Source organism: Lycium barbarum, chromosome 11 (genome assembly GCF_019175385.1).
Source record: "Lycium barbarum isolate Lr01 chromosome 11, ASM1917538v2, whole genome shotgun sequence".
Lineage (NCBI taxonomy): Eukaryota > Viridiplantae > Streptophyta > Magnoliopsida > Solanales > Solanaceae > Lycium > Lycium barbarum.
In genome coordinates this window covers 100,759,719-100,831,807 of record NC_083347.1, presented here as the reverse complement: position 1 = coordinate 100,831,807, position 72,089 = coordinate 100,759,719, and the positions used below count along the sequence as shown (strand labels likewise).

Sequence of the window (72,089 nt, the reverse complement as noted above, 5' to 3'; positions counted from 1 at the left end):
CCCAAAAGGGTGGTGGCTATAGTGGCTTTTCCGCTAAGGGCCCGAGTTCCCTGTTTTACTCGGGACTTCCTGTTCAGTTAGCAATGCAGGTTTCAGCTGGAGGCCAGTCAGGGTCAGTCAGCACTATTCCAGTCAACCAGAGTGTTCGCAGTCCAGAGCTCCAGATTATGGTGGTTATACGGCTTCGTCCGTTTATGTTCAGCGCTCGACGCTAGACCGTGGATGCTTTGAGTATGGAGATACAGGGCATTTCAAGAGGAATTGTCCCAGACTTATGCAAGGTGGTCAGGGTATTCAGTTTTAGGCTCTCTGACCCCCAGCATCAGATAGAGGGGGGATCTTATAGTAGGAACCATGCTCAGTCTGGGTGTTGCGGCCACACAGCTAGTAGAGGTGGCCCTCAGCCTAACAGAAGCAGGTTTTAGTCTGGTAAAGGTGGTCATCAGCCTAGCAGGGGCGGAGCTCATACTGGGCGGGTTGATCGCAATGGTTCGCAGGTTACTGGCAGACGGGTTTATTGTTATGCCTTTCCTGGAAGGACAGAGGCTGAGGTCTCAGATGCAGTCATTTTAGGTAACATCTCAGTCTATCATCAGATGGCTTCTGTATTGTTTGACCCGGGTTCTACGTTTTCCTATGTGTCTACATATTTCTCTATGGGTGTTGATATGGCCTGTGATTTACTTGATGCCCCTATGCATGTATCTACTCCAGTTAGAGATTCTGTGGTTGTAGATAGAGTTTTTCGATCTTGTACTGTCACACTTATGGGGTATGGCACCTAGGTTGATTTAGTGATTTTAGACATGGTAGATTTTGATGTCATATTGGGTATGAATTGGCTAGCTCCTTACCAAGCGATTTTGGACTGTCATGCCAAGACAGTCACCTTGGCTATGCCTGGGGTGGCTAGACTTGAGAGGAAGGGTAACCTTAGTCCCTCTCCAAAGAAAATAATTTCTTTTATTCGTGCATAGAAGCTAGTAGACAGGGGATGTTTAGCTTATTTGGCATATATTCGTGATACTAGTATTGACGGTCCAACTCTTGAGGTAGTTCCTGTGGTATGGGAGTTTGCCGAGGTGTTTCCCGCAGACTTGCCAGGTATGCCATAGGACCGTGACATCGAATTTTGCATTTACTTAGAGCCAGGGACCCGCCGTTTTTCTATTTCGCCATATCGGATAGCACCAACAGAGTTGAAGGAATTAAATGAACAACTTCAGGATCTTCTTAGTAACGGATTCATCCGCCCGAGTGTCTCCCCGTGGGGCGCTCCTATCTTATTTGTGAAAAAGAAAGATTGGACTATGCAGATGTGTATTAATTACCGCCAATTATATAAAGTCACTATCCGAAATAAATACACCATCCCTCATATTGATGATTTGTTTGACCAGCTACAAGGGGCTTTTGTGTTTTCGAAAATTGACTTGAGGCCGGGCTATCATCAGTTGAAAGTTCGGGCAGAGGATATTCCTAAGACCGCTTTCGAACCACGTATGGGCATTATGAGTTTCTCGTTATGTCTTTCGGGCATACTAACGCCCCAGCTGCTTTTATGGATTTGATGAACAGTAATTTTAAGCCATACTTAGATTCCTTCGTGATTCTGTTCATCGATGATATTTTTATTTATTCGAGGAGTAAGGAAGATCATGAAAAAAACTTGAGGGCTGCTCTTGGGTTGCTGAGAGACAAGGAGTTGTATGCCAAGTTCTCTAAGTGTGAGTTTTGGCTTATGTCTGCATCCTTCTTGGGACATGTGGTTTCGGAGGAAGGGATTATGGTGGATTCAAAGAAAATTGAGGCTGTGAGGGATTGGGATAGACCCACATCCGTGACAGAGATCAGCAGTTTCGAGGGGTTGGCTAGTTACTACCGCCCGTTTGTGAAGGGGTTTGCTTCCATTGCTTCGCATTTGACGCGGTCGACTCAGAAAGAGGTACCTTTTCAGTGGTTCGATGAGTGTGAGGAGAGCTTCTAAAAGCTCAAATGACTACAACTCCTATTCTATTTATGCCCGTGAAGGGCAGGGACTTTGTAGTTTATTGTGATACTTCTCATTCTAGTTTGGGTGTTGTTTTGATGCAGGAAAAGAAGGTGATTGCTTATGCTTCGAGGCAGTTGAAGATTCATGAGAAGAACTATCCTACTTATGATCTGGAGTTGGCAGCAATGGTGTTCGCATTAAAGATTTAGAGGCACTACCTCTATGGTTCCCGTTGCGAGGTATTTACTAATCATCGCAGTCTTTAGTATGTTTTTATTCAGAGGGATCTAAATTCTAGTTAGCGGAGATGGATGGAGTTGCTTAAGGATTACGACATTACCATCTTGTATCATCCTGGCAAGGCAAATGTGGTGGCAGATGCCTTGAGAAAGAAATCAGCTAGTATGGGGAGTTTGGCTCGTCTGATTACATTAGAGCGTCCGTTGGCCAGGGAGGTTCAGACTCTGGCTAACAGTTTCATGAGGCTTGAGGTGTCTAATTCAGGCAAGGTATTGGCTTGTGTTGAGGTGAGATCCTCGTTTCTGGAGAAGATTCAGGCCAGACAGTAGGAGGATGAGAGTTTGAGTAAGATTCAAGATAAAGTCTTGTGCGGTGAGGCCAAGGAAGCCATGATTGATGATGAGGGTGTCTTGAGAATCAAGGGGCGTGTTTGTGTTCCCTGTGTTGATGATTTGATTAAGACAATTTTGGCGGAGGCTCACAGTTCTAGATAATCCATTTATCCTAGCGCTACCAAGATGTATCGTGACTTGAGGCACCACTACTGGAGGGCTAGGACAAAGCGCGATATTGTTCAGTTCGTTGCACAGTGTTTGAATTGCCAGTAGGTGAAGTATGAGCACAGAGACCTGGAGGTATGCTTCAGAGGATGCCCATTCTAGAGCGGAAGTGGGAGACAATAGAGATGGACTTTGTGGTTGGTCTTCCGAACACCTTGGGCAAGTTTTATTCAAATTGGGTCATTGTTGATAGATTGACCAAGTCTACCCACTTCATACCAGTTCAAATTACCTATACCGCCCAAAAGTTAGCGCAGATTTATATTCGTGAGATTGTTCGTCTGCATGGAGCTCCTATTTCCATCATATCCGATAGAGGCACAATGCTTACATCCCGGTTCTGGAAGACTTTGTATTTAGAATTGGGTACTAGGTTGGACTATCCAGGTCCTAGAGGATATGCTCTGCGTGTGTGATTGACTTCGGTGGACATTAGGATCAGTTCTTGCTATTAGCTAAGTTTGCATATAATAATAGTTACCACTCGAGCCTTGATATGGCCCCGTTTGACGCTCTGTATGGGAGGAGGTGTATCTCTCCTATTAGGTGGTTTGATGCTTTCGAGTTAATGTCATGGGGTACAGATCTTTTGAGAGAATCATTAGATAAAGTCAAGTGATTCAGGAAAGCTCTTAGCTACACAGAGTAGGCAGAAAAGGTACGTGGATCGAAAGGTCCGAGATCTTGAGTTCATCATTGAGGAACAGGTATTATTAAAGGTCTCACCCATGAAAGGTGTGATGAGATTTGGGAAGAAAGGTAACCGTAGTCCCAGATTCATTGGCCCGTTTGAGATTCTCAATCGTGTGGGGCATGTAGCCTATGAGTTGACTTTGGCCCCGGGTTGGTCAGTTGTCCATCCAGTTTTCCATGTCTTTATGTTGAAAAGATATCATGGTGATGGTTCGTCTATCATTCGTTGGGATTCTGTCTTGTTGGATGAGAATATGTCCTATGAAGAAGAGCCTATTGCTATTTTTGATAGAAAGGTTCGTAAATTGAGGTCGAAAGAAATAGCATCAGTGAAGGTTCAGTGGAAGAACCGTCCCATTGGGGAAGCTACTTGGGAGACAGAATCAAATATGTAAAAAAATTATCCCCAGCTTTTCACTGAGTCGGGTACCTTCCCCTAGTTCTTCTTTTGTCCGTTCGAGGACGAACAATTGTTTAATTGGTATCTAATGTAACGACCCGCTAGGTCGTTATAGGGGGTGACTTACAAAACTAGACCTCTATTGGGAATTTTGAGGCCGCGGCTGAGTCCGTAGTGTGATTTATGTATCCATACATATTTTTTTTTGTGACTGTAGGACCTTTGATTGGTGTTGGGATTTTTGGGTGAACACTAGTTCAAAAATCTAAGCTACTGTTCAAAATGGACGGCTAAAGCGGGTCCACCGTAGTAGGTTGTGGGTCGCTGCCGCGGGAGGCAGGACCTAAGAAGGTTCGCCATAGCGGGAGCTTTCCTGCTATAGCGAGATTGCTGCAGTGAGAGACCGACCGCTGTGGCGGTCGACGGGAGGCAGAATCCGTGTTTTGATATTCTTTATTCCGAACACATTCCCCACATAACACCAAAACAATTTCCAAGAACTGTTGTGGTGAAAATTTAAGGCTAGGGCTAAAGTGCGCTTGAAAGGTAAGTCTCAACCCTTGACTTTGTTAATTCCATCATCATGATAGATTCCATGATTTGTTAAAGGTCCATTAATGGTGAATGAAGAGGGAAAACCCCTAGAACTTAAGAAACCCTTGATTAATGAATGGATTGTTGATTTTATTGTTATTTAATCATCTATGGGTAAACATTATCACTTCCCAGGATGAGAACTTGTCTATTAATGATGGGACTTGTTGAATGAGACCAAGGGTTTCATAAAAATGATAACTTTGGTATAAAAACTGCTTGTAAAGGGTTAGAATGATTAGAAAACCCATGAACAGATAGAATATGATAATTAGGGTTGATATTATGATGAATTCACGCTTATTGATAGTCCACCCATTTGAAAAGGGTAGAAGTAGTTGGGTTCTTTTCCCCAAATTGTTGCATTATTGGAGTAGATCATAGAATGTTCATATAGTTGTATATTTGTAGACTTTGAATGTTCGAAGCTTTGCGAAAGAGGAAAGCTATCGCGGAGTGATTACATTGTTCCAGCTCTGCTTTGATGTAGGTTATGGTCTACTAGAGTTATACTTTGACTAGTATTACGAAATTGATAGAAGAAGCATGATTAGGGCTTCCGACATAAAGTGTGGTTGGTAATTCCTACAATTTGATATTGATTTATTAATTATGTGACGAACTGATATGAAATGATAAAGAAGGAGTTCATAAATACTCTTCTTGTTGACTTGGAGAATTCCCTTATTCATGTTATTGATCATTGAGTCTTGATATGACTTGTGATACGGTGACTTATGTTCCGTGAAATTGATTTATTGATTGTTCTGTTACTTGTTTGTTTGTGGAACGTAATTACATTGTGATGAGAAATATATGATAATTATGAAAAGGCACATTTGACGGGGGGTGAGGATGTGGCCTAAGTTAAAGGCTCGTGATTCAAAGTAAGATTCCGCAGCGGGGGTACATGAACACCATGGGTCCTCTGCAGGTCATGGCTAATGGGTCAAACACTACCATTTAGCATGTGTGTACGAATATGTGACAGATTTAAGATGATTAGTGTTTTACGCTTGTGTTGGTGATTACGTGGGTTGAGTTTCTCTTATTGATTTCTATTCATGTGGATTCATCTTATCCCTCTATTGACTGATATTCCGGTGTTGGATAATTTTGGGTGTGGTTATGTGTTGTGGTGCCTATCTATCTATTTTATTAATTTTGTGATTATATTCATGATACTAATCTTAGTCGGCCTATGATATCTACCGGTAGATAGTGTTTGTACTGATACTACCTTGCTGCATTCTTTTGACTGCAGATTGTGATCCAGAGAATTCTACGATACCTCATAATTAGCTTGACGCCAGTTTCTGACAGATTCGAAGGTGAGCTATTATCCATGCCAGGCCACCTGAAGATCTTTCCTATTTTTAGATGTCTATTTCATAGCAGACATTTGTGTTATTTTAGACAGTGGTTCTTTCTTAAACAGTTATGTTAGAGTCCTTGTACGATGACTTTCGGATTTTAGGTTGTAATAGTTTAGACTTCCACGGATTATATTTATTTATGGCATGACTAGACTTTGGAGATATTTATATTTTTATATCCTTGAATTCTTAAAAATTGGCTAAGTAATTTGAAAATGGTTTGGATGGTTGGTTAAGTAGATGGTTCACTCACTAGGGGATTTAGGTGGGTGCCACTCGCGGCTTTTTGGGTCGTGACATATACTGACAGTTTTCACTTTTGACATTTATGACCTTATGGATCCTGGATCCACCCTATCGTATGTAACCCCTTTTGTTGCTAAGAAATTTGGAATAGAGCCAGAAAAGTTGTATGAACACTTTGAAGTGTCCCCCCAGTTAGAGAGTCAGTTTTAGCTAGACGTGTGTATAGGGGATGTCCAGTTGGATTCTATCACCGCAATACCGTAGCCGACCTAGTAGAATTGGAAATTGTAGACTTCGATGTAATTATAGGCATGGATTGGTTGGCTTCATGTTATGAGATCGTGGCCTGTAGAACCAAAATTGTCACGTTTGAGTTTCCTAAAGAACCAGTCATAGAATAGAAGGGTGATGCAATAGTACCCATATGTAGGTTTATTTCCTATCTTAAAGCCAGAAAGATGATCTCAAAGGGCTATATTTATCACTTAGTCCGATTCAAGGATACAGAAACCCATACTCCAACTCTCCAGTTCGTATAATTGTTAATGAGTTTCCAGAAGTTTTTTCAGAAGCTCCTCCCGGAGTTCCTCTCAATAGGGATATAGACTTTGAAATTGATCTACTTCCCAGCAGAGCTAAAAAAGTTAAAAGCCCATTTGAAAGATATTCTTGACAAGGGATTTATCAGGCCAAGTGTCTCACCTTAGGGCGCACCCGTCTTGTTTGTCCGAAAGAAGGATGGGTCTTTGTGCATGTGTATAGACTACCATTGGTTGAACAAGGTTACTATTAAGAACAAGTACCCACTTCCCCGAAGCGATGACTTGTTTGATCAACTTCAAGGTGCCAAATGTTACTTCAAGATTGACCTCAGATCAAAGTACCATCAACTGAAGGTTAAGGAAGTTGATATTTTGAAGATAGCTTTCAGAACCTGTCATGGTCATTTTGAATTTCATGTCATGTTGTTTGGATTGACGAATGCACCAGCAACTTTCATGGATCGTATGAACAGAGTCTTCAAGCCTTATCTCAATTTGTTCGTCATTGTTTAATTGGATGACATTTTGGTGTATTCCCATAGTAAGGATGGCTATGCAGAACATCTCAGAATAGTGTTGTAGACACCTTAGGACCGCAAGCTTTATGCGAAATTTCCAAAGTGTGAATTTTTGCTGAAATCAATAGAATTTCTAGGCCATGTTATTTCAAGAGAAGGCGCTAAAGTCGATTTTCAAAAACAAAACGATGTGAAGAATTGGCCCAAACCTACTTCAGGAACAGAGATAAGAAGTTTATTGGGTCTAGCAGACTACTACAGGCGTTTCGTAGAGGGTTTTAACTCTATCTAAACTCCATTAACTAAGTTGACTCAGAAGAAAGTCAAGTTTCAATGGTCAGATGGATGTAAGCAAAGTTTCGAAAAGTCGAAGAAGAGGTTAACTTCTGCCTCAGTGTTGGCACTGCAAGAGGGAACCGAAGGGTTCATGGTGTATTGTGACGCATCTGGACTTGGTCTGGAATGTGTTCTAATGCACCATGGTAAGGTTGTATCCTATGTGTTGGCATTAGCTGGACTAATGCACATATGAGTATTGATGATTGACAAAAGCTCACATTGAGTGATACGATGGAGAAGACAAACCACTCTAGAAACATGAAAGGTAGACATTTGATTGAAAGAAGCAAAAGTTAACTTCCAATTACAAAAAATGTCTGAATATGAGCAAGACAGCACTGCACATGGAACGAGTCCAAAGACCTGATCTATCACAACGAAATAGTTGCAAGCAATGCTCATGAATAAGGTCCATAAACAAAGTTCCATCAAATACAGACAAGCAGACAAAAACAGCCAAAGTCAAGATGACCTAGTAGGGCACACAGACATGTTCAGTGCATAGCATGAATGATAGATGAATAACTGAACAAAGCAGGCAACAAAAAAAGAACGTAGATGACTCAGAAAGAGGAACAGGTCTTTGAAAAAATATAACAAGTATGCAAAATATGCTCTATATCAAAGAGTCACCTGATGAAGAGAAAGAATGACCACAGGTCATCAGGCGCAGTAAATAAATGACCTAGAAGCAAAGAAAGTGTATGAAGACAACTTAAAGTAAACAGAGGTGAATTGACCAGTTGCATACATTGAGCTACACGTGACATATAAAACAGGTCTGTCAACATGTTCGAGCCAATAACTAGGAAGCAGTTCAATGGAAGATGAAGAATGAAAGAGATTGGTGAAACAAGTAGATGAACATGTTCTATCTCATACATTGCAGAGATTCAGCGGCAGACAAACCAGGTGGATGAAACAGGTTCGTGAACATGTTCCAGGACAAGTCCTACAACAACTAGGATTTGTAGAACTATGAAAAGAACTTAGCGGTCAAGTATGAAATATTTCATGTCATATTTTTAGGGATTAGTAAGCCTCCTACACGTATTTGGAGCGGACTCAACAAGGCAAGAATCCAAATACTACACAAATCCTATGTACGTGTCATTGACCGACTAGGAAAGGGTTTTGTGTTCACCGACCTATGGAGCTTCAATGTTATACATACCCAGGTCTTTCCATGAAGAATTTTACGCACGCACAAAGAGAGAATTCAGAATATGGTGATGTCAAAAGATATATCCAGCATATTAAAGAATCTGGGGTTGCGTTCTTATTACACAGAGAAGGATCGATGAAGCTGTTTTATTGAATAATGTTTCCAGGTTCCGAAGTCTAGTTTTTTTGTATTAAGTTGGTTAATCGTGTTGTATCTTTATCATCTTATTAAGAAGCATAAAAGTAGATACAAAACATTGTAATTTCAAGTAGGAAGTTTACTACTTGAAGGTAGCTTGCTAGTTAGAGTTTATGATAGAAAGGCTGAGGTAGGAGTTAGATTATAGAGGTTGTAATTGTAACTTGCAGTTGGCTCATTGTTGTAGTGGAGTTGTTAGGGAAATCCTGCAGCTCTGTAGGTTGTAGTTTTCATCTCCTTTTGAGCCGGACGGTTTCCACGTAAATACTATGTCCTTTACCTTCCTGTTTGTTTTTATTCCGCAAACATGTTTATAGAACTGGTTCGGTAACGTGTTCTATCCATAGGCGAAAAGTCGGTATACATTGGGATAGACACTTAGGTCGTGCAAAGCTATCAGGTGGTATCAGAGCAGGCTCTCCTCAAAGGGTTAACACATTAGAGAAGATCATGATGAATGTTATACTTCCTTAGAGGGTCAATCCACCAGACCGCCACCATTATTCAATGGACAATACTATCAATGGAGGAATGCACGAATGGAAGATCATCTGCAAGCATAAGATTATGAGTTATGGTACAAGGTGATCGAAGGAACTAAATATCCCATGAAGAAGGCTGAAGATGGGACCGAAGTAAGAAAAGAAAAGGCTGAATATATTGAAAGCGACTACAGGATTCTTGAAAATAATGCAAAAGCCAAGAATGCTAATATATGGTCTTGGTACTGATGAATATAACAGAATCTCTATATGTACAACAGACAAGCAGATCAGGGATGCATTAGAGACTACTCATGAAGGAACTAGCCAAGTAAGGAAGTTTAGGAAGTCTATGATCTATACTGACTACGAAAACTTCAGGATGAAGCCAGGAGAGAAAATTGAAGAGATGTTCACTCGATACACCTCTATTGTGAATGAACTGACTTCACTTGGAAAGATCATCTGCATGAAGAATTCAATAGATAAGATCCTGAGAACCCTCCCAAGAGAATTCAAGATAAAGGTTATAGCAATCAAGGAAGCAAAAGACATAGAGGAGATATCTCTAAATGAACTAATGGGAAACCTAAAGACATACGAGATGGACATGGAGAATGAAAAACTGAAGAAACAAGCTCAAGAAGGTCATTATCTCTTAAAACTACAGACACAGAAGGAGAAGAAGAAGAAGAAGAAGAAGAAGAAGAAGAAGAAGAAGAAGAAGAAGAAGAAGAAGAAGAAGAAGAAGAAGAAGAAGAAGAAGAAGAAGAAGAAGAAGAAGAAGAAGAAGAAGAAGAAGAAGAAGAAGAAGAAGAAGAAGAAAAAGAAGAAAAAGAAGAAGGACATGGCCCTGATTACAAGAAATTTCAGAAAATTCCTTAGAAGGGAAAATTAGAAGGAGAAAAATTCTGAAAGAGGCAGGAGTAACGATAGAGGACAAGTAGGTTGTTGTTTCAAGTGTGATAAAACTAATCACATGGTTAAATATTGGCCACAATGGGAAATAGAATGGAAGAAGAGAAGGGCAGAAAATGAGAAAGAAGAAGTAAGCAAGAACAAGGAGACAACCAAGGCTATGGTGGGCTCTGATGATGACTTAGAAGATGAGGCTGATCACACAACACTCATGTCCAATGAGGATTCAGAGTCAGATATGTAGGAAGACATCAATAAGAGAACAACGAGAGATGAGTCACTGGGTGAGCTTACAAGTTTAAAGGATCAATTAATAAAGAGTGAGGTTAGTAGAGACAAAGCTAAGAAGGAGAGTCAGTTGTTGAAAGAACAGGTTCCTCAACTTGGTTCATCCATCTTGGGTCTTCAATATGAATTTTTGAAGCTGACGCTTAGATCAGGAAAGCATGAATTGAGCAAAGAGCAACCAGGGGTTGAGTCAGATCTAAAAAGAGTAAAAAGAGAGCTGGGTTTAGAACAAGAAAAATCTAAAGATATCAACGTAAGAATATTTCAAGCAAAGAATGTTCTTGAAAGAGCTAATCGGTGGACTCAAGCCTCTCAACTGCTCTCAAATCTCATGATTCAAACACACAACATTACTACTGGATTGGGATTTGACAGGACGACAGAGCTTGGAGTATCAGGAGAAGTACCATGCACTCTATGTACAAAGATACACTGCAGAATTGAATGCCCAATGAACATGAGCTATAAGATGAAGAACCTGAAGATTGCGAAGAAGAATAAGACCATCAAGAAGAATGTTATAGAGGTTGGCAATAGTGGTACATGGACACTGCCTGAATAGACAAAGAAGAAGCTGATCCATCCTATGATTGAAGGAAAAGGATTCAAGCTTGCATGGGTGCCCAAAACAAAACCCTGATCATTTTATAGGTATGAGGAGTAGAAAAGCAAGCTAAAATGATACATGAATAGTGCTTGCTCAAGATATGAAGAGAGAAAACATCGTTAATTCTGCTCACTCTCAAGATAGAAGGAAGAGACTACTGCAAAAAGAAAGTTGTCAAAAGAGGAAGCAATCATACAGGGGGAATACAACGTGAAACAGGTTCAAAGGAGGGATAACCCAACGAAGAATGAACAGGTAAAAAGAAAGAGAAGGGCTGAAAAAAAAAAGTAGTCATCCCCAAAAAGCTCAAAGGATGGTTACCAAGATTGTTAATACTTATGTAGTCATGAAACAGGTTCAGTAACATGTTCCTAGTAATAAAAGAAGATGGTCAACAGGAACAAGTGTTGCACACTCCAGAGATGAAGTGCTAAAATTGAGGAAGTAAAATCGGATGAGCCGTTCATGACAAAGGATAAACATGTGGTAAAGTGCATAGGTGCTACATCAAAGAAGACTTCCCAGCGGGCTTATAAAAGGAATATTATCCTAGCACTGGGAGTGATTAAAGCTGCACATGTATTCCTCAAAATTGTCTAGGATGGTTGTCACAGACTGTGTGGTACACAAATTAATTGAAATATTTTACTCAGTCTTATACATTAGGTTGTATGACCTATACAGCATAGGTTCATGACTGTAGGGAAAAGAAACATACCTAAACATAATGACTGTCACAGAAGCAGGCCTCAAAGCAAAGACTGCAAATATGGTTCAGGTATGTTTCTTTTCCCTACAGTCAATTATATACTTAGATTATGGAATATGTTAGACGACCTGTTTTACCTACTCAAGACATGTCTAGCCATCTTAAAGAGTGCATTCACAGGAGAAAAATTGATTCATGATGATATCTTTGAAAAACACCCACACTCAAATCCGAACTCTTCCCAAAAAGGTTATTCGGCTACCGTCTCACCACTACATAAACCGATATTGACTTGTTCTCACCTCACAAAAGTCATCCTTCTCTATCACATTGGAGCTGAAGGAAAATTATTGTTGATCCACCCCAGAACTCCGATCAGTCTCCCACCTCCTCACACTCTCAAAATTAGAAAATATACTTCACCTCACCCTCACAAACACACCTTTCCCTGGTGAACAAATGATTTTATTGACTGGAAATATGAAGGGGAAGAGAAAATTGGGTGAAGCTCATAAACAGGGGGAATATGTAGAAAGACACAAAACAGGGAATAGGATGAAGGAAGCCAGTGGTGCAACAATTTTTCAAGAAAACAAGTTGGTAGATACCCAAGCTCAATTAAAAAGGATTTATCTGAGCTATTACAAAATGGAAGCTATGGAGATATAAGGGGTCATAGACAAATATGAAAGGTTGAATCAGAGAAAGAACGCCTCACTATCTAGAAAAGAACTGCTTCCGGATCTTGGTCCTCACAGGCAAAACTGATAAAAAAATGGTGGGTCTTCTTGGGGAAAAAGGTGGATGCAGATAAAGATCTATCTAAGGGAAGGAGAAACAGACAATGAAGAGATATCCTCCCAACTGAAGCCACCCCCTTAGCTAGAACTCCATAGGATTAGGACCTCCATATTGGTCATATTCACTTTGAAGTGACTAGTCTCTCCCTAAAACCTATCCTTGTACAAATATTAGAAAGTCCAGTTCCTATGATCTGTTGTATATCGTTGTAACCAAGGGACTAGAACAGTACTTGTTGACATCAAAGAAAAAAACTATTGCATATCTTACTAATTTGTGCCTAAATTTGTATGACATTAATGTTTTCTTGACTCAAACGAGTAAATGTTCTTATCTGTGTATAAGCGATAGCCCTAGTAGCCATGAGTTGAATATTGCTTAAATATTACTAACCATAATCTGGAGATTATCTTTTTAATGATGACAAAAGGGGGAGATTGAACGGTGCTAATAGGTTGTATGACTTGTATGCTAATATGATTAAATTTAAAGTCAAGTCGAAGCTACGAGGTTTTGGAACAGGTTGAAACATGGTGCAATGAGCACAGAAAAGACAGAGCGTTTGTTATCATCAAAAAAGGGGGATTTGTTGGCATTATCTAGGCTAATGCATATATGAGTTTTGATGATTGAAAAAGTTCACATTGAGTTATACCATGAAGAAGAAAAGCCAGGTCTAGATACATGAAAGGTAGACATCTGGTTAAAAGAAGTAGAAGTTCCAAACGCAAAGAAATGTCTGAATATGAGCAAGAAAGCAATGCACATGGAACGAGTCCAAAGACCTGATCTATCACAAAGAAATAGTTGCAAGCAATGCACATGAATCAGGTCCATAAACAAGTTCCAACAGATATAGACAAGCAGGCAAGCATAGTCAAAGTCAAGATGACCTAGCTAGGCACACAGAGATGTTTAGTGCATAGCATGAATAATAGATGAATAGAATAGTAATTACAAGTAATGCGCATGAATCAGGTCCATAAACAAGTTCCATCAAATATAGACAAGCAAACAAGCACAGTCAAAGTCAAGATGACCTAGCCAGACACACAGAGATGTTCAGTGCATAGCATGAATGATAGATGAATAATTGAACAAATCAGGCAATAAAAAATAGAGTAGATGACTCAAAAAGAGGAACAGTTCTTTGAAAAAATAGAACAATTATGCAAAGAGCAGGTGACTCTATATCAAAGAGTCACCTGATGCAGAGAAAGAATGACCACAGGTCATCAGGTGCAGTAGATAAATGACCTAGAAGCAAAGACAGTGTATGAAGACAACTTAAAGTAATCAGAGGTGAATCGACCTATTGCATACATTGAGCTACACATGATATATGAAACAGGTCTGTCAACATGTTCCAGCCAATATCTAGGAAGCAATTCAATGAAAGATGAAGAATGAAAGAGATTGGTGAAATAAGTAGATGAACATGTTCTATCTCATACAGTGCAGAGATTCATAGGAAGACGAACCTGGTGGATGAAATAGGTCCGTGAACAAGTTCCAGGGCAAGTCCCACAACAACTAGGATTTGCAGAACTATGGAAAGAACTTGGCGGTCAAGTATGAAAGATTTCCTGCCATATTTTTAGGGATTAGTCAGCCTCCTACACGTATTAGGAGCGTACTCAACAAGGCAAGAATCCAAATACTACACAAATCCTATGTGCGTGTCAATGACCGACTAGGAAAGGGTTTTGTGTTCACCGACCTGTGGAGCTTCAATGTTATACATACCCAGGTATTTCCAAAGACGTTTGCGCACCCACAAAGTGAGAATTTAGAATATTGTGATGTCAAAAGATATATCCATCATATTCAAGAATCCGAGGTGCATCCTTATTGCACAGAGAAGGATCGATGGAGCTGTTTTAATCATTAATATTTCCCAATCCTAAAGTCGAGATTTGTGTATTAGTTTGGTATATCATGTTTTTATCTTTATCGTCTTACTAAGAATCATAAAAGTAGATAAAAAACATTGTAACTTCAAGTAGGAAGTTTACTACTTGAAGGTACTTTGTTAGTTAGAGTTTATGATAACAAAGATTAGGTAGGAGTTAGATTACGGAGGTTGTAATTGTAACTTGCAGTTGGCTCATTGTTGTAGTGGGGTTATTAAGGAAATCCTGCAGGTCTGTAGGTCGTGGCTTTCATCACCTTTTGAGCCGGGCAGTTTCCACGTAATAATAATGTATACCTTCCTGTTTGTTTTTATTCTGCAAACATATTTATAGAACAAATTAGGCAATGTGTTCTGTTTATATGAGAAAAGTAGGTATACACTGGGATAGACACTTAGGTCGTGTAAAGTTATCACTATGCATCCAGACAACTTAAGGCTCATGAAATGAATAATCTGACTCATGACTTGGAGGTAGCAGCTATGATTTTCGCACTTCAGATATGGCGCCACTATTTGTATGGAGTTCATATTGATATTTTCACACAACACAAAACCCTTGAGTATATTTTCAGGGAAGGAGAGATACATCTTAAACAGAGAAGATGGCCCGAATTGCTTAAGGATTTTGATGTGGATATCCTTTATCATCCAAGGAAGGAGAATGTCGCAGTCGATGCTCTTAGTCAGCGTTCTATTATAAGTTTAGCTCAAGTTGAGCCAGACAAGAGAACTATGGTGAAGGAAGTCCACTGCTTAGATATTCTAAGAGTTTGACTTTTGGACTCTTAAAATGGTGGAACTGTTGTTCAGAATAGGGCTAAATCCTTCTTAGTAGCCAAAGTAAAGGAGAACCAGTTGATCCCTACTTAATGCAGTTAAAATATGGGATTCACAAGCATAAGACAATGAATTTTAAACAAGGGGGATACGATGGTACCTTGAAGTACCAAGGCAGATTATGTATTCCAGATGAAGATGAGCTCAAAGAGCGAATCATGTCAGAAGCGCGAAACTCCAGGCTCTCTTTACCAAGGTTCCACAAAAATGTATCACGACCTCAAGTAGATTTATTGGTGGAATGACATGAAAAAAAACGTAGTAGATTATGTGGCTAAGGGTCCGAACTGTCAGCAGATAAAAGCTAAGCATCAGAGACCAGGTGGCTTGGCTCAAAATATTGATATCCCTATTTTGAAATGGGAGATGATTAACATGGAATTCATAACAGGTTTACCTCGCTCATCCCGAAGACATTATTTGATTAGGGTGATTGTAGACCGACTTACTAAATCAGCACACTTCTTTCCAGTAAAGACCAACGATTCAATAGAAGATTATGCCAAGTTGTATATTCAAAAAATTGTTAGGCTGCACGGGACCCCTATATCTATTATTCAGATCATGGTGCTCAGTTCATAGCTAATTTTTTGAAATCCTTTCAGTTTGGATTGGGTACCAAGGTAAATCTCAATACAGCTTTTAACCCTCAGACAGATAGCTAGATAGAACACACTATTTAGACACTTGAGGATATGTTGAGAGCATGTGTCCTTGATTTAAAAGGTAATTGGGATGGTCATTTGCCTCTCATTGAGTTTTCTTATAATAACAGTTATCATGTCAGTATCAAGATGGCACCGTTTCAAGCCTTGTATGGGCGACGGTGTAGATCACCCATTGGTTGGTTTCAAATTGGTGAAGCAGAGTTGTTATGTTAAGGCTACAAGAGCGTTTGAAAATGGCTCAGAATGGCCAAAAGTCCTATTCAGACTTGAGACGAAGAGACATAGAGTTTCAGGTTGACGATTGGGTGTCCCTAAAATTTTGACCTATGAAGGGTGTTATGAGATTTTGAAAGAAAGGGAAGCCTAGTCCTACACATATCGGGCCCTATAGGATCCTGCGAGAATTGGCCCAGTGGCTTATGAGCTCGAGCTACCGCAAGATTTGGTTTTTGTGGAGCCAGTGTTTCATGTATCCATGTTGAGGAAGTGTGTGGGAGACCCGTCGTTGGTTGTTCCTGCTGAAACTATAACGCCTAAGGATGGCTTAAGATCCATGTGGCTATTCTTGATCTTCAGGTTCGCAAGTTGAGTGTTGACAGCCAATTTTCACCGCATAAGACGTATAGTTTAAATTTTCATATTTCCCGAATCCAAGACGGAGTAAGGATGCCTTTTACAAAAAAACAAATCCCAAAAATTATAAAATTTTGACGTTTTATTATTATTCGCGTAAAATTAACAATTACAAGAAATTACGAGTTACCTGTTTTTATGAATTTGATTTTAAAATATACATTTAGTTCCGTCTAGCTCAGAAAAATTGTTAATTTAAAACAACGTATGAACTACGGTACTTTTGACCGCATTTTTTGCATTTTTAAATATTGATCAGAATCATGTCAATATTGGGCTCATTTTGAAGCTCGTATTTTTACATGACGTGTTATGAACTTAATTTTATTTTCACGAACTTACGTGTTAAGTTTTATACAAATACATCGTTTTATAAAATTGTACATGTTTATTTAAGTTGTGTGCAAGGGACCTTTAAATATTGTTTTAAAACTCAAGGGGGGTTTTTTAAAAAACATGCAAAATATTTTAAATTGGGTGGGGTGGGGTGGGGGGGGTATATATTACATAGAGGACCAAAGTTGCAATTGAGCAACTTTTGTCCCCTTCTATTTTTGTCTATGTATCTCTCTGTCTCTAAGCTCTAATGGCGATTTCTAGGATTCTGGTTTCGCAATCTTTGCCATGCCCATTTCATGGTTTCTTTCGGGTAAATTCTTGAGGGGTTTTGCTCCCCTTATATTCCTATCCCTAATAGCAGGCTTATTTTTAAGTTTTAATTACGTTTTCATGTTCGATTCAAAATCTTAATTGGGAGTTTACTCTTGTTTTCTCCGTGTCATAGGAGCCATGGACAGGGGCCTTTGAGCCTGCTGTTAACTTGGCACTACACACAATGGAGGGAATTAAAGGGGGAAAACCCAAAGGATCCGAATCGGTTAGGGATTTTGGGAATTCTATCCTTTAAATGTACTATGTGAACGTTGTGTTGTACTGATTTTGGCTACTTGTGGGACTCACAGTACTATCTTAGTATTTCCTATTTTTACTGAATTTTTATTCAGATTTTTAGGGTGTAATCCATCAAATTTTTGTTTTGTTGTGTGATTTGTACAAAATCTGATAAGGTTATAGTACTGTTGGTACGAATTTGTGAAGAAATGGTTTTGTCTTTTATTAACTTTAAATTTGTTTGATTTAGGGTTTGAGAATGAGGGGGAAAATCTGTTGAAATTCAGGTTTTACCTCTTTTATCCCTAAGTCCTACTCCTACTACTATATATAGAGGGTCTTATGACCATAGAAGGATCCGGAATTTTTCTTTCAAAAAACCCTTTGAGTATCAAGAGTTCTAAGAAGTCTTAAATATTCCTCTCCATATAATACACAAATATCTAAAAATATTACTACTATACTGTATATAAAAATGCTATAAAAGGTTACACTACTTTTGGAATAGAGATTTATTACACAAAAAAATACAAAAACAAGGCTGTTTTAAAGTTTCTTTGGGTGTGGATATTTGAACTGTTGATTCAACCCCTCTCCTTTGATATTTTGGTTTCCCTACAAAAAGGTAATACCCTAGACTAGTTCATCTTTTTCCTGTTTTCAATCTATTTGATGCACTACCTCGTTCATATTTGAAGTTGTTTCAAGTTGCTATTTTTTTATGTAGCTTGTGAATCTGAAATAGTGTTGTTTATGTTAATATAAACGCTGATTGGCTACTATTTTATTGAAACTTTAAGGCTACTATGTTATAATGCTAGTATAATGAGGCTTAAAAGGATTTTAAGTGTCAATTAATAGGTGATAAGGTTAAAACAAGTTAAGAAGAAGCAAATGTTGGTCCTAGCTGTTGTTTACTGCTTTCATTGAATTTTTTTTGATCTGCTATATTGTAATGATAGTTGTACTGGAGTTTAAGAGTTGTTAAATGATACTTGCTAAGGTATCAAGGCTAAAATAGGTAAAAATAAGTTAAGTGTTGGCTTAGGTTCTTGTTTACTGCTTCATTAGTTGATCTTAAGGGATTGGGGAGCTATCCTTCCATCATAGTGACTGCCTGATTATTTTTCTGTGATTTCTGAGTATCCCCAGTTTTGTTGTAGCTACTTTAGTGCATTTTATGCATTAACTTGACTAGACTTGTTTAAAGATGGTTTTAAGTCACTATTCTTATAGAATATAGTTTGTACACGCGTATTAATGCTACTTATGCTAGTATAGAAGTTGTTTAGCTGTTGTTTATAGAGTTGACTTATTTTGTATAGCTAATGTGGTTAACATTTACTTAAAGGTTGCTTAGTAGTTTGTCTGTTGGCCTGGCAAGGATGTTGTGCTACAATGTTACTATGATGGGGTTAAAAGGGCCTTTAAGTATTAATTGGTAGATTTAAGGTTAAAATGAAGTGGCTGATAGTTTTGTTACTTGTTTATTGTTTCATTTGTTAGTTTTAGGGGGCTGGGGTGATATCTTTACAGACTATTTGGTTACTGTTCTGTAGTTTCTGAGCATTCTTAGTCCTATTATGGTTGTTTAGTTCATTTTTCTAAGCTGTTGGATGACCCTCAATGAAGCATGTATCATTTGGTTTGTTTTATAGATGTTTGCCATGTGTCTGTCATCTAAAACTGCCTAGGTTCTTTCAAAATAAGTTCATGTTTTTATATTGATTGATTAGTAATTTAGGTTTAGTCTAAATGATGTTTTGAAGTAACTCTGAAGTGGTCAAGTGATCTTTAAACAAGAAATGCCCCCTTGAAAAAGGAGTTTAAGCCTTTTACCTTCCCTTGAAGTGGTATGTTTGAGTGTATTTTTGAAGATTGTGAGGCCTGACACTTGTTTAGACTTATATGACCCTCTATGATCAATTCAGACTTAAAAGACCTTGAAAATATGAAATATGATGCTTGTCCCTGTATTGTTTACATATATTGAACTAAAAGTTATTTAGGCCTCTGGTTTGCTTGTCTTCTCCATGTCTATGATTGAACCTGTTCCCACTCTTTTAAGACAAAGAGGATTTGCAACAAAAAAAATATATAGTTTTCAAATCCCTAAACCAACAGATCTGTCTGTAAAAGCTTATGAACCTTTAAAAAATTTCAAACCTCTGATTCCTCTATTCTTCACTAAATGGATGTCAAGATAATAAGAAGAGGATTTGTATGTTTTGTGACTGCTTGGCTTCACTTTTATGCACTCTGTCATTTTTAGATCTTGCTAGGCACCTAAAAAGTAAAGTCATTCACTTGTTTGCTCTGTGAATCCTGGAACTGCTGGGCACGGTTTGAAGTTTTCTAAAATTGAAAGTTTTTGTTGCAAAGAAATCAAGACTTGAAAATCTTATGTTGATTCTAGGAAAGTCTAAGTCTTGTTTGGTCCTTTGTCTGTGCTGATCATCTGTTCTGAGAAGTATAATGAGTAAATAAATCATGGAAGGTAGAAGAATCGATAGATAAGGGGCCAGGCTAGTTGTTTTTGAGTTTTGTAGTGTGTTGTTCATGCTTCTTTTGTAACTTGTCCTTTCATCCAAACTTGTTTTCCATGTGGTTTATCCTAAAACTTACATATTCCATTCCCTGCTTATCTTTTGAACTTCATGTGTTTTGAATGGTCTAAACTGAATCTAAAGCTTAGCCTGTACCTCCTTTGTTTACCATGTGGGCATTTGATCATTTCTGTGCATTATCTGTAGTTGCATACCTACTATAAGTCTGTCAAAGTTGGAATTTATTATGCCCAATGCATTGTTAAAAAACAAATTTGCCATAAGAAGAGTAAGTGTAGTATGTGTACTAGCCTTCATGACTCTGCTTAAGCCCTTTTGTGGCTTAAACACATGATTTCCACTCTCACTTGTTTGCAGTCTTGATATATTTGAAAATAGTACTCTAAGTCTAAAAGATAGTTTCATGCCCCTTTCTTCTGTAAACCCACTGATCCTATTTTGACTACCCTTTGCGGCCTATAAAGACTGTGCTTGATCCTGCATTTGTGTTTGGATAGATCTGTTTAATTCTAGGATTGAAACTAAGTTAAACCATCATTTTTAAAATAAAAAAAATCTGCAGATATTCCTATGAGGCTGTTTATAGATTAAAATGATCCTTGAATTATTAATTGAGACCTCTGGGATCAAATGATAGGACTTAGACTAGGATCCAGAAAACCTGAGGAGTAATTGGTGAGCCTGCACACTGTGTTGTTTGATATTTAGACCTGCTTGAGTCAAAACTGGTATAAAGAAGACCCTAGATCTTAAGCTAGTCTCTGTGACTTTTAGGTAAATGAAGAATGGGCTAAAAAAATGGCTTTCTGGTATTGGTTTAACTTCTTATTGACTAAAAATAAACTCTTGATCAAACAATTCATTGCCTTGTCTCTCTTAACTACTGATTTCCTTTTAAAGCTAAGAACATGGACCATGAGCATGATGATTGTTGCCCCTATCTTGTTCCTTTCCCCCTCCACCTCTTGGTTCTGTATTCCTTTGCTTCACTATTCTTCCATTGTTGCTTCTACTTGTTTTGTCACCTTGAAACTTGCCTTTCTCCCCTTGAGTGTGCTATTGTTGTTTTGAGCATTGACATTTGATGTGCCTTGCACCATCACTCTTATAATTTCTAAAACTATTTGATTCATTTGTTTCTATGACTAGTTGAGCTGTTCCGTAACCTTCCTGCGTTATATGCATTGAAAATTGACATTAAGTTGCATTATTATAGAACTCTTTGCTTGCTTGATTTGCTTTGGCTTGTAACTGGAACTTGACCTTGAAATTGGGTGAATTTCTGGGGGGGGGGGGGGTTATGGCTCGCATATAACCTGAATATGGTGTTTAGAGTTGAGGATAATTGAATATTACAATGTATATCAAGTGCATATGGAGGGTATGCCCTTCAAAGGGTTTTGCTTCTCATATTTTAGTAATATCCTAGTAAGTATATCATGTATACACAGCTTTGACACTTAGAAAATTTTGAGAAGAAATGTGGGGGTAGTATACTAGTGGTATATCATGTATACACAACTTTAGAAAAATTTGAGAAGAAATTGGGGGTAGTATACTAGTGGTATATCATGTATACACAGCTTTGACACTTATGAAAATTTTAAGAGAGGAAAAATGGTTTGGGCCTCGGGTCAGCTGTTAGCGTCTCTACACTTGACTTAATGTTACTAGTATTTTGGGTCTCTTTTTTTTTTTCTTTTTAACTGGGCCGCTTGATTACCTACTGTTATCAGTTATAATAAATGGGCTCGGCCCAATAATGTTGTGATTTATTTTTAGCTATGTAATAATTATTCTACACTTCAATTGTTAGTTAGTTCAAATTATGAATGTATACTAATATTGTGTATAATCGTTTGCATCCTTGTCCATCCCAAATCCATTGGTGGGCCCCACGGGGCCCACTAACGCATCTATATCGAGTCAAACAAATTCGGGGAAAAATGGAGCATACGTATGGACTTAGGGACCAACTTGCATAAATCTTTCGTTTGGGCTTGATCGGCCCAAAATCCTTACTCTCTGCTTCATGCGATTTCCATATTTGTGCCTTTAAATTCAATATGTTGGAACACTTATATGATTGTCATACAATTTAAAGTCACTGATTTTTAAAATCCAACTCGTGTGAAAAAATAATAATAAAACAGACCAATAAACTATTTTGGACTCGGAACGCTGGACTTAGGAAAATTATTGGACTAAATTGACATTATTGGAACTTTGAGACTGAATTGCCTGGGACCGTTTTTGGGCTGTTTGAAACTTGCGGACTGATTTTTGATATTAAGGACTGATGCAAATATGTATAAAAAATAGGATTGAAATTTTGGTTAGACAGAGAATATAATTGATAGATTAATAAAACTATTTTACTAACTTAAAATTCCTTTTTTCAAAAAATATATTTTTTGGGTGGACTTACGTGGAGTCCTACCTAGGCTAAGAGCCTTCGGGTATTAGCTTAGGTGTTCAAGTCCGACACCCATGCTCCATTTTGAGCGGAACTATACTTCGACGATTTCTTAAAAAATGAACTTTTGCATGTAAATGACACCCTTTTATTGCGGAAATCTAGACTTAAACAATTTTTGTCCAAAACGATTTATAATCATAAGGTAAACTATTAGAACCCATAGGTAAACCGCAATTGAGCGGATCCTTAATATCGGGGTGCCTAACACCTTCCCCGGGGGATCACCAGAACCCTTACCCAGACTTTGGTAGATTAGGATTCTTTTAAATATTTTAAATGAACCCTTTTCGAACTGGTTTTCCTAATTTCCTAAAAATTAGGTGGCGACTCTAAAATATGTCCTTTAGAGCACCCCTTTTCGAATTGGTTTTCCTAATTTCCTAAAAATTAGGTGGCGACTCTAAAATATGTCCTTTAGAGCACCATTAAGTGGTTGGCGGGTTTTTCTGACTTTCCGGGTACGATTCACAACCATACTTCCCCGGGACACCTCCCTCCTTTCATGAGGTATGTGTGAGTCGGTTAAACTTAGAATTTTCCAACGCCCGCTACATTGAGGACTAAGGAGTTTGCCTTAGTAAAGGTATTATGGAGGAGTCGAAGAGGATATGAAATCCAGATATCCGAATTTGTTTGAGGAGCAGGAAAAAAGCACCAAAGGTAAAATACCTTTCATATCCATATCATGTACTCATATGTATTCATATCTCATGTTTCACATTCATGTATCCGCTACTCATGTCTGATGTCCCAACGTTCACGTTTCCATGTAATTATGTCATTTCAGTCCGTATGTTCCAAGTCATGTTTCCTCGCGTTCATGCACACAAGACACGTCCAGCCTCGTACTTAATCATGACCCATCATTCGAGGATGAATGATTCCAAAGGGGGGATATTTTAACACCTCATGTCATCGAGCTAAGTTTCGACTTGTAAGGCAGAGATATAATGGAGCCACGATGAGAAATAAAGGATGTGTTTTGAAATACCTTTTCATCTATATAAAGACCAAGACAATCGGATCAATTTATAAGAAGTTATGATCGAGTGACTAAATGGTCGCAGTCAGTAGCAGGACTGATATGCAACGCATAAGGAGTTATGTGCCGCATATCGTGATATGTGCTGCATTTCATAAGTCAAATCCCCGTTTTGAATTTCCCAGCTCCCTACTTCAGGATGCATTTGCATATGTGTCCGCATAACATAGTATGCATTGTATATTGTGATATGTGACACATTTCAGAAAAAAATATCCATCACCGAAGTGCCACTACATTGTTTCTAAATGCGTTAGCATCTGCAGCCGCATAATGTGTTAGGCTCTATAGACTGCGACGCCGATCGGCTTCCAGCTTTTTCTAAAGTCGCGTTTTCTGAAATTTTAAGTCCATTTTTCAGTTTTCCAAGCCCTAATGTCACAACCCAACCAGAGGGCCATGACAGGCACATGGAGCTAACACACCGAGCACCTCTAAACATACGTCTCATAATCATTTCTGGGTGGACCATAAGGATAGCTCATGGATATCATAATCTGTAAGGACATATACCACAACATAACGGCACATCTCTATATAATCTTCAACAATTATACCCATCGTCACCAGCCGACAAGGCTACTAAAATGTTATATAATAATAGGAACCGGTATGGTTATGAAACGTCTAATTGTACATACACATGTCTACGAGCCTCTACATAGAATACAAGTGACCATGAAGACCAATACCAATAGACTGCAGCTCCAAAGTAAGTGGAGTGCTCGTGAGAATCCGCTGATAAAGCACCTACGGATCTGATCTATCTCCCTGCCTACCAGCGGGTATGAGCACAGTGTCCACGAGAAAGGACGTCAGTACAAATAATAGACTGAGTATGTAAGTCATGAATAGTAACATGATAAAAGCACGAAGAATTACGTAAGATAATTCGTCATGCTTACCTAACCTTTTTCTAGATGAAACATTTCATATATCTACATACATACCTATACAATATCGGTACCCGGCCCCTTCGGGACTCGGTCATATCTGTACCCAGCCCTTTCGGGACTCGATCATATCTATACCCGGCCCTTTCGGGACTCGATCATATCTGTACCTGGCCCTTTCGGAACTCGGTGTCACACATGACTATATATATACATATATAAGAGTACATAAATAAAAGCACATCATCATCATCATTACCATTATAACCATATCTTTCCTTAAAGGATCAACTATCGTAAGGTGAGATCAATAGTGTCATCAGAGTATCAAGAACGATGAACTTGGATAGCATTGGAAATGGAATTATCATTGTCGCTATATCTCACCTTAAAGGAACAAGTATTATGAGGTGACATCAACAACAATGGATAAAATCCAGGAAATCATGAAATAAGCTCAGTAATCTTATAATAGCATCAAATCCATAAGCCTTGGAGTCTCCAAAAATCAAATCATCATCATTATCATCATGGAACATACTTATCTTTAGCATCATAAGAAACTCTAAGAATCATGAACTTCTAACTTTTGGGAATAAGAATGTTATGGAAAACACATATAGATTTGTAAGAAAGAATCATGCCTTAGAAAGAAAGGGATTTAGCCTTAACGTACCTTTTTGGTCTTCTACTACTTAGCGCTTATCCTTCCAAGCTCATAAATCTACATTCAAGAGAATTCATACTACTGTTAGTCTTATCGTCATATGCTTATCTTAAGTCTTCAAATTAAACCCCTTTAGAATCTGCCGAAATTCGGGAAACATCTCCCCTGTTTATATCCCTAGCCCGAAATCACAATACCAACAAACAACACAACAACAACAACACTAACACCAACAGCATCATCATCAATACCAAAATATTCCATAAAACATCCCACACGATGTTTATCAATATAAAAGAACAAGATACACTTCCTTTCTTCCCGATCAAGGAGCATAATCTCATCAACACACCAACAACATTAGATACCATCCATATACATGGAAATTAGCCCAACAACATGGGTACAACATGTTCAAAACAGTCCATAAACTCAACAACTACAACACAACACTTTATGACCTTTCCTCCATAACTATTTTCACTTTTAAGACTTGCTAAGCCGTCAAATCAACTCAACCTAAGACATAGGATGAAATAAATACCTTATACTTGAAGAACTTTAGCCACACCAACTTTATTCAAGACCAAACTCACCACAACATCATGTAGAAACAAGAACAATCACTTTTCATGAACTAGTTTGGTGTAATCTTGTTGAATTCTTGATTTAAGGGGTTATAAGTATTTAAGAGAAGTGTATGGATGTGTCTAGAACTCAAAAGAAGTGTAAATGATGAAAAAAGGGGAATAATAGGGTATTTATACCCTTTAAAGTCAGTTCCACCGACTTTCCAAGTGGGGCCCGCGGGGAAGCCATTTGCCAGCTTAGAGGCTTATCATAAAATGCCCATAATTCCCTACTCCAATGTTGTATTGACGAATGATTTATTGCGTTGGAAACTAGACTTCCTGAACTTCTATTTAGGTTTCTGTTTCACCTCAAAACTCCTGAAATATTATGAGATACACCCCTCTAAAGTTGACCCAAAATTTCTGAACAAAATTCTGCCAACTTTTTCCAAATTTTCGACAAACTTATTTTCTTCAATTTGCTTAATCCCGGAACCTTTAGACATTTACTTGAAACTTGTTAAAGGTATGATATTGTTGATATTTTTATTGTTGTTTTGGGAATTGTTTTGGAGTTGGTGGAAGTAGATGATATAGGGGAAATGCTGCCAGACTTTCATTTGCTTACCAATTAACTTAGTTTGACCTTATGAGAGTTTCAATGACTTAACCTTAGAGGTGAAACTGCAAACCCTTGAATAATTTATGGGTTATTGACTTTATTGTTGTTTAATCATCTAGGAGAATAGATTATCACTTCCAAGTATTCCTTAACCTTATAAGGGTTCCATGACCCCTCCGAGCTTTCGTTAGTTTACTCACAACGCAAACGACGCAAAACAAATTGGAGTGTAACATTCCTCCCCCCTTAAAAACATTCGTCCTCGAATGTTGTGGCTTGCGTGCTTACGATGCTATCATTAATTTCTTGAAATGATTTTCCTCCTTTAGTTCCTGATCTCCATGCTCTTATACTATGGGCTCACTAGTCTTCTTTCATACTCTCCCAATTCTTTATCGAACTCATTCATTAGTTCCATATCCTCATGTTCTTATGTATGTACCCAGTGGTCAACTGATATCTAGTTACCGTTCTGGGACCTGTTCCCATTAAGGTGGTATTAACTCATGATCGCTACGGCTCCCTGCTGATCTATGAGCACTCTTAATTGTTGTACTCTTTTGCCTTGCTCCTTATTTCTCTACTAGTAAATAATTCTCTTGTTCAGATATGGCATCTTTCCTTGCTTGCTTCTCTGGTGCTATTTTAGATCATCCCTTTTTGTACTAGTTGACCTTATATACATACCATATCATCTCCTTTTAATTCCTTGGTCGGACTCTTTAATTTCTTACAATATCATTATAGTTCCACCTATAGTAGTGCCCAGATGATTTGCAATAGCATTTCCTTGCTGGTGAATTATTATTCTCAGTGAATATTTTATGTCAGATTGTCCCTTTACTTATCCCTGGTCACATGCGGCCTTTCGTACTCCTTTTGTTACCCCTTGGAGTATTTTACTGCATATCTAAATGTACCTAAAATTTATTCGGTGCGAGTGATTCGAGTCATAGTCCGGAATACAACATATCGCATTGGTGAAACTTATTCTCCTTGATTCGCTAAACCTTCATCATCATGTCATGCCTCCTTTTTCACGTTTGTCTCATAATATACTTGCATTTAGTCCATTCTCATTTTTGTTTAGCGCATTTTGATATATTGGTTCATCTTGAATTTTTGGCTCTTTTGAGCCAGTATATTTCCCTCTTCTGAACTTGGGAATATTGTAGTTCATCTTAGAACTGAATTTGTTATTCCCCCTTTTTAAAGGATGTTCTTATATACCAGTAACCTTCGAGTATTAACCGTCTTTGATATTCATCTGGCCGACCTTAGCGATCCTTCAACTTCTCTATTCCATATAATGTTAGAGTTCTTTTCATCGCATGGTTTAACTTATTTCCTTTTTGCTAGTTGAGTTCTTGTATCAAATCAAAATTCTTATACATATCAGATACAATTCTGATGCCTTCTTTGTTGTCCGTTCACTTCTACCTTTCATGACTAGTAGTCCCCTAGGCTAATGAATTAATGGGGACATCAAAATTCATTAGGCCCCTTACGGAGTGTTCTACTATACCACGCTCCTTTAGCCCTAGTCTTTCCCCATGACTATCTTCTTAATATCTTTGAAATTCTCCCTGCTCTAGGTTCCCAATTCCGATTTATGTCTATACTATACCATTAAAAGTTGATACTCTACACCATCCATTCCCACGACTCGTCCTTTCATTAGCTTAGCTCATTTTGTCCCGTAATTCTTCTTAACTACTTGTTCGCATCACAGCCATGCATCATAATCCTTCTAGTGTTCTATCAGTTCTTGTCCTTATCATGAAATACTCACAAAGTACACCCTTTCCTTTCTTCTTTCATCGAGTCTTTAGCTTCCTTTATGATACTATAACTTTTACAGATATATATATCTCGAATTTTCTCGGTTTTCTTCATGATCGCATCTTTCACACAACCATTGTCTTATAATTTCAATTTGTTTTCCTTTGGGTGATCCTACTAACTCGTTAACCTTTTCCTTGTTGTCGGCAGCCACATAATTCCCTTTAACCATTTTGTTGACACCTCCTCCTTCTTTTAATCCTCATAGTTTCTTTTGCTTTCTTTTACTTGTAAAACGCTTGTTTTCATTAGTCATTCTTTACTCTTAGCTTAGGAGACTTTGGAGTGTTTCGTTACATGTGTGAATCCCTTTTGACGCTGAAAATCTCTTCTTGAGGTACTTTCTCCCCTTAAATAGGCGTACCAATCATGGGTTCACATCCATCATCCTAGTTAAATCTCAGGAGATTAAAATTTCCTCGTCGCCCTCATAAGACCTGTTTATTTCTTCTCAAGGATGCACCTTTGTTCATTATTTACAACCTTCTTGGTTCTAGTTAAGAAGACGTATAGGTTGGTTCCGGGGTCCTCACGTTTACCCTTTTCCACGTACAACATTACGCTATCTCCCGTTGATTTATTTAAATTTGATCCTATCATCTGCTTTCCTGCTTTCATCCTAACCTTTTCCTCAAATATATATTACCTGACCCTCAATGGGTATATGTTTTCCTTGTCCAAGTTTCTCTCCCCTTCATGATATCATAACTTTTTTTCCTAATGCTCGTGCTTGCATATTTGGTCGCGCTACCGCTATCTGACTTTAATTCCCGAGAAAACCCAATCCTGACTCTCTCTGTAGTGCTTGCTACCTCAATTTTGACATACAGTACAATCAATACTTTTAACATGTCGTAACATCAATCATAAGGGTATATATAATACTCGATCTTGCGAGATATCCCATTGCCATTTGATTTTGTCCTAAACTCACGGTTTATTATGTCTCCCCTCTTTTGACCAACTAGCCAGAGTCATACCTCGCGATCATTTCGAAATTCTAGTTGTAAAACTCATATGCTCTCAATTTCCCTCGGGCTATTCTGGTTTATCATATTCTATATTTTTTCGTATGTCTAAATCTGTAGGTCTTCCTAGCATATCTTCCTACGTTCTAACTGTAAATCCTGGCGATATAACTTTACTCGTACCTGTACCCTGTCTCTTTGTCTAAGATAATCAATCTCGCATACTTTACTTTCCTGTAGCAACCGAACAGATCCTTGCGATATTTTATCTTCACTTGTACACCTACTCTCTTCTCTCCTTCCACATAACCCGACATCGCACCTAATTTCTCTATCATCAATAACATTCACAACATCCTTCTGAAAAATTGAGGTAAAGCCTTCTCATAAGGATTAGCTAGAAATACACCACATATTCCTAAGATTGATACAATCTCTACTTCCTTTGTCGACCAAGCAACATCACATTTAAAAGTTATATAAACAATCTAGAAGACAATCATAATTGCAAGCCAACTTACCTAACCATTTCTCATTCTTGAGTTCAAGGTCATCATTAATACTTGAAGTAACTCGGCCATAATAATTCTCAAAATAGTACCAACTATCAACTACTCAGAATCCCCTTGAAGTCGAATGACTGGTGACTTCTAAATCCCAATGTAAACTCACATCATATATGGAAGTCCAATAAAACGAGTATGTCTGCTTGTCATCAACCCGTCCTGATCTTATGTATATGTATAAACTTCTAGAGTAAAACTTTCCCCCACTCATTAACTTTCTTTCCCATATCAATATCTTATCGTTATCTCTTACTCACCAATCTAGAAATCGTAATACTGCATTTAAATTCGTAGTGTCAACTTTCCCTATATCTTCAATAAATCTCAATTCTCCGAAATCTCGAATGCATTCATTCCAACTCCTTTAATTACTAATCATTTTTCCCCTCCAGGGTTCTTCCCCTAAATTAAATTAAAATCATTCTAAAACTTCTCTTTGAAAGTGTCTCATAATTATTCATTAAATCATAACTTACCAAACATCCAATGGTCACATTTTCCCTTCATTCTTTCTCTATAGCATAGGCATTCAAACAATTCAGTTTATAAAAATTTCGGCAGAGTTTCCTCTATACTTCTTACTACCTAATTCCTGCACACAGCCCAGAAAACACGTCCAATGCCTCACAGGGCGATCATAATTACCCGTAACATCTAGCTCAAGTTCTTATATCAAAATCTATCAATATTAATAAGGTAGGAAACATACCTTTCGGAGTAACAACTTCAATTCTCATCAATTACTTCATAGCGGCACAATCAACTGCTTATCAACAATCAAAAAAATTTGGATTGCAATCAGGGACATCGCATCCTATAATTTAGCTCTACTGCACGATCTAAGATGAGAAGGAAGGGTCAATGGTTGCTAAATACCCTACAGCCTCTTGTTATAAGTGTGGCGCGCTTCACACCCATAAAAAAGACTCTACTGGACACGGCTCGTAGACATATCCAAGGACGAACTGCTCTGATACAACTTTTGTCACGACCCAACCAGAGGGCCATGACGGGCACCCGGAGCTAACACACCGAGCACCTCTAAACATACGTCTCATAATCATTTCTGGGTGGACCATAAGTATAGCTCATGGATATCATAATCTGTAAGGACATATACCACAACATAACGGCACATCTCTATATAATCTTCAACAATTATGCCCATCGTCACCAGCCGACAAGGCTACTAAAATGTTATACAACAATATGAATCGGTAGGGTTATGAAACGCCTAACTGTACACACACATGTCCATGAGCCTTTATATAGAATACAAGTGACCATGAAGACCAATACCAATAGAGTGCAGCTCCGAAGTAAGTGGAGTTCTTCTGAGAATCCGCTGATAAAGCACCTACGGATATGATCCATCTCCCTGCCTACCTGCGAGTATGAGCGCAGCGTCCCCGAGAAAGGACGTTAGTACGAATAATGTACTGAGTATGTAAGGCATGAATAGTAACATGATAAAAGCACGAAGAATAACGTAAGATAAAAGAACCGTTTATACCTCATGATACCCTTTAAGACATTCATCATGCTTACTTAACCTTTTTCTAGATGAAACATTTCATATATCCACATACATACCTATACAATATCGGCACCCGGACCCTTCGGGACTCGGTTATATCTGTACCCAGGCCTTTCGGGACTCGATCATATCTATACCCGGCCCTTTCGGGACTCGATCATATCTGTACCCGGCCCTTTCGGGACTCGGTCATATACGTACCCGGCCCTTTCGGGAATCAGTGTCACACATAACTATATATATACATATATAAGAGTACATAAATAAAAGCACATCATCATCATCATTACCATTATCACCATATCTTTCCTTAGAGGATCAACTATCGTAAGGTGAGATCAATAGTGTCATCAGAGTATCAAGAACGATGAACTTGGATAGCATTGGAAATGGAATTATCATCGTCGCTATATCTCACCTTAAAGGAACAAGTATTATGAGGTGACATCAACAACAATGGATAAAATCAAGGAAATCATGAAATAAGCTCAATAATCTCATAATAGCATCAAATCCATAAGCTTTAGAGTCTCCAAAAATCGAATCATCATCATTATCATCATGGAACATACTTATCTTTAGCATCATAAGAAACTCTAAGAATCATGAACTTCTAACTTTTGGGGATAAGAATGTTATGGAAAACACATATAGATTTGTAAGAAAGAATCATGCCTTAGAAAGAAAGGGATTTAGCCTTAACGTACCTTTTTGGTCTTCTACTACTTAGCGCTTATCATTCCAAGCTCGTAAATCTACATTCAAGAGAATTCATACTACTGTTAGGCTTATCGTCATATGCTTATCTTAAGTCTTCAAATTAAACCCCTTTAGAATCTGCCGAAATTCGGCAGCATCTCCCCTGTTTATATCCCTAGCCCAAAATCACAATACCAACAACCAACACAACAACAACAAAACTAACACCAACAGCATCATCATCAATACCAAAATATTCCATAAAACATCCCACACGATGTTTATCAACATAAAATAACAAGATACACTTCCTTTCTTCCCAATCAAGGAGCATAATCTCATCAACACACCAACAACATTAGATACCATCCATATACATGGAAATTATCCCAACAACACGGCTACAACATGTTCAAAACAGTCCATAAACTCAACAACTACAACACAACACTTTATGGCCTTTCCTTCATAACTATTTTCACTTTTAAGACTTGCTACACCGTCAAATCAACTCAACCTAAGATATAGGATGAAAAAAACACCTTATACTTCCAGAAATTTAGCCACACCAACTTTATTCAAGACCAAAACCACCACACCATCAAGTAGAAACAAGAACAATCACTTTTCATGAACTAGTTTGGTGTAATCTTGTTGCATTCTTGATTTAAGGGGTTATAAGTGTTTAAGAGAAGTGTATGGATGTGCTACAACTCAAAATAAGTATAAATGATAAAAGGGGGGGGGGGGGGAATAATAGGGTATTTCTACCCTTCGAAAGTCGGTTCCATCGACTTTCCAAGTGGGGCCCGCGGAGAAGCCATTTGCCAGCTTAGAGGCTTATCATAAAATGCCCATAATTCCCTACTCCAATGTTGTATTGATGAATGATATATTCCATTGGAAACTAGATTTCCTGAACTTCAATTTAGGCTTTTGTTTCACCTCTAAACTCCTGGTATACTAGGAGATACACCCCTCTAAAGTTGACCCAAAATTTCTGTCCAAAATTCTGCCAACTTTTTCCAAATTTTCGACAAACTTATTTTCTTCAATTTTCTTAATCCCGAAACCTTTAGACACTTACTTAACACTTGTTAAGAGTATTCCTTAACCTTATAAGGGTTCCATGACCCTCTGAGCCTTTGTTAGTTTACTCACAACGCAAACAACGCGACAAATTTTTCGGTGTGTAACACCTAAGCACGACTTTTATCTCCTCCCAGCCTCCCATATCAAGGTAAGAACATCTCTACGATTTCTAATCAATCCTACAACTAAGTACATGATTCCTAACATGCTTTTTAAATGAAAACCTAGGATCAACAAGTAATCCTTCTGCAATGATTCAAGTTAGGGTTTTTGGGTGTTCTTTGTCAGAGAAGAAAGATAGTTCATGGGATTGGAGAGTTTATAGTTATGTCGGGCTTCTATCCATGTGAAAACATCATTGTTCTTCCCCACGCCACGGTTCATCCTTGTTTTCCCAATAATTGTCGTAGTTCATAAAAAAATACCAAACCATGTTCTAGTTAAATTACAAGTTCATTTTTTATGTTCATGATATATCACTTTGAATTCCATGAACCCTGTACGTATTCCATGAATGTTCATAATATCAATTCCATGAGTTTCAAGCATGCAACACGAAATGTTTACGAACTATAATTGTCTTACTTCATGAATCCTCCATGATTTCCCATGTCTTTTGAAAATTGTATGCACGTTGTAATATATATACAAATCATGTTCAGAAGGCACGTTTATGAAACCCATGGGCTTCTAAGCCAACTATATCCATGTTCATATTTTGGGAGTTGCACAGATTTGCCGAGAATGTTTAATACAACTACATATGCCAGCATAGGATAAGGATCGCTCTGCCAAGTTAGGATGATTACTTCATATTACCTATTACGGGATATTTTATGGATCCATTCATGTCATGTTCATGTCTCGTATCCAAGCAAAGTAGGGGATGGCTTAGCTGATCAGGTTGAAATCAGACACCACGTGCCCACGTGGTGGTTACATGTCAGTTATACTAAGGCTATCCCGTTTAAAATGTTTTGCTCCTATTATATTATATTCATGTCAGGTGTATCCATGTTCATGTTCAGCTTACAGCTTTCAGTTTCAGTTTCCAATTTTTTTCATGTGCCAGATTTATTCATTCAGTTGCTTTACATACATGTACTATGCAAATGTACTTACGTTCCTTTTTTCCCGGGGCCTGCATTTCACAATGCAGGCATTGATTTACAGGACAACGGATCTGCTCGCTAGGATTTCTCGTATCAGCTATTGGTGAGCCTCACTTCATTCGGGGTGTTATCTTTATTTTATGTTCATGTTGTGTTATGCAGTAAAGGCATGCCGAGGGCCTTGTCCCAGAAAATAATAGTTTAGTGTTCAGACTCATATTCAGATGTTTCATAGACAGGTCTAGCATGTCACATCAGATGTTCAAAGTCGTATAGCCAGTGTTGGCTCAATACTTATTATGTTTTCAGATTTCTTCCGCACTTATGTTTCAGACAGTATTTTCAGTATTATATTTAAACCCCATGTTTTATTCAAATTTTAATGTTTAACTTATATTCCGCATCTGTATATGTCGCATGTTGATTCAACTAGTCATGTGGTTCGCTAGGTCACATACAGTCAGGCACCGAGTGCCCTATTATGCTCAGGCCATGGTTTGGGGCGTGAGAACTCACAGCCATTGAATATGCTTGATTAATCAAAGCTAATGGTATCATCATCAAGATTTGGCTCCTGGCTTGACTGAATGAGTCCGTAAGCCCGATGAGATATTGAAACAACTTTAGTTTTTAAAAGTGTATTATAAAATCTTTTAATTTTTCTCAATTGCAACCTAGAGTTGGCACCAATGCTTCAAATTCTACCCAAAGGTCTTTAAGTCTTGAGAAATATATGGACACTGGAGCAGTTCCTTGTGACAATGTTGTTATCTCTTTATGAAGATTGAAAACTGTGGATCCATCTACTTAAGTGAATCTTTTACGCAAATATTCCCACTCAATCTGTGCTTCAAATGCATACATTATTCCTCCTAACAAATTCTTGGCTACAGGCCCCATAATCCATGAAAAAACAATCGCATTCACCCGTTCCCAATGATTTCCCATTTCAGAACGGAATTTATCCTTTCCAGCGCTCCCATCCACTATTCCCATTTTATTTCTTCCTAACAAGGCAATTCTCATTGATCTATACCAAATTGAATAATTCTCAGTATCGATAATTTGAAAAGAAATGAGTTGAAAACCACTTACATCGCCAGGATTCAAGAACAATGGATGATTGTAATCAATGGTGGTCGATTGTCCTGTACTCGAACTCGTCATATTGATTGGAATGTGAATCAGAACCTGAGTCCTATTTTGAACCCCACTTTGAGTTATATTTTCCTGATTAGCAACCATTTTTACAGATCTTCAAGAACTGTCAAGAACACTTCGATTGAACTAGTGAAATTCGCGGAATTGAATTCTAAGTCAACTTTGCTAACTTGTACGCTCTGATACCATGAAATAATCTGAGGATTCAACCAATCATATGAACCCTAGACTAATATTGATAGGAAGAAGAAGAAAAAGAACATTAGATCGAGAGGAAGAAGAAGACAGAATTTTAGAGAGACAAATATTCAATATTATTTCATTGAATTGAGTGGAATGATACACACTTACCTACACTTAATCATCGAATTAACTCATCCCTTAAGCCTTTCCTAAAGTTAGTTAAGACTTCTAACTAACTTCTTGATTATGGTTAGGACAGGTAGTGTGAAAATACTAAACTGTCATTTCTACTTTATACTAGTATCCTCAACAAAGACAAACTAAAGATAGAATTTGATTTAAAAAATCGAGGATTGTTTGAATAGCCAACAAAAAACATATAGAACCCGAGATGAACATCTCATCGAACAATCCGTAAATGAACCGGATCACCTCCAAAGAACAACAAAATGGAGCACAAGATAATAAATCCACAAGAAGAAGTTTTCCCTAATAAATCCTAATTCTTGAAAATAGGTAATCCAATATTGAACGCGAACCAAGAGGTCCAATTATCTCTTGAAAGGAGTTTTCTAATGTCTCAACATGTAAAAATTCTAACCTTAACTAATGGGATGATTATAAGTATTTATAGTGATGAATGAATATAAAAATTAAACGATCAAGTATCCTTCAAAACTCGTTGTAAGTTGGTCCATTTGCGTTGTGCTTTCTTGTTTAGCGTTGCAACATAAATTTGCAGTGCACTCAACGTAGATCTGTGTTACACTTGGCAGATTGCTAAAAAATAATACTGAATTACTCTGCGCAAAGCTGCAGCATGGAACCTTGTCCAGATCCAACAATCTTGAATCTTGACTTGTAACTTGTCTATGTCGTATTCTTTTCATGAATCATCAAAATACCTCTCCAAACATCTTCTAACCAATTCTTGAATATCATGCAACTCCATAACGTGCTTTCCTTAAACGTTCTTGGTCTTGGAACGAGTCAACAATCCTTGAGATATCTCGGGATCCTCCACAATATGTTTCGTGCCATCCGGACTTTCCATGATGGTACTTTCAGTTGTTTGGTTCATAGATGATATTAGTGTTTGTTTTCATGGCAACATTTCTTACTGTAAGGAGGTTTTTTATATAAATTTGTTACTGCAACTTATACGTGCATTATGTCGACTTAATGTATATGATAATTACAGTCTTTCACATTCATTCATTTAATATAACTTCCATAATTACAAAATCCAAGTTAATTTGTAGAACTTTAACTTATACAAGTCGTTGGAGGTCTTGTAAATTTAATTAATTAAGCACTTATACAAGTCGTCGGAGGTGTTGTAATTTTAATTAGTAAAGCCATGATCACAAACTCAATTATTCAACTTGACCCATTCAAAAACGAGCCTAATTTGTCAATGCCAACCATGTTTAGAGGAAAAAAAATGCAAGTAGCTCCAGGTTTAATATGGTCAACTTTGTAGTTTGTCAATAATGTATTCTACTTTTGGATAGAAAAGAGGAAACCAATTGATTCCCTTGAATACAACCGTAAAGGCCGAGGATTTCAATCAACTAGAAATCAGAAGGTACGTGTATGCAAGTTCATTTGTATCAAGCACCATCTCTTGTTTCCTTTTTTCCCCTTCACATCTTTGTACTCGGAGAAACTGCGAAAGTTTTCACGACTTGGATTATCTATTTCGTGGTTTTCACAAGAAATCATTCCATCGATAAAATCATTAGGAAAGTAATTTTTCTTTATCGGATTCTCAGTTACCTGACTAGAAATCAATTTTTCTAGCTGGTCTGACGAAACCACTTCTTGGTCTATTTTTTTAGCAGTGTAGCTTTACTTTTTGGGATGAACAGAGCTGACTTTTGAGTTATCTATCAATTTTATGTTTCCTAACAAAGTTCGGCCTTTTGATTTTATTATTTTTCACAAGAATAAAAGTTAGTTATCAAGAAATTAAGTTGGTTATCAAATTATTACCTCTTTGTGATATTACCACCTCTACAAAAATGTTTCAGTCAAAATTCACTCAAAACGTTGTGTCAGGCTCTAAAAGCGTACTGTGCTATAAAGGGAGATCACGTTGGAAGATTCACACTGAGAAGATCCGGAGTTAAGTTTGTTTTAATCTCCAAAAGGTAGCAAATTCTCATGCCTCTTTTCCACATGTTTAAGATTTTTAATTTCTTTTGTTTAAAAAATTCCGCTTATCTTCTCCTTATATTATAATTATAATTAAACTAGGGGCCATTTGCATCTTTTAACCTACTTTTTGTTGGTCTTTAATTTTTCCCCCTCAAGTCAACCAAATTTTTCGCACGGTTGCATCATAAATATCCCACAAGTTATGCCCCACGTCTTTAAATATCTTATGTCTTGCTAGGTATAAGTTCGATTTTGAAGGACAAAAATCAAAGACCAGCCCATTTGTAGGGCAATTCGCACAATTGCCTCTATCTTGGGGTGGTCTTTAAGTTTTGCCCCTCAAATCGCCGGTCTTTAATTTTTACGTTTCGGCAATTTAAGTAATAAAAAAGTAACCGAAAAAAACCCCTGACATTGAAAAAAAAAATTGGATCTATGACCTAATTGAGTCCAGAACCAAAATCCCCCAAAAAAAACATTTTGAACCAAAATACCCCAACAAAAAAAAATGTTACCAAAATGCTTTTAGCGCAATTTACTGCGCTATCGTGTCCCTCCCATTTTTTTTCGGCCCTTTTGGTTAACCCTTCTTCCATTACATTTTCTAACGTACTTTGACCATAGATTAATCATGCTTCGGGACCCCGAAACTTCAATATTTTATATAGAGCCCTACTTATTTTTGTGCGATTAATAAGGTAGGATCAATACATCAAGGATACACAAAAGTTCGGATGGCCGTTTTAGTGGTTGAAAAGTGCTCGAACGCCATTTTCGTTTGAAGGCTCGGTGACATTAGCTTGAAGTTCTTTACGAATACTTAAACTTGTTCATTAATAATTAATCAAAAGTTAGTCAAAATGGCAGCATTCATACAAAAAAAATAAACTTAATTAAATTGCATCATTCATAACCTTGAGTAGATGAAAATACTTCAACCTGTTCATTAATAAGAAACCCAAACTTTTTAAAATACAATCATCAAAGTAAGAAAAAAACTTAAAAAACATTCATCAATTAATTCCCTTGAGTTGATTTTCCGCCACCACCGCGAGATGTACCACCACCGCTAGATGTGCCACCACAACTAGAGGTACTTCCACCACGAAAGTTTCCTCCACCACGAGAGGTACTTCCACCGCGAGATGTAGTTTGACCACCATGTCGTAAGGGACACTTGCGCTTATCATGACCAACATAATTGCAAAATGAGCATTTTCGAGTGTATCTCCCCGGTGGAACGTCCATTTCATTATGAATATGCGAGTATGCATTCTTTATGAATTTACGGATAAATGCTTTATTTACAACCATTGAAAATGGATCTGGTGGCCAATAACTCTCACTGCCAAGTGGGTAGAACCTTCCAGCATACGTTCTTGAATAATTTTCAACTGTATATTCCTCAGCCATGTACGGGGAGGCGTTCTTTCCCATTACGATAAAACACTTGAAGGCATGAGAACATGGCATGTGATATGATTGTCACTTGTCGCATGTGCATGTTCTTGGAATCTCACAAATTGTGTGGACGTTACCTCTTTTACCTTGGTGCACACTTGTTGTGAGTTCAATTATGCGCTCTGCAGGGTTGTACTCCATCCAGTCATGTTTCTGAGCCTTATATTTGTGGTACTAGAACAATTTTGATGGTTTTGGCATCCATCTTAGACCTGTTGTTACATGTGCTTTAGCCTCTTTTGATCTACTGACGAACCGCTCCACAACCTGCTTAAATGTCATTCTCACCATTACGGTGACGGGTAGTCCCCGTGCAGATTTCAACAAGCCATTGAATGACTCAGAGCTGTTTGTTGTCAACATACCCCATCGCCTACCTTCATCCTGGTGTAATGTCCACTTGTCTTTATCAATTGCATTCAACCAGTGGAAGGTTTCCTCATTCTCCCTCCTAATAATGTCCATCTGCAGGTTAAACTTCTTCTCCTGATGTTCTGTTGCAGCCGCCCACATCCAATTGCAAAGTGCTAGGATTCGATATGCCTTTTAGAAGTTTGCCTTCAAATGCCTTAAACAATAACGATGGTAGGCAAAGGGTGGCTGCCACCCCTACAAATTGAACATATTGTGCAATATGCCAGCATATCTGTGTGATATCACACATATTCCCATGCGATCCTTAATAACGTGTTGCCTTAAGTAGTCCAAAAACATACCCCATGTAATAATGCTCTCATTAGCTGCAATTGCAAAATCTCGAGGGAATATAGCTCCATTTGCATCCATTCCAGCTGCTATTAGCAGCTTTATGTCATACTTCCCATACACATGTGTTCCATCTATTGATATTATAGGCCGACAATGAGCAAAACCATCAATGCATGGTTTGAAGGCCCAAAACACAAAATCAAAAATATTACCGGGCACACCAGGCTTCGATCTGAGCTTCCATTCAACAACAGTACCATGATTGAAGTGTTGTAGAGCCGCCATGTATCTCAGCAACGTCTTGAAAGAGCCCTCCCAATTGCCGAAGACTATCTCATGTGCACGCCTACGCCCAAGATACGCCTTCCTCCTAGTAACAGTTTTACTATATACTTTCAGGACGGCTCTAATACAATCTTTAATAGGGAACCTGAAAAAGTTGAAATATCAGCATATAACAACGAGGAACATTATATTAACACTAAAAATAAACTAAACTTAGGCGAAGGGGATACCTTGGGTTTTCTCTAATGTCGCCAACTAAAACACGCGCAATCAAATTAGTATCTAGATTACAATGATCATCTGGGAGGTCACCCATATCACAAATGTGCTTTGTGTAGAACTTTGAAATGGTCCACATCTTTTCAGCAGTTTCCTTACCGCGAAGCATCCATTCGCAGCCTTGATATTTTCACTTGCATACCAATCGCCAAAGTTTTCGTGTGGAATCGTCAACTTTAAACTCCCTCATCCCCTGGATGCAATAAATCTTAACAACCCTTTGCAATGATTTTTTCGAGCTGAAAATCATCCCTTTTTCAATATGAGCCTTTTGTTTTGAAAGATCCACTAGCTCTTTCCACAAACTTCACCGAATATGATCATCGTCCCTAGTAAAGACAAAGGCATCTGGGTGATCTTGAAGATGATCAAGATAGGGTATCTCATCGGAATGCCACTGAATCCGCGTCGACTCTTGCTGTTGAAATTGGATTTGCGGCTGAACTGGAGTCGACTCTTGCTGTTTAAATGGTTGTTGTGAATTCAGTTCCTCCTCGTGTGCCGGACTGTCAATCATGTCTTGCAACAATTCTACTTGATGTTGAGGATTAGTTCCAACCTCAATCTCATCATCACTTTGCTCATCATCACTTTCCTCCGCATTAGGTATTTCCTCACTATCGTTGGATGATGTCACTATATAATTCGGATAATCCGGACAATCCATAGCAGGCCTTTGCCAATAATTTGGTGCAATCACCACATTCTCCCTACATAACAAATTAAGGTGTTTTAACTACTACACATCAAATAACACTATTGATGTTAAAAAAAAAAAAAATAGACGTACCGATAGTAATCAACTGCACCGAAACTTGAGGAAGGACCATCGCTTTGAGTTGTTGGATAGGCTGAGGATGTTCCAACCTGATTCCTCCATCCCGATTGAGGAGACCGTCCGATATGATCCATATCAGGTGTATAACCCCTAAATAATATAATCGACATCATTAGTAGCATTCAAGTGCCACTACACATAATGATGATGATGATGATGATGATGATCATCATCATCATCATAATAATAATATTGTAAAAAATGAATATTTACCACTGCCCGTCAAATTGCTGACTTAAACTATCCAGAGGCATTTGGCTAGTCTAAATGCTTTCATAGGTACTCATGTCAGGGTAATTGTGTTGATAAGTAGGTTCCACTTGAGTGACTTCGGCCTGAATTATAGACGGGGCTTCCCGACGAGGTCTATTTCGGGCTTCCCGAGGAGCCCTAGCCATGAATTCAAGTCGATTAATGGGGACCTTCTCTATATACATTTCAAGGACGTTTAAAGTTATGCATTTCCTATAATCATAAGGCGCCTTCAAATAATCAGTCAAAGAATCATCGTCTTGAATGTACCACTGTCCATAACTAGTTACACCTTGCGGCGTAAATGACATTGGATATTTTCCAATTACATTTGGATCAAAATCACTTCTACTAACTTATAGTCTAGTATACAAGGCTTGGAGTAGTTTTGAGAATTTTAAGTCAAGTGGAAACTTAACATGGTATTTTGGGGAAGAATCATAGCGCAAATTATTTTCCTCGAATATAATTTGTCCGTCCCAGAATAAAGAAACTCTAATTCTTGGAACATCTGTCATATTTTTTAAGAGGAATACAAAAATGCAAAAACTAGATGAAACTTCGAATTTTTTGCTTTTTTTTTTGCCTTATACGAACTCGATATTAATAGGATTTGAAGTTTGAATATAGAACCAACGCATGCATGCAATTACAGTGTCTTGCAGTGTTACGTCAAATCAAATTAAGTATGGAGTGTTGCACAACGCATGAAATAACTGCGTTATGTCAGAATAGCGCAGTAAATTACTGCGTTATTCTGTCACAACGCAATAAAATAATGCTTTATGACAGTATAACGCAGTAATTTAATGTGTTATACTAGTATAACACAGTATCTTACTGCGTTATAGCGTTGCATCATATCACCTCAACTGTTAAACAGAAAAACGTCATGATTCGAATCAAACTTTATATAACGTAATTTGACGAATAACTGTTACCAACCACACAACATTCCACACAAAATTGAGTTACTATGTCATTTTTTGACCAATTTAGAGATATTAATCGTGTTATATCGTTCACTCCAGCAAACATCTTTGAAGCAATGGGTAGGACTTGGGAACTAGGTGATGATGATTTTCATTACTCAAATAACCCTAACGACAGATTCAATCGAGAATACAATAATAAAATGAGAGAGGGGTGGGATTGGCGTGTTAGGGAGTGTCAAGACCCAACCCCGTAGGCCGTGACTAGTGCCTGATCTGGGCACCCAAGCACACCTATCAAATGTTATCTCAAATTTTTATTAAACGCATTCAAGTATGTAGCAGAAGCCGACAAGGTTATATTTCAATTGTTGATAATTTCCAGAAAAATTTCGGCAGAGTTTCCTTTGTTTTACGGACTATCCAATATAACCCTGCACACAGAAAATACCAACAGGGGCCACACAGGGCCAACAAGGCAACATTTAAACATATGCGGACCGGCCGCCGCGGCGAATGGGATCGCCCACACACAACATATACACATATTCATACAGAAAGACCCCAACCCACAAACATGTCCACAGACCTCTAAACAGACCGACAGAATCATATGACGGGACAGGGCCCCGCTGTACCCCAGATAAACATATGTACAGAATATATAACAGCAAAAGATATATACCAAAAGTATAAGCTCCGGATCAAGGGGAGCAATTCCCAAGTAGCGGAACAGGTATCTTAAGCTGGCGGCGTATCAAAAGGTGCGTCTGTACCTGCGGGCATATAGCGCAGCCCCCGAAGAACAGGGGGTCAGTACGAAAAATGTACCGAGTATGTAAAGCGGAAATGTAACAAATACAATCATAATCCAAACCAGAGATACAAAATATAGTGGATAGAGTCGAACCCGAATCCGAATCAGAAATACAGAGTATAAATATATACAGAGTACCGGGTATAACAGACAGAGCCGTAATCTGAATAAGAGGTACAGAGTATGGCTGACCAGATCGTAACACGGATTAGAAGTACAGAGTATGGCTGACAAGGTCGTAATCTGAGTCAGAAGTACAAAGCGTGACTGACTAAGTCATAACCCGAAGCAGACGTACAATAGTAAAGCAGACAGAATCAGTATCCGAATCAGACCTTCAGAAGTGCAACAGACAGAGTCATAGTCCAGATCAGATATACAGATGTGTACCAGACAGAATCATGCATGCAGAGTCATAAGAATATACAGATACAGATAGCATATATATCAGGTCCCGGCCCTCTAACGAGGGACGCGGTAACAGAACCCGGCCCTCTTAGTACGGGACGCGGTGGACAGACAGATCAAATCATATGCCATCCTGCCCGCCATACCCATTCAATCACATCATCAAATCATATACAGATGTAAACAGAACCCGGCCCGCACACCGAGGGACGCGGTGAACAATGCAGTGGGATATGCATGAATAACAGAACCTGGCCCGGGCGCAATGAAGGAAGCATTAAGACATCCACGAACAGATTAATGAGAGACCATACACATACAGATCATTATACAGACTCAATGAAACGGAAGTAAACCAAGCGGTGGGTCAAATCAGAGTAACCGGACAATGTTCATAAAATACGCATATATGTCATTTGGGATGGCACGACAGACTACATCGGAATAAAATGTCCAGAACCGCTCCAGACGTCAGAATATATTATAAGACTCATAACTATAGTCATAACACTGGTCATATAGCAGACAGACTAATAACCAAAAGTTACCTGAGATTTTCGGACAGAAGTGAGCTAATTTGAGCCGTACAGAAAGTATCAGAATTTTTGTGGGCCCACCTTGGGCCGAACTGAGGTGGCGTACGTAAAGTATGGATCATAAGTCTTATGGAGCCACCCACGAGAGTTTTAGGTCATTCCGACTTCATTTGTGAAAGTTGCATACATATAGGTTACTTTAACGACAAATCACAAGAAACTAGTTCAATCTTACTGAAAGAAATGGGGCCAATTTCAATCTCGGATTTCGAAGAGCAGAGTCGTATCTGAGGCTCACGTTCGAGCCTATCATGCTTAGAACATGCCAAAGAATGAAGGGAAAGACTTTACATACCTTAGTTGCGTCTTACGCTTGTCCAAATTCAATTCCCGTTTCGCTCAAAATCTACAAATGGTCACATTTACCAATTGTCAATAGTAAGACTTTTAGCATTCTTTAATTCACTATTTGTCTACAGAAATTTAGGCAGCACCTCCCCTATAAATACGACACCCCGAGAATTCAACTCGGCCAAAATAATTCAACAACAACACCAACAATCATTATAAAACACAATATAGCATAACTAATCTTCTTTCTAACATAGTGCAATAGCTTTCATTCCAACTTCACATTTCCAATTCAATACCAACATTCTCATATTCATTTACTAATCAAGATCACTCCAATACAATTCGAAGTTATTTCATACCATCTTACAAAATATTCACAAAATATACAAATTTTCCACCAAAACCATAACCCATCCAAAACTTCTAATCTTCATCATAAATATTCGTAACATATTTCCATCCCCTCATTTCATCACAATATTCATAATTTGTACCTTAACAATTCATTTTCATAATTATGCAAATTTCCCATAACTTCACCAATTTTCCTACAATCATTATACACCCAATTTTCATATAATTTTTTGCTAGCATTCTCCCACTTACTCCACAAGGCCACTACAACACAATTAACATAACAAATAAAATTTTAATTTTTTCCTCTCCAATAATCCCCATTTTCGGCCACACCCCTATACATATCTATAGCATACAATTTTTACACTTTACATTTCCTTCCATATACTACAACATATACATATAATTCTTCCAACATAAAAGGGAAAAATTCTTACCTTTTTCTAATTTTTCCACTTGCCACAAGAAGCACTTTCTTGCCAAAATAATTATACCACTTTGTAGAGAATCTTGCACTTAGCAAGAATACAAGAAAGGAAGAATTTTTGGACTAAGGATTTAAACTCAAGATTTTTTTTTCTCTTTTTTTTTTTTCCTTTGGCCGTGAGGCCCTTTCTCTTTTCCTCTCAATTTGTTTTCTAGCTTGTTCTTAAAACTTCATGAAATGAAGACTTAATGACCCCTTTTTATTTAATAAACACATGGATGAAATCTACATGGGCTTGGCCCATTTTATTTCATCTATGGCCGGCCATTCAAGGAATTTTTGGGCCTCTTCTTTTTTTCTTTGTTATGGGCCTAACTCGGTTGGCCCCGAGTTGGGCCTAGCCCACTGACCTTTCGACCTTAAAACGTTCATATCTCCTTGTACCGACGTCACCTGGGAACCCACGACCTATGGTTGGAAAGCTAATTCAATTATCTACAACTTTTATTTCTGGGCGGTTTCCCAAATTCCAAACTTATAATGCCGATGTTTCCCCTCCAAGTCAGGTCATTCGAAAACGTTTTCTTAAAAATATCCGTTTGGAGGGCTTTCACTTTAATTTGGCCCCAGGGCCCTTCACGAGTTGTGTTTAACTTTACATATGCGATTCATATAACTTGTCACATATCCCAAAAAAATAATCTTGACGTTTTGGCCCCACCTCGACTTACAAATAATCCGACGTTCGAAAATACAGGATATAACAGGGAGGCTGCAGCACTGGAGCACAAGTTAGCGTCAGTAGGGCTTAAACGCCCAAAACAATGTGCTATGTCAATGCCTCGCGGAACTCCACAAGAGTTTAATTTGGCTCTTAATCGTTTTCGCGAAGAGAACAATCGGATGCAAATACGTTACCATAGGGTAGAATATAGTATACATGGTAGCACAAGATTTAGATCCAAGTGGGATTCGGACTGTGAAATGTCCGATGAAGATTAATATTTTTCTTACAATAAGGTAAGTAGGTAGGGTCATAAAGACCCTGCCCCCCCCCCCCCACCCCGAGGGTACTTGGGGGTTTGCAACTATATAAGTATCCCTTTCTTTTGTTATTAGACTACACCATATTCAATGTCGAGTAGTAGAAACTCAGCTTGTTCTTTACTCCTTCCAAAAGAACCAAATAGCAGTGATGATGAGAGTTCAAATCATAGCAGTTTTTCGAGCGATACCAGTGATTTCAAACTAGATGACCTAAATCCCCACCTTCTTATAGAGCGTAATGATGATTTCTGCAGTGTGAAATATTCAGATCCGCGGGAATATTATTGCGATTTACGCCGAGAATGGTCATATCGGCTTGCCGAATCAGAACGTCTTGTTCGTGACTTGGAAAATCTCAACGCTCCAATCCCAACAAGGTACTCTTTAACCATGCCTCAAGTAGGTCCAGAAACTTACGAGCTTGTCGTGCAAAGGATTAGAAAAGAAACAACAGAATGCTGGCAAGACTATGTAGATTTTACATGCTAAAGTTGGCCGAAGAATAAGCATCATCAACCGGTAGAGAACTAACTGCTACTGAAAAAAGATGTGTCTTAAGAAACCGCCAATATTTTTCTGAGGACGATATTGAGGACTTGTACTCTGATGATGATTAAGATTGTTGTGATTTTAGTTTTAAGTTTAATTTATGATTATGATGTTATTTTGAAGAATATTAGTATGTTAAGTATTTTCATCTACTCAAGGTTATGAATGATGCAATTTAATTAAGTTTATTTTTTTTGTATGAATGCTGCCATTTTGACTAACTTTTGATTAATTATTAATGAACAAGTTTAAGTATTCGTAAAGAACTTCAAGCTAATGTCACCGAGCCTTCAAACGAAAATGGCGTTCGAGCACTTTTCAACCACTAAAACGGCCATCTGAACTTTTGTGTATCCTTGATGTATTGATCCTACCTTATTAATCGCACAAAAATAAGTAGGGCTCTATATAAAATATTGAAGTTTCGGGGTCCCGAAGCATGATTAATCTATGGTCAAAGTACGTTAAAAAATGTAATGGAAGAAGGGTTAACCAAAAGGGCCGATAAAAAATGGGAGGGACACTATAGCGCAGTAAATTACTGCGCTATAGTAGTTAATGGAGCTGTCCCCGTTAACTGCTTTAGCGCAGTAAATTACTGTGCTAAAGGCATTTTGGTAACTTTTTTTGTTGTTGGGGTATTTTGGTTCAAAATGTTTTTTTTTTGGGGCATTTTGGTTCCGGACTCAACCTAATTTCGCAAGGCAATGTTTCATAGAAACTATGTCTATTCGGCCAAAATCACATAAAAAATATTCCTTGTCCGGCATAGTTCTGTAGATAACTTAATTTCTACAGAATTATGTTGGAAAAGACATAGTTTCTATGTAACTTTGCCCGAGTAGGCATAGTTTCTATAAACTTATACCTGATAACTTAATTTCTACAGAATTATGCCGGACAAGGCATAGTTTTTATATAACTTTGCTCAAATAGGCATAGCTCTATGAAACATTGCCTTGCGAAATTGTTTTTCTTTTACTCTGCTAGGGTTCGAACCCAGAATCTTTGTTTTCGTAGACCAGGGAATAAGGGTACTTTGAACCACAAATTTTCATTGAAGTAGGTACAAAAATTAAAGACCAGCGATTTGAGGGGCAAAAATCGAAGACTAGTCCATATGAAGGGAAATCCGCAGAAAAAAAAAAACCGTGAAATTTCTTTTTAAACTAGACGAGTGAAGGCGAATGCTGCGCCCAGGCCCGAGCTCAATATCGGGATATTAATTTATATTATTTTCACAATTGGATGCCTATACTTTTAAGGGATAAATTGTGCCAGCAAGGATGTCTAAGACAAGCTTTGATTATAAATACAGTCAGACCTCTCTATAACAACGTTTATAAAAAAAAATGAAACCACTACTTATCCTTTCTATAACAATTTTTTATCTATAACAACAATAATTATCTTTATAGTAATACACCCTTTGTAAAATTACCTTTATAACACTATCTTTATTTTGCACAGTATATTGGCCATATTTATAGAATCTCTAACATTACCAATAATCGGTCTAAAGATTTTGACCAGATATTTTAATACGCCATTTATCATTATATAAAAACAAATTACTACTTTTCGCTTTCCGAGATTCAAACTGCATGAACTTTCACCATAATGCATTTTTCACTAAATTGATATGAGAAAAGTTGCAACTTATAGTATTTTTCACATAGTTTTCAAATATATAAATTTGAATCTAAAATATTGAGTTAATCTAATCTAATTTAGCTTCAAAGTTTAGTCAAATTGACTCTCGAAAAGCAAAAAATATTACATAAATGGGACAAAGGGAGTTTATGAATATGTATATTTTCATATTAAGAGATTTTCCTTAGTATACTATGTATATATAAAGTGTGACAAAGCTAGCATTTGGTATTAAGGTTTTACACGTACAGAGCTTTCCATTTTATATAAATAATACATATTTTCCATTGGAAATATTTTTATATCATTAAGAACTGAAAAAAAAAATTGGATAATTTTGCATCACTATAAGAGCAAAAAAAATGTCAAAACAAAAGAGGTTGTTAGTCTGTAATCCCATACATAATTTCACAAGGATTTGCTTTGCTAGGAATGACATTTATAGCAAACTTATCATTTACAAATAACTTAGCTATTGACTAGCAGATACAAATAACTTAGCAGTGGACTCAGCTGATTTCACTTTGTTTCAAGCTGGTAGCCTAGTATGTTTACCCAAAAAAGGTATAGTTAAATTTGTTAATGGTTTAAAGAATGTGTGAGTTGATTTGTTATGAAATATGAATAAGGAATAAGAAACAAGTAAGGAAATCAGATAATTATAATGCAGGTTAATAATAAAATTAGCCTGGGCTGTATGAGCTCGGAGGAAATCATTTGTTGAATATCACTCTGATTAAACACTTAGCCTTCAAGAATTTTTATAAACTCGGTACTAAAAGAATAACAAAAGAACAACAATTTTTGCTTATAACAGAATACGTAGATTATTATGCCGTAAAAGATGGATGCCTACTATATTGAGCTTAAGCTCCTATTATAGGTGATAATCACTAGCACTGAGCTGTAAATCGTGCTCAACAATGAGCAATAATAACCAATAAATGTCACTTAAATATAGAAGTGTAACGTCCAGCTCTAAATCTGGACCAGTCGCGTAACGTTTGATATTCATAAATGACCCGTATCAATTGCTTTGTAACACTCGCTCCGGGTCCGCATGAAATCGTTCCCTTCAGACTCAATCAATCATCACGCCATTTTTCAACCTTGCCTGTCACGTGTCTATCTTCCTTCGTGCCACGCGTAACGCTATATTTCCGACTTGATCCTCATAAAAAAATAATCAAAATAATTCATTATACCCCACTTACAACTTGTAATTATATATAAAATACTTTTACAAGTATAAATAATACAATGAAATAAAAGCTATTATGAAATGCAAATCAATTCTAACATCTTAACTTTCAAACAATAAAAAACCCACAATTTCTTAAAACAATATTACTATCAAACTATTCATTTTATCTCCCTACAAGAAAATAATCAATAAAATTTATCAATATTATAATTAAAATGTAACTCCTTCATGAATAAAAATAAAATTACTTTCAAATAGCGAAATAATAATATATGATAATTTTGATATATAGGACAAAAGAACAATTACAAGTGAAAATATACAATTCGGCTATGTATTATTTTTTAAATTATTAAATTATATTCCCCCTCACGATGGTCTGAAATAGTAAATATGCAATACTACGACTTGTTATTTGAGTTACACCCAATCTTCTTATTTCTATAGATGAAAAACTATTAAGTATCATTCATTTGTTAAAAATTATGAGGGTCAACGATTTTGATTAAGGAATTTAACATATAATTTGTGTAAGAAATGTTACGCGAGCCCCGAGCGTTGGGCGTTAGGCGTGTTTACGGCGCTTAGGGCGTAATCGTCATAGGAATTAAGCCCCGCCCTGAAGCGAGCCCCGGGGCTAGTCCTAAATTTGCCTTTTAAAACACTGGTTAGAATGTAAGCTTTACATTCGATAATTTGTTTACCCTGATAGCATTTCAAAACGCCCGAGTACATATAATTCTAAATCGTAGCATAACATTTGTGGAGAAAAAGTCTATTTGACTGATGAATTTCTCTCTGTCGATTCATGACAATGATTACATTAAATCAAGGGGGTTGACTTAGACTGTCCCGAATTTCTTTTTAACCGGTTTCGAGCCTAACAATCAGTCCCCAGTATTACAACGCTATTTTCAAAGGAAAATCCTCCAATGCTTGTATAAGAAACTTGGGCATCACTTGACCCTTTCTTCGGCAGTCCCTAGTATTCTATTTGAGTTCAGCCTCTTGACTTTATCTCTGACACCGAATGAGCAATCTCTGGCACATCCACCAATCCCTTCTTCGCTGGTTTTTCCTTGGAATTCATTTGTTCTGATTATTTCTCCATTTAGAGTAATACGTTTTATGTTACTTTACCGATTTCAAAAAAAAATAATACGTTTTATTTGCGCCCTCATTAAAAACTTCGCCGGAAAAACCCTTTTTGCGATAAAAATCGATCGAAGGGAAAAAGAGTGCAGCACGTATTTTCAGTATTTTGGGAACGATCTTCTCATGCTTTCAAGTGCTTTCCTTTTCCGTGGAAAGACAAACCATTTTTTACTTGCAACAAACGTTAGTGCTAAAACAGAACAACCTTACTAAATCAGAAAACATACCATAAATTTAACTCCACTTCAAAAAACGTGATGCGAACTTCCTCTTTGCTGCTATAGTAGCTCTTTCCAATTTTAAGCTTTCTTTTCAGGTCGCTTTTTGAGTCCCTGCTATTATGGGTAGCTTTCCTGTAATACCCAATTTTCCTTCGGCGATACCAGACCACATGGTCCGGTAACCTTTTTTTTTTTTTTTTAAAGTAACGGACAAATCGTGACTTTCTTTTCTTTTTCGACTACTGACACCTTACACTTCATTGGTTTCACTCCATTTTTCTTAGCAATCTTGATGCCGAATATTCCTTCCAGCGCTAACCGTTTCTCGGATGCATCCAATTTCATCCGATGTTGGAAATTCTATCTGCTTGAGTTGTAACACCTCGTGCATTCGGGCTAAGATTTTACTCATAAGACAGGGGTATAATGAAACCAATTTGAGTAGTGTATAAATGGAGTTTGAAACCCAATCAAGACATGAGAAGAGTCCTTGAGCAAAGAAAAGTCGGAAGCTACCCTACGGAGCGTGTTTTCAAGTGAGTTTGCACCACGTCTCAATTACAATGAGTATACGTAAAACTATGTAAGGAATTTGGGAAAATTTCCTTCTTGAAAGTTGTAGATCTTTGAAATACCTTTCCCACGGTATAATATATGGAGGTCAAACAGACATCTGTACAAAATGTTATGCCCGTTTTACTAAAACAGTGTTTTGCCAATTTACGGTGGATATACGGGCCGTGAAAATTATACTGGCCGTATATTTAGGCCGTAAAATTCGTCCAGAAAGCCCAAATCACTGTAATTGATTTACGGTGGGATATATGGTCCGTAAAACGTTTATGGGCCGTAAAATGGGTCCGACAGCAACTTTAAAACTTTGTTTTAATGCTTTTTCACTTCATTCTTCACACCCCCAAGCCCTAGAACGACCTTATATTCTCTCCCATCATCAAGAACACCCAGGTAAGCCTATTCTAATCATTCCAAGTCAATTCTAATATATATCCTTGTAATCTAAACAAGAAATCATCATTCCTAACCTAGGGTTTTCAAGAAAACCCATCTCAAGGGTTCAAGATTCAAGATTTTGGAAATTTTCTTCAAAGTTAAAGTCTTTAATTCAAGTTTGGAGCATTACCAGGTATGTGGAGTTACTATCTACGTGTGGGAACATCATTGTTCTTCCCCACGCCTCTTAATCCATAAAGTATGAATCTTCACGAAAACTAGGGTTTCTATACCATGCTCATAACAACCCTAGGTCCATGTCCATGATTATATTATGTATGAATTCCTATTATTCTATCATTGTGTTCTTAATAACTCCATATGATTATTCAGAATGAGTCCGTAATCCATGAAAACCCATATACCTTATTCCATGGGTTCTTACATGCAAGTTATGATATGCTATGATATTTTTCAAGAAAACACTATATTTTACAAGTTCATGCAAGCAAGTTATAATTCATGATATCCATGCAGTCACCGAGTGCCGTGTTGCGTCCAGGCCATGGTTCGGGGCGTGACAAAGCTTGGTATCAGAGCCTAGGTTCAAGTGTCTTTAGGGAGTCTATGAAAGTGTCCAGTGGGGTCACTTTTATATGTGTGAGGGTGCCATACATATAAACAGTTGACCACCAAGACATTCAGGATTTTCTCACTTCTTTCATACTCTAGATCGTGCAGTTAGAGTAGTACTTCAGGAATCCTTCTAACTCGTGCGAATTTCGTATTTCAGAAAATGCCTGCAAAAAGGAAATACACCAGGAAGACTACAGCTACTAGCCGGAGGGCTACTACTGAGGCAGCTCAAGAAGAAGACATTCCGACCCAGACAACTGCTTCAGAACCAGCAGTCCCAACTGCTCCTACAGCTACACCTCCTATCAAGTCGGACATGGACGTTAGAGGAGCCATCCAGCTGTTTACTCAAATCGTTGCCAACCATCTGCAGCGACAAGAATTGGCCCCTAACTCAGGTGCTAGTGGCGGGTCAAACAGTTCAAGAACTCAGGAATTCTTGCAGATGAAACCTCCAACTTTCACAAGGACTAAGGCTGAGGAGGATCCGCAGAACTATATTGATGGTCTGCAGAAAGTGTTTCGTATTATGCATGTCACTGAGACAGAGGCAGCAAAGTTTGGTGCTTTTCAGCTGCAGGATGTTGCTCATATTTTGTATGAGACATGGGAACAATCTCAAGGGGAGGATGCATCTTCTGCTACTTGGGACGAGTTCGTTGACGCTTTCCTTGACCACTTCATGCCTATTGAGGTCCGGGAAGCAAAGGTTATGGAATTTGAGAGGTTGAGGCAGGGTAACTTGACCGTTCAAGAGTATTATCTCAAATTTATTTCGTTGTCCAGATATGCTCCTCACATGGTTCCCGACATGAGGGCAACGGTTAGAAGATTTGTACTGGGTTTGAAACCCGAATTGTATAGAGATGCCAAAACTGCTGCTCGGAATGATAAGATGACTATCTCTAAGATCTTGGCATTTGTGCAAGGTAATGAAGCTGAACTGAAGGAAGAGGAAGCTCTGCAGAAACAAAAGGATAAAGAATTCAACAAGAGGGATAAATCTTCAGGTAACTTTAGTCAGGGAGGAGGTAGGCAGTTCTGTTATATCCCGTAATTTTGCACATTCGGAAAATTTGGAAAAATTGTGACTTGTAAGAGATACGGCAATATTTTGATTTTATTTAATATATATGTTGTTTATGAAAAATATTGAGACGGAAATATCGAGGAAGGCTAAGGGCAAAATTGGAATTTCGGAAACTAGTTTCATGAATTTCAAATATTAGTTATAAGAAGTTGGGCTTGAAAAATCACAAAAAAAAAGAAGGAAAAGAGGCCCAAACCCATGTGGGTGGCCGGTCATAGCAACCAAAAATTGGCCCAAGCCCATAAAAATTTAATCCATGTGTTAAATAAGAGAAAAGGGCCACAAGTATTCATTTTGTTCAAGAAGCTTCAAGAACAAAAAAATTAAGAGCAAGAGAGAGAGGGGGTTTCGGCCCTAGGAGAAGAAAAGAAGAAAAAAATTGAGCCATCAATCTTGGGTCCAAAAATTATAATTTTCTTGAATTCCTACTAAGCTCAAGACCCTCTTCAACGTGATATAAATTTTGAGGCAAGAAAGTACTTTTGTTGGCAAGCGGAAAATTTGGAAAAGGTAAAGATTCTACTCTTTTTGTCTTGGAAGAATTATATATATATATATTGTAGTATATGGAAATGAATGTAAAGTATGAAATTTGTGTGTTTTGAGTGTGTGGGTGTGTGGCCGTGTGTGGGTATAGTGAAGGGGGGAAGAATGAAATTTATTTAGTATGTTAAATTATGTTGTTGTGGCCTTGTGATGTAAATGGAAGAATAATAGTTCAAGTTGGCATGAAAATTGGTTGTTAAGTTGTTGTAGGAAATTATGTGATTTTTATAATAGTTTTATGTAATTATGGGAATGGAGTTGTCAAGGTGCAAATGGTTGTTGTTGTTGATGAAATTGGAAGATAAAAATGTGTTGTGAATGTTCGTGTCGAAGATTGGAGGTTTCGGGTGAAGTATCGTTTTTGGTGGGATTGTTGAATATTTTGTAGAATTGTATGAAATGCTTTTGAATTGTATTTGAATGATCTTGAATTAGTAGTGAATATGTAAGTGTCGATCTTGGCTTGAATGTACGAAGTTAAATTAAATAGTGATGAATTATGTTGAAAGGAAGGTTACTAATGTTAGAATGTGTTTTGAAATGGTTGTTGATGTTATTGGTATGGTTGTTGGTATTGTTGGTATGGTTGTTGATGAATTTGGCCGAGTTAAATTCTCGGGGATGTTGAATTTACAGGGGAGATGCTGCCGAAATTTTTGTAGACAAGTACTAGTTAGAATTGAATTTCTATGTACTTGTAGCTAATGTTTGGCAATTGATAACGTTATTGTAGATATTGGAGAGCCCGGGACTTGAGTCGGGAGTTGTCTAGCGAGCGATCTAGGTATGTAAAGATTACCTTTCCTTCTTTTGGCATGATCCCTTTGAAATGGACAAAAAGGTATATGTATGCTTATAAAGAAAATCCCATTCTTGGAGCCACTAGATTGGCCAACATCTTCGACTTCCATAAGCCATTCTATATAGCTTGATACGCATTTATGATGTTTGAAGATTCTAGTCGTTATGTTTCCGAATGTTGTTCGAATGCTAACCGAGATAACTAAAGTCTTTGATGAATGCTTCGATATGAAAATATGGTCTTAAAGTCCCCATTTGATTTGATCCATAATGTTATCTGCAAGTTTCCTAATATGAAAACGTGATCCATAATGATGTTTGAAAGTCTTCTAATATGAAAGATACCCGAATTTCCAAGTATGACTTATGAAATATTGTCGGAAGGTTCCGTACTACGAAAATTTGTAACTTTCGCATACTAACCCGATTGACCCGAAACTGATTTCTGAGCCTTCGGATGTCGTGAATATATTTGTCCATCGAGTCTTGGAATTTATTTATTCAGTTACATGCATATAGTTTTAATACGTAGCTATGACTTTTGAAGCCCTATTTGAGATATTTCCGAGTTGTCCACGATTTTTGTTCACATTCGATATGAGTACGCTCGACATAATGGAGCTTATTATATGAATGAATAACAAGATAAGCATAAAGAATTTTGTTCCTAAATATTTCTGTAAGTCTGGATATCCCTAACTTCCGTAAGTGATCTCGGATTTGTTTTGAATGTCCGTAAAAGTTTTGTGATAAAAAGAATGTCCGTAACTTTCACATACTTACTCCGATCGGTTCAGAACATGTTTATGATCTTCAAATGTCGGTAAGTGTATGTATCTGTCGAGTCTGGATATGTGTGCATATGGTTTCTCACTGCTCTGTTCGTGCAAGCCTCAGTATGTTATTCACTGCGCCCGGGCCAGGTTCTGTTATGTTATCGTGCATCTTCCTCTGCATTGTTCACCGCGTCCCTCTCCCTTGCGGCCGGGTTCTGTTATATGTATGTCTGTATATGATGATATGGGGATGGCGGCCAGGATAGCACATGATGATTCTGTTCACCGCGTTCCACAATAGAGGGTCGGGATCTGTTATCTGTATATATGGTACATGATTCTGACATGCATTGATTACTCTGTCCACCGCGTCCCTCACTATAGGGCCGGGATCTGTTACATGCATATATGGTATCCGATTTTGGCATCTGATGATTCTGTCCACCGCGTCCCTTACCAGAGGGTCGGGATCTGTTACATGATTCTGTCCACCGCGTCCCTTACCAGGAGAGCCGGGATCTGTTATATGTGTATATATGATATATGATTCTGATATGTTTGGTTTGTGTTCGGAAAGTAAGCATTTTGGCATTCTGTATCCACTGTACTTCTCCTGACATACGATATCAGCATACATGATCTGTGTCTGGAAAGCAAATATTCTGACGCTCCGGATCCGTACTTTTTCTGACATAAGACCTCGGCATATACGATCCGCGTGTGGAAACAATCATTCTGATATTCCGAGTTTGCACTTTTCTGACATATGATATCTGCATATATGATTTGTGACTGGGTAAAACAGCGCTTTGGTAATCTGGGTAATGTACTTATATTTGTACCGTTGTTTCGGTTATGGTTCTGGTTCTGTTTTCTGTACTTCATGCTTTACATACTCAGTACATATTCCGTACTGACCCTCTTTCTTCGGGGGCTGCGTTTCATGCCCGCAGGTACAGACACTTATTGTGGCGATCCGCCAATCTAGGGTGTCGTTCTGCTACTTGGAGTGCTCCTTTGATCCGGAGCCCACACTTTTGGTACAGATCTTTCCGTTGTACATATTTATGTGTATGTGACTATTCAGGGGCACGGCGGGGCCCTGTCTCGACATATGTTTCTGTTATGGTTTGTAGAGGCTTGTAGACATATATGTGGGTCATGGGTCGCATTAAATCTGTGATGTATGTATGGTTTGCGTCCGGCTTTCTTATATACTACGATAACTTGATTTATTTAGGTGTTATAATGTAATCGACGACTTAAGTGATATGTATATGGTTTTGTATGCACGAAACCCTTAATATGTAAACGCAAGTAAAATCTGGTAAGTAGGTATGTACGGGTGTCCATCTCGGGCACCAGTCACGGCCCACGGGGTTGGGTCGTGACAAGTTCTTTAAGAACAGGTCAGCAGGACCCGCTCCATCTACAGCTAGTGCCCCAGTCCCTAAGTTCCGAAATGTCAAGAAGCAGAACTTCAAACCATCGAGTTCCTATTCTCAGACTAGTGTGGGTCAGTCAGCCTATACTATTCCAGCTTGCATCAAGTGTAGCAAGAGACACTTAGGTGAGTGTAGTATGGGTACAGATGCATGCTATGGTTGCGGCCAGAAGGGCCACATGCAGAGAGATTGTCCGTCAGCTAGGCAAGGTACTGGAGGTAACGTGGCACAGTCCATAAATTCAGCAGCTCCTCATCACAATCAGGCCCAGCAGGGGAGTGGAACAGCAAGGTCCGACAATACAGGCGGTGGTCAGAACCGTTTGTATGCATTGACAGGTCGTCAGGATACTGTTACACCTCGAAAAAATCTTCTATTGGCACGCAAGTGAATGAACTAGTGATGAGTACGAGCGTACGATGTTTCCGCGAGTAAGAAATAACATTTGACGACCCTAAGTGAGATTACGAAGGCAATCGCAATAAGAGAGAAGTTATGCTCGATAATGAATAATTATAGGTTTTGGAAATGTGAAAAGTTGCAAGTTTGCATTCTGGCCAGTGGTCGTAAAATAAAATACAGACCGTAAAGTGGTATACGGTCCGTAAACTGCCATGTCGTATTGTGGCTTCCAAAACTTCAAACTTTCTGCCAAATGATCAATGGTTAAATACGACCTGGAATACGGATCGTAAAGTGGTTTACGGCCCGTAAACCATGATCGTAAATCACCATGTCCCAGCCTGAGTTTCTAGTTCTGTTATGATTAAATACGACCACGAAGGACGGTCCGTAAACTGGAATACGGACCGTAAACCAAGTTTACGACCACTGTGCACTTCAAATCAGATTTTTAAGTCATTAAATAAGGGGACCAAGGCTTATTTCATTTCACTTCTACATCACACCCCTTCTCTCTAAAACATCTCTCTACATATATTCCACAAGAATTCAAGGATATTTGGTGATCAACAACATAAATCAAGGGAATTAATTGTAAGAAAACCATCAAGATCACCCAAGGTCAAGAAATCCAAATGGAGATAAACTAGGGTTTTGCTCAAAGTGGAGTATTATCAACTAAAGCTTGTTCCTACAACATTTAAGGTAAGATTCATGATATTTCTATGTTGTTTAAGGTAGTTAAGAGTTGAAATACTTGGATTGTAGAAGAGTATAGAAAAATGAGTCATGAATATGGAATAGTGTCATTTTGAGAAATAGTATGAATTGAGCTATGGGCCTTGATGTATTGTGATGTAAATACAATATAAATGATGTTGAGAACATGAGATGAACAATGTATGTAAATGGACGTCGTGTGTGCTATGGCCATGGTTATGGATGAATTGAATGTAAGTCTAGAAATATGGATAATGTGACTGAGTAATGGCTATTGTTATGGCATCGTGAATTTATTATTGACGTTTGGGAGTTGAGATACGTTACGGAGGAGATGCTGTCCGATTTTCTCTAGTTTTAGTCATATATGTTAACTATCGATTCTAATGATAGTATGGCTTTAATGAAGGTAGAAACGCTAGCATTGGAGGAGAACGCGCAAGTGTAAAATAGTTGATTGGAAAAGGTATGTAAGGCTAACCCTTCTTTCATAAGGCATGGTTCTTTGGCCAAACATCTAAATCCTTTATACGAGTATGTTGTCTTTCAAATGATTTGATCTTCCGAACTTGTAAGCTCACGATTCTTGATACGCTACGATTGTACTAAGTTCCTCGCATGACGAGTAGGCCTATTAAGGTAGATGAAATGAATGATGATGATAGTGATAATGGTATTGATGATGGCTATAATGATAATAACGATGACGATTATGATAATGGGGTTAAAAGTAAAGATGCTTATGAGCTATTGTGTATATGTATGGCTATTATGGAACACCGAGCTTATATGGCCGGGTAGTATATGTATAGATGTATATGTATGTATATTTACGTAACGCGCGCACACCACTGCAGTTGGGTATGGACAACACCGAGCCTTGGTAGGGCCAGGTACGTGTAACACTGAGCCTTGGTTGGCCAGGAATGTATGATCACCGAGCCCATATATGATCGGGTACGTGAAACATCGATCCTACATGGTCGGGTATGTTATATAAGGATATGTATGAAACACTGATCATACGTGGTCGGGTATGCTATGTAAATGCTATGTGTATGACATGATTATGTATATGGTATGATTACGAATATGATATGACCATGTATATGAATGTGAATGAGGGCATGTATACGAATACGAGCACAAATATAGTACGGGTATTATGGTGGAGTACGGATAGTGAGGTATGTACACAAATACGTATTAGCAAGGGAAAGTTCCTATGAAAGGTAAGTAAGTGCATATGACGATGATATTGCCATCTCCCATCCTATGCTATTTCTTATGTTGCTATCTATGCTCCTATATTGATATTGACTATGCCTTACATACTCAGTACATTCTTCGTACTGACGTCCTTTTGTTTGTGGACGCTGCGTCATGCCCGTAGGTGCATAGGGAGACAGGCTTGATCCATAGCGGTATTCTTAGAGACCACCTAGCGAAGCTCCATTTCATTCGGAGCCATAGCTTTTGGGTACTTATTCTTTTGTGTACATAATCATGGGCACAGCGGGGTCCTGTCCCGCTCATGTGATATGTTATACTCTTCTTAGAGGCTCGTAGTCACTTGTATATGGTTAGATATGTCTGGCCTTGTCGGCCCATATTTTGTATATCATTTTGATAGCCTTGTCGGCTCATGTACGTTGATGTGGCATAGATGCCAACCATTATATAAAGGCCTTGTCGTCCAATGGACTAGCATGATGAACGAATAGATTTATATGTTTAATTGTGTGGCTCACTTAGATGTAAGCATAAAAGTGAGTTAAGGGGTGCCCGAGTGGGCTAGCACCGGGTGCTCATCGCGGCCCTTTAGACGGGTCGTGACAGATACAGAGGCTAGAACAGATGTTGTCACAGGTACACTCACAGTTTTCACTTGTGAAGTATATGCCCTTATTGACCCAAGATCCACCTTATCTTATGTAACCCCTTTTGCTGCTAAGAAATTTGGGTTTGAACCGCAAAAGTTGCCTGAACCCTTTGAAGTGTCCACCTCAGTAGGAGAGTTAGTCATAGCTAGGCATATTTATAGGGGTTGTGCAATTTTAGTCCATCACCGTAGAACTATAGCTGACTTAGCAGAGTTAGAGATGGTAGACTTTGATGTGATCATGGGTATGGACTGGTTAGCTTCATGTTATGCCACAGTATATTGTAGAACTAAAGTTGTAAGATTCGAGTTTCCTAATGAGCCAGTCATAGAATGGGAGGGTAATTCTGTAGTACCCAGGGATAGATTTATTTCTTACCTAAAAGCCAGAAAAATGATTTCCAAAGGTTATATCTACCACCTAGTTCGAGTCAAGGATTCAAACGCCCAGACTCCAACACTCCAGTCCGTCCCAGTTGTAAATGAATTTCCAGAGGTCTTTCCCGAAGATCTTCCAGGAGTCCCTCCTAACAGGGAGATTGAATTTGGAATTGATCTACTTCCCGATACTCAGCCAATATCTATTCCGCCATATAAATGGCTCCAGTAAAGTTAAAAGAGTTAAAAGCCCAGTTGAAATATCTTCTTGACAAGGGGTTTATTAGGCCCAGTGTTTCACCTTGGGGTGCGCCAGTCTTATTTGTCCAAAAGAAGGATGGTTTCTTACGTATGTGTATAGACTACCGTCAGTTGAACAAGGTCACCATTAAGAACAAGTACCCTCTTCCTATAATAGATGACTTATTTGACCAACTTCAGGGCACCCAATGTTATTCCAAGATTGACCTCAGATCAGGCTATCATCAGTTAGAGGTTAAGGAAGTTGATATTCTGAAGACCGCTTTCAGAACCCATTATGGCCATTTTGAATTTCTTGTTATGTCATTTGAGCGAAGCTTTGAAGAGTTGAAGAAGAGATTGACTTCTGCTCCAGTTTTGATGCTACCAGAAGGAACCGAAGGGTTCGTGGTTTATTGTGATGCTTCGGGAGTTAGTCTCGGATGTGTCTTAATGTAGTATGGTAAGGTTGTATCTTATGCATCTCGTCAGCTCAAGGTTCACGAAAAGAATTATCCGACTCATGACCTAGAGTTGGCAGCTGTAGTTTTTGCACTTAAGATATGGCGTCATTACTTGTATAGAGTGCATGTTGATATTTTCACATATCATAAAAGCCTGCAGTATATCTTCAAGCAAAGGGAGCTGAATCTTAGGCAGAGGAGATGGCTCGAATTGCTTAAGGATTATGATGTGGATATTCTCTATCATCCGGGGAAAGCGAATGTTATAGCCGATGCTCTTAGTCGGCACTCCATGGGGAGTTTAGCCCACGTTGATGCAGATAAGAGAGTTATGACCAAGGAAGTTCACCGTTTGGCTAGTCTTGGAGTTCGACTTTTAGACTCCGAGGATAGCGGCGTGGTTGTTCAGAATAGAGCCCTTTCCTCCCTAGTGGTTGAAGTCAAAGAGAAACAGTTTAGTGATCCCTACTTGTTGCAGCTGAGAGAGGGGATTCATAAGCATAAGACGATGGATTTTGAACAAGGGGGAGATGATGGTACCTTAAGGTACCGAGGCAGATTATGTGTTCCATATGTAGATGGGCTCAGAGAACGAATCATGTCAGAAGCTCACAACTCCAGGTATTCCATTCACCCAGGTTCCACTAAGATGTACCATGATCTTAAGGAGATTTATTGGTGGAATGATATGAAGAAAAATGTAGCAGATTTTGTAGCTAAGTGTCCGAATTGTCAGCAAGTGAAAGACGAACACCAGAGGCCTGGTGTCTTGGCTCAAAATATTGATATTCCTATCTGGAAATGGGAAATGATCAATATGGACTTTGTATCAGGTCTACCTCGTTCAGCTAGGAGACATGACTCTATTTGGGTGATCGTTGACAGGCTTACTAAGTCGGCGCACTTTTTACCAGTCAAGACCACATATTCAGCAGAAGATTATGCCAAGCTGTATGTTAATGAAATTGTCAGATTGCATGGGACCCCAGTGTCCATTATTTCAGATCGTAGTGCTCAGTTCATTGCAAACTTCTGGAAATCCTTTCAGAAAGGATTGGGTACCAAGGTGAACCTCAGCACAGCTTTTCATCCGCAGACAGATGGCCAGGCAGAACGTACTATTCAGACTCTGGAGGACATGTTGAGAGCATGTGTCTTGTATTTCAAAGGTAATTGGGATGATCACTTGCCTCTCATTGAGTTTTCTTATAATAACAGTTATCATGCTAGTATTGGGATGGCACCATTTGAAGCTCCGTATGGGCGAAGGTGTAGGTCACCAATTGGTTGGTTCGAAGTTGGTGAAGCAGAGTTGTTAGGGCCAGATTTGGTCTATCAGGCAATGGAGAAAGTCAAGTTGATTCAAGAGCGTTTGAAAACATCTCGGAGTGGCCAGAAGTCTTACACAGATGTGAGGCAAAGGGACTTAGAATTTCAAGTTAATGATTGGGTGTTCCTTAAAGTCTCACTTATGAAGGGTGTTATGAGATTTGGGAAGAAAGGGAAGCTTAGTCCCAGATATATTGGACCTTACAGAATTTCACGAAAGGTCGGACTAGTAGCTTATGAACTTGAGTTGCCACAAGAGTTGGCTACTGTTCACCCAGTGTTTCATGTATTCATGTTGAGGAAGTGTGTAGGAGACTCGTCGTTCGTTGTTCCTACTGATACTATAACAGTTAAGGATGGCCTCACCTATGAGGAGATCCCCGTAGCCATTCTTGATCGTCAAGTCCGCAAGTTGAGAATTAAGGAAGTAGCCTCAGTAAAGGTCTTATGGAGGAGGCAGAAAGTTGAAGAGGCTACATAGGAAGCTGAAGAAGACATGAAATCCAGATATCCTCACTTGTTTGAAGAGCAAGCAGATAGACTTCAAGGTAACTACCTTTAGTATTCATGTCATGTCCCTTATGTATTCATGCCTCACGTTTCACGTTCAAGTTCATGTATTCTCTATTCATGTCTCATGTTTTAGCACTCATGTTTTCATGAAACTATGTCATGTCAGTTTTCCATGTTCCATGTCATGTTTCTTCATGTTCATATATTCAAGTTATGTCCAGCTGCATTCTTAACCATAACCCATCATTCGAGGACGAATGATCCCAAGGGGGAGATATTGTAACACCTCGTGCATTCGGGCTAAGATTTTACTCATAAGACAGGGGTATAATGAACCCAATTTGAGTAGTGTATAAATGGAGTTTGAAACCCAATCAATACATGAGAAGAGTCCTTGAGCAAAGGAAAGTCGGAAGCTACCCTACGGAGCGTGTTTTCAAGTGAGTTTGCACCACGTCTCAATTAAAATGAGTATACGTAAAAATATGTAAGGAATTTGGGAAACTTTCCTTCTTGAAAGTTGTAGATATTTGAAATACCTTTCCCACGGTATATTATAGAGGTCAAACAAACATCTGTACAAAATGTTATGCCCGTTTTACTAAAACAGTGTTCTACCGATTTACGGTGGATATACGGGCCGTGAAAATTATACTGGCCGTATATTTAGGCCGTAAAATTCATCCAGAAAGCCCAAATCACTGTAATTGATTTATGGTGGGATATATGGTCCGTAAAACTTTTATGGGCTGTAAAATGGGTCCGACAGCAATTTTAAAACTTCGTTTTAAGGCTTTTTCACTTCATTCTTCACACCCCCAAGCCCTAGAACGACCTTCTATTCTCTCCCATCTTCAAGAACACCAAGGTAAGCCTATTATAATCATTCCAAGTCAATTCTAATATATATCCTTGTAATCTAAACAAGAAATCATCATTCCTAACCTAGGGTTTTCAAGAAAACCCATCTCAAGGGTTCAAGATTCAAGATTTTGGAAATCTTCTTCAAAGTTAAAGTCTTTAATTCAAGTTTGGAGCATTACCAGGTATGTGGAGTTACTATCTATGTGTGGGAACATAATTGTTCTTCCCCATGCCTCTTAATCCATAAAGTATGAATCTTTACGAAAACTAGGGTTTCTATACCATGCTCATAACAACCCTAGGTCCATGTCCATGATTATATTATGTATGAATTCCTATTATTCTATCATTGTGTTCTTAATAACTCCATATGATTATTGAGAATCAGTCTGTAATCCATGAAAACCCATATACCTTATTCCATGGGTTCTTACATGCAAGTTATGATATGCTATGATATTTTTCAAGAAAACACTATGTTTTACAAGTTCATGCAAGCAAGTTATAATTCATGATATCCACGTACAAGCAAGTTATGATTCATGAAACCATGGGCAGCAAGTGCCACTTATTTTTACATGTTCATGTTTTTGGGAGTTGCATTAATTACCGAGAAGGCTTCAAATAGCCTGAAACTACGTAGCCACCGTAGGATGAGGATCGCTCCATCCATGCTTAGGACGATCTCTCATAATGACTGGATCCTTTCATAATATTATTATATCTCATGTCCCTGGCAAGGTATGAGTGTTCTGCTAGTAGGACGCAAGTACCAGACCATGTTGTCGGTTATATTTACTGCTCTCCCTACTCACGATACTTTACGCATGTTATATATGTATATGTACTCATGTTCATGATCATGTTTCAGCTCAGTCTCTGTTATGTTATTTTCATGTCCCATGTTATTTCATTCAGTTGCTTTACATACCAGTACATTCAATGTACTGACATCCCCTTTTATTGCCCGGGGCTTGCATTTCACAATGCAGGTACGGATTTACAGGACGCCACATCTGCTCAGTAGGATTTGCACGTACCAGCTTATTGGTGAGCCCTATCTCATTCGGGGTTTAGGCATTGTCTTTCTTTATTTAGTTTTGCATCTAAAGGTGTGCTGGGGGCCTTGTCCCAGCAAGTATGTTACGTGTTTCAGACTCATGTTAGAAGTTTCATAGACAAGACAAGTGTCATGCTAGACTTCAGAGTTGGTTAGCCGGTTTGGCTCATTTATGATATTGTCCGCATTCATGACTTAACCAAGTACTTGTGTTTAATATTATGACTTAATATGCTTTACAAAAGCTCATCATGCACTTCATTTTATAATTCCACTCATGTATGCCTCATGATGATTCAGCAAGCCATGTGGTTCGCTCGGTCACATGCAGTCAGGCACTGAGTGTCGTGTTACGCCCAGGCCATGGTTCGGGGCGTGACAAGTAGTGTCAAAGGCACTTCCTTCATATCGTGAATCAAAGGCCTCCCAAATATATCATTGCATTCCATGCCACCATTTACAACGTAAAAACCTTGTATTTTTATCACACCTCCTGCATCAACTGATAATATGATCTCCCCCTTCGCCGTTTCGCTTGCTTTATTGAATCCACTGAGTACTTTTGCGGACGGTGTTAGATCACCCATCATTTCTGGTTGTTCAATGACCCCTCGTTGAATGACATTGGCTGAACTACCTGGATCAACAACAACATTCTTAATTCTACAATGATTAATCATAACAGAAATTACCAAAGTATCAAGGTGGGGTGAAATTAAATCTCTCGCATCTTCATCGGTGAACGCTATTATGCTCTCCTGTATAAATCCTCGGGATCTTTGATCATGTGCTTCCAACAACCTATCCTTTTTTGCTGCAAAGGATGTCTTTGCATCTTCAAGTCCGACAATTATCATATTAATCACATGACGCGGCTCAATCTGAACCTCCTGCTTGCTCGAATCCCGATTCTTACCAATCACTCAATAAATCCCTTAAATGACCATTATTTAATAGTCGTGCAACCTCATCTCGTAGATGACAGCAATCAGCAGTCTGATGCCCATGAATTTTGTGATAATCGCATAATAGATTTGGCTCCGTCTGACTAGGGTCTAACCATATTGGTCTGAGCCATTTGCACCATCAATCTTCTCAAGTGTCGCGACTAACCTAGCCAAGTCGATGTTGAAATTATATTCTAATAACCTCGAGTTTTCAATGTTGTTAGACGCCCAATCAACTGCTACAGACTTCGTCTGCAGTCCTTTTCTCCCTTGGCTTTGTCGCCACATTTGTCAAAACTTGGTTTCTCAAATTGGACGCTGCGACTTCTCTCCGACCTTGAACGAGACCTTTCTGGTTTTCCATAAGGTTGATACTTTCCTTCCAAGATCTGGAATCGAAATCGGCACTTCTTTTAGGCTTGGGATGATATCAAATCCGGCCGGTAATCCTAATTAGTCATCTTCCACACGTAGTTCTGATTCATACCTATTGTGAACATCCGCCCACATTGTCCCAGTGAATTCCAGTAAATTCTCCTTCGATTTCAATGAAGCGCTCAAACTCTTCGGGTCTAATCCCTTGTTGAATGCCTCTGCTACCCATTCATCTGGTACTGATGGCAACACCATTCGTTCCTTTTGGAATCTTACAACAAATTCCCGCAGCATTTCTGTATCTTCCTGAGATATCTTAAAGATATCCGTCTTTCTTGTAGACACCTTCTTCACACCAGCATGTGCCATGATAAAAGCATCCACAAGCATTTCGAAGGAATTGATCGAATGCTCCGGAAGTAGGGAATACCATGCCATTGCCCCTTTGGACAATGTTTCACCGCACTTCTTGAGTAAAACAGATTTGATTTCGTACGGTTGCATGTCATTACCTTTAGCAGCGCAAGTGTACGATGTCACATGCTCTTGAGGGTCTATGGCTTCATCATATTTGGGTAGATCTAGCATTTTAAACCTCTTCGACATCAATTTAGGCGTTGCACTACTTGGTGGGAATAGGAATTGTATATACCTCTTTGAACCTAGTCCCTTCACTACCGGTAGCGCACTCGAAATTTGATCTATCCTTGAATTAAATGCTTTAAACTCTTTTTCATTCTGGTCCAATTGGCTATTCAATTCTTTTTCATTCTTTTCTAGACGACTGGACAAAGCTTTTAGATACTTCATGACTTGTGGTGTCGCGTTATTGTCGGAACCACTGCCACTGCCTTCTCCTTGATCCACAGCTGTGTTCATCAGATTCGTATCAACACCTCATCTCATCATTTGCAAGTCAGTAATCACCTTCTGTTGCTTTTCCAGCGGATCAAAGATCTTTTCCAATCCTGGTTCGATGATTCTCACTTCTTCTTCCACGTCAATTCCCTGTGTGTTTGGATTCCTGAGGAAAATCATAGGTTTATCATTTCTTGCCCTGACTTCTCCTATCGCTGGATCTATCTCATGTGCATTTGTATTATTCCAAACGTCATCGATTTGATTTCCAGTATTTGCCATAATCTCGTATTACCAAATTTCACAGAATTGCGAATGATTAGTAATGTAATTAAAGCAACAAAACAATATCACAATTATCTTTAGCCCACGGTGGGCGCCAAACTGTTTACCCTAAAAAGGTACAGTTAAATTTGTTAGTGGTTTAAAGGATACGTGCGTTGATTTGCTATGAATATGAATAAGGAATAAGAAACAAGTAATGAAATCAGATAATTATGATGCAGGAAAATAATAAAATTAGCCTGAGCCGTATGAGCTCGGAGGAAATCCTTTGTTGAATATCACTCCGGTTGAACACTTAGCCTTGAAGAACTTTTATAAACTCGGTACAAAAAGAATAACAAAAGAACAACAATTTTGCTTATAACCGGATACATAGATTGTTATGCTGTAAAAGATGGATGCCTACTAAATTGAGCTTAAGCTTCTTTTAGAGGTGATAATCACTAGCATTGAGCCGTAAATCGTGCTCAATAATGAGCAATAATAACCAATAAATGTTACTTAAATGTAGAAGTGTAACGTCTAGCTCTAAATTCGGACCGGTAGCATAACGTCTGATATTCATAAATGACCCGTATCAATTGCTTTGTAACGCTCGCTCTAGATCTACGTGAAATCATTCCCTTTGGACTCAATCAATCATCACGCCATTTTTCAGCCTTGCCTGCCACATGTCTATCTTCCTCTGTGCCACGTGTAATGCTATATTTCCGATGTATATGTGGTATAATGATTTTTCTTTTACAGTTTTTCTTCTATATAAAGACGAAATATATTAGGAGAATGAACTAAGTTTCATTTCTTTAAATGTGCTTGGTTTTGTCCCGGTATTATCGAGACATATTAACTAATGAAAGGAGGGAAGTAAAAAGCCAAAGCCCAAAGAACAACTAAAGCAGACATGATTCTACTCAACCTTATCCCAATAACGAAACAACCCACAATCTTTTACAAGGCATCCTACAAGCCCTATTAGTTTTAGGACATCGACATTTCTAACAAAGGATTCTGACACAAGCACCAGAGTCCAGAAATTAAGAAACAGTGCTCGTGAAAACATAGATAGCTCCAATAAGAATTACAGTTCAGTTGTTATCGTTTATTCTAGAATTCTGATGCCAAATGTTCTCTCGAGTACTACTTATGACATTCACATCACTCAAATAAAAAAGAACGTAGCAAAAATCTGTGGTCTCCAAAGAAAATTTCAAAGAGGAGTTGCAAGATATGATTCTAAAACTTGTAGTAAACGCAGAAGGTGATATTTATGCCACTTCAAACAAATATAAGGAGTCATAGGACCGCAAAGTTAACTGTCTTCAGTTGAAAAAACGAAACGAATGTAGGAGCATTTATGTATCATCCCTCCTTGGGAACTTCACCTATAAACCATTTGTTTTACAAAATATAAGTGTATGACTACGACGCAGTTTTGTTCCAGCTCCTCCAACCTATAAACCATTTGCTTGTACGAGCATTGAGTATTTATTCTTCTTGGAAGAATTCAGTATTTTTATTCCTTACATCAGTCACAAGCACCTTGAGTTTTCTCTCCAAGAAATTGCCTTCTAACTAGGCCACTTCTTGGAGTTCCATGACAACTTCAAAATATTCTTCTTTAGGTCTCTCTACTTAAGAATTTTATTAACCAAAAACAAGAGTATATAGGTGATATATGTCCTTAACTTCTAAATACTCCATATTGTATCATGTTTTAATACTCTCAAATTTCCATTTGGCATGCAGGTGGTAGAGTAGGGACAATGCAGCCATGGATGGCATTAGGTGCTTCATTGGTGGCAAAAGTTGTCGATTACACAGTGGCTCCACTCGGCCATCAACTAAGATATCTCTATCAGTATAAGAAAAATGCAGAAAATCTGAGAAAGCAAGCTGAATGGTTGCAATACACGACAGAAGATGTCCAACGACTGGTGAACGAAGCCAAAAGAAACGACAGAGAAATCAAAAGCACAGTTGAAAGTTGGTTACAAGAGGTAGACATAATCACTGCTGAGATCAAATCATGGGATGATGAAACGAATTTGAGCAAAATGCGCGTACCTCATGTGGTCTCACGGTATAAGCAGAGCAAGATGGCAGCTAAGAAAATTGTGACCATCCAAGAACTTCTTGGTAGAACTCCCAAGGAAGATGTACCCATCTTGCAGGCCCCTCCTTTGAATATACCATTCATTTCTGACCTACAAAAACCCAAAGAGTACCTCATTATTGAGATGGTGGCAAGTAGTTAATCCGCTGTGGATCAAAATGTCAGTACAAATGGTGCTTTGCTAACAGTGGATCCAATTATTTCTAATCAGCTAAGAAAAAATGTAGCAAACATTATTCACCAGCAAAGAGAAGCAGTGCATCAGATCATTGAGGAATTGCAGGACGATCGCTATGAGGCGATAGGGATCCATGGCATGGGGAGCATCGGCAAGACTACTCTTGCCAAGGAAGTAGGGAAAGTGGTTAGAGACTGTGGAATTGTTAAGAGTTAGCCAACGTAAAGCATCGTGTCTGTTGCTTGATGTTGGGAAGGAAGGTCTTGTGAAAATGCACGATGTTGTTCGTGACTTTGCTATATATATAGCGTCTAAAGAGAAGCATGGCTTCATGGTAAGAGCTGGTCACAATTTGAACGAGTGGCCACGAAGGGAGTCATTCAGCCAAAAATCAGCTATTTCGTTGATGAGCAATGATATTCATGTGCTCCCAAGGGATGTACATTGTCCCAATCTTCAAATTTTACTGCTTGGAGAAAATGAAGGTCTCGAACAGATACCAGAGAACTTTTTTATACAGATGAAAATGCTACAGGTTTTGGATTTAAGTGAAAGGGTTGGTGTCCATTCGCTAAAGCCTCGGTATGGTTTAGTCCCTAATGCCACTAGAAAAATTCCACGTCCTCTCAGATTTCCATCATCAGTTAAAGTTCTCACAAGCCTGCGAACTTTACGTTTAGACCGCTGCAAGTTAGGTGATGTATCTAGCCTTGGCAGATTGAGGAGCCTGGAGATTTTGAGTTTATCCGGGTCCTCTATCAGAGAACTTCCAAATGAATTTCGGGACTTGGTTAATTTGAGGCTGTTGGACTTGTCATTCTGTGGGTACCTTCAGAAAATCCCTGAGAACTTGATATCACACCTTGTCCAGTTAGAAGAACTTTATATGGGTGGGAGCTTTCAATTGTGGAAGCTAGCAGATGGATCTGTTGAAGGGAGTGGACAAGCATGCTTGTCTGAGCTAATGTCACTGCCCCACTTAAACATTTTGTGTGTGGAAGTCTCCACCCTTCTAGCATTCCCTGAGAACTTCTATCTTCCTAGCATACATAAGTTTGAGATAACGGTAGGTTACAACTCAGCTATATGTTATCCAAAGTCGAGGGCGTTCTATCTTAGACAGAGGCGGAGCCTGGATTTCAAGCTTGTGGGTTCGGGATTCTAATTCGTTTAAGTTACAGGGTTCTAAATTAACAATTTATACATATTCAATGAATTTTCCAAGACAAATATAGGATTTAGATCAAAGTTACTGGGTTCGGCCGCACCCCCTATTACCATGCTAGCTCCGCCCCTGATCTTAGAGAGATAAAAACTGGTATACCAAATGGAATGAAACATATGCTTCAATTCACAGAGGAGTTGACAATGTTCTGTGCATGCAAGGAAATACTGAAAAGTATCTTTGATGTCAAAGGGGGTTTATATCACTTGAAAGCTCTTGAAATAACTGCCAGTGAAGACATTACCTATCTCGTCGATGAGGTTCTTCATAGCGATGCATCTGTAATTTTAGGAGCTTTGGAGAAACTACATCTTCGGAATCTCAAGAAGCTATGTACACTTTCTATCCGCTCAATTAAAGCAGGTTCCTTCCAGAATCTGCAGATTCTAAAGGTTGATATTTGTCATAATTTAAGTATTCTACTTGGAACTGAGTTGCTCCAGAGACTATCAAGTATAGAAGAAGTTGATGTGTATTTGTGTAACATCTGATTCACAATATTTTTACTTAACAAGGCAGCTTTTGATGAAGACCAGAAGCTTCTCTCTACACTCAAAGGATCCGGTTACATAGTTTGCCTCTGCTGTCCAAAATCTGGATGGTACCTAACCAGTCACTACTGAATGAAAACCTTCAAACAATACAATGCTTCAATAACCTAACTGACGTTGCGATTAGTTATTGTGACAACTTGAGATATGTATTCCCGTCCATAGCTTCTCAAAATCTTTGTCAACTGGATAATCTCAAAAT

At 38.3% G+C, this 72,089-nt stretch overlaps 2 protein-coding genes and 1 long non-coding RNA gene across 3 annotated transcripts; 2 read left to right on the top strand and 1 right to left on the bottom strand.

Annotated features, from left to right (window-relative positions):
- Nucleotides 1-35,078: 35,078 nt before the first annotated feature.
- Nucleotides 35,079-35,516, bottom strand: LOC132620016 (uncharacterized). Its single transcript, XM_060334754.1, has one exon. The coding sequence runs from the start codon at nucleotides 35,514-35,516 to the stop codon at nucleotides 35,079-35,081; it is 438 nt and encodes a 145-aa protein (XP_060190737.1).
- A 1,609-nt stretch (nucleotides 35,517-37,125) lies between these two features.
- Nucleotides 37,126-65,535, top strand: LOC132617206 (uncharacterized). The gene is made up of 3 exons (XR_009573678.1): nucleotides 37,126-37,203; nucleotides 37,677-37,768; nucleotides 65,288-65,535. It is a non-coding gene; the product is annotated as an uncharacterized LOC132617206 (long non-coding RNA).
- A 4,847-nt stretch (nucleotides 65,536-70,382) lies between these two features.
- LOC132620015 (probable disease resistance protein At4g27220) lies at nucleotides 70,383-71,827 on the top strand. The gene is made up of 2 exons (XM_060334753.1): nucleotides 70,383-71,177; nucleotides 71,354-71,827. The coding sequence occupies exons 1-2, from the start codon at nucleotides 70,383-70,385 to the stop codon at nucleotides 71,825-71,827; spliced, it is 1,269 nt and encodes a 422-aa protein (XP_060190736.1).
- Nucleotides 71,828-72,089: the final 262 nt, after the last annotated feature.

Coding starts and splice junctions, on each gene's coding strand:
- LOC132620016 (XM_060334754.1), bottom strand. CDS start 35,516: ATGGTTGCTAATCAGGAAAATATAACTCAAAGTGGGGTTCAAAATAGG.
- LOC132620015 (XM_060334753.1), top strand. CDS start 70,383: ATGCACGATGTTGTTCGTGACTTTGCTATATATATAGCGTCTAAAGAG. Junction 71,178..71,353: donor TACATAAGTTTGAGATAACG/GTAGGTTACAAC, acceptor TATAGGATTTAG/ATCAAAGTTACTGGGTTCGG.